This window comes from Malania oleifera, chromosome 3 (genome assembly GCF_029873635.1).
Source record: "Malania oleifera isolate guangnan ecotype guangnan chromosome 3, ASM2987363v1, whole genome shotgun sequence".
Taxonomy (NCBI): Eukaryota; Viridiplantae; Streptophyta; class Magnoliopsida; order Santalales; family Ximeniaceae; genus Malania; species Malania oleifera.
In genome coordinates this window covers 8,447,297-8,519,385 of record NC_080419.1, presented here as the reverse complement: position 1 = coordinate 8,519,385, position 72,089 = coordinate 8,447,297, and the positions used below count along the sequence as shown (strand labels likewise).

At 36.7% G+C, this 72,089-nt stretch overlaps 1 protein-coding gene across 2 annotated transcripts; it reads left to right on the top strand.

Annotated features, from left to right (window-relative positions):
- Positions 1-31,226: 31,226 nt before the first annotated feature.
- On the top strand, positions 31,227-60,204 carry LOC131150265 (histone deacetylase 19). 2 transcript variants are annotated; one of them, XM_058100875.1, is made up of 9 exons: positions 31,227-31,442; positions 33,221-33,756; positions 36,686-37,126; positions 37,935-38,165; positions 39,680-39,750; positions 39,831-39,888; positions 55,033-55,101; positions 55,189-56,861; positions 59,825-60,204. In XM_058100875.1, exons 2-8 carry the CDS (start codon positions 33,229-33,231, stop codon positions 55,288-55,290), a joined length of 1,500 nt encoding a protein of 499 aa, XP_057956858.1. In that variant the 5' UTR covers positions 31,227-31,442; positions 33,221-33,228; the 3' UTR covers positions 55,291-56,861; positions 59,825-60,204. The 2 variants fall into 2 exon arrangements, with proteins under 2 accessions (XP_057956858.1, XP_057956859.1); XM_058100876.1 differs by having other exon boundaries at positions 59,811-60,204.
- The last annotated feature ends 11,885 nt before the right edge of the window (positions 60,205-72,089 follow it).

Below are 72,089 nucleotides of genomic sequence, written 5' to 3'. Positions count from 1 at the left end.
AATTCATATAAACACAATCAAGAAAATATACAATACCAAAGTGCTAAAATGTTCCCCAAAATATACATATATGACTGTTTCCCAAAATACCCTCAGCTGGGCTATGGCTATACATAAATACTCTCAAAAATACTCACTCTACTGGCAGGGCACTACTAAAGCCCCTCTATCTGCGAGTCTGATCTGCTTGCCTACTTGGATCACCTGAAAAATGTTAAAGTAATGGGATAAGACGACGCTCAGTAAGACGAAATATGTTATTGCTAGTGTGTGGCAAATTTGTTTATATATAATTGTGTATAACTAAATCTGTAAATATAGTACAAATAATATAACCACCACCTCTCCCATGTTGCTTAATATATCTGTATTTTACGTTCCTATACATAACACTTTAATATAGATATACATATATTCCCCGTTTCTGTGAAACTGTACATACATAATAATAGCTGAAAACTTCCCTAGATGGATAGCTGTATGTCATGATTTAACCCCTCATGACAGGGTTGTGCAGCTCATAGGTGGGATCTATCCTGGCTAGCCGACCAGGATAAACCACTATACTTCATCAGTCTAATTAGCCCTCCTCAACCCATATCTAATAGGGAGCATGTCCACACGTGGGCATGTGATCGACCTACTACCACGTATTATCTAAGTAGGTGGTTGCACTCTATTCTGTATATAGCAACGGTACCGTGCTCTGTAAATTGTATCTGTAATGTCCAACAGGGTCTGATACTATATAATACATTTCTATATACAACTATCTATTTTACCATGATTCTGTAATAATTGTATTAACCATGACGTTCTGATAAACTGTATCTATATCAACTGTATTTCTGAAATGAACTATAAAACTGTATGTCATGGTACTGTAAATTGTATAATCATGATATTCTGTTATTACTATAAAACATATCCACTGTTTATATATTTTGTAAAACATAACTTTGAAAAATACTATAAAGCATGTTTCTATACTATATCTATATTCTCAAGCCACACAGTAATGTAAAACATATTATTCATAATTGTTAAACCGTATAAAGTTCTGCTGTGAATAATAACCTAGTAAAAATGTACATTTCATACTGAAAATCATTCTAAAACAGTCTAGCATAGCATATTTCCCTTACTTGATTCCTGTTAAAAATCCCCTACTATGTTGGGTCCTACACCCGTAGGGTTCTCCACTCATCACCCTAAAAACCATATATCCTAGAACAAAATATCACTATTTCTATGTCTACATCATTACCTACAACTGCTGGAAAGCCAAATTTTGCTTAAAAGACATTACCCTGAAACTGGGATGAAATTCAACTTCGTCCCACCAACGATCCGCTCCAGCAAACTTGGAGAGAACTTCCCCAGGAGCATCGTGGTGGCCTCAGATCGTCGATCCGGTGACTAACGAGGCCGGAATCGAAGGGAGAAGGAGCCATAGAAGAGAAGAGAGAGAGTGTGTCGGTGAATTTTATGCGTAAAAATCTTCATTTAACACTATTTATATTGTGAGATTCATCGATGAGCCACGTCATCTCATCGACGAGTCCTGTAGAAAGTTCGTCAACGAACCTACACCCTCGACGACGAATTTCAGACTTCCAAAAATCCACTCTTGATATCTTCTCGTCGACGAGACGGGTCTTAGAGAGAAGGGAGAAAAGACGAACTGAGGAGAGAGAGAGAGAGAGAGAGAGATAGTGATTTTTGTGTGAAATTCAGCTAAAAATGAAGGTTAGGCCTATTTATACATTGGCCTTCATCGACGAGCCACGTCACTTCGTCAACGAGGTCAAGAAGGAAGTTCGTTAATGAATGCTTACTCCTCGTCAATGAAATTCAGAACTGCGATATATCTTCTCGGTATCTTCTCGTCGACGAGACACGTCCCCGTTGACGAACCCCTCATGTATTCTCGTTGACGAGACCCTGTTTAAAATCCTTCTTTTCTCTCCTCCTCCTATTATTAAATTATGATAATTAATCGGATCTCTACATTCTCCCCTCCTTATAAAATTTCGTCCTCAAAATTTACTATTCATATGATTCATCCTTCCTTTAAAAATAAACAGTCTACTTATTTTATTACTTACCCTCACTTATGACGGAAGAATACCGTTGTTACATTCCAAGTTCTGGGAGATTACTTATATAAAATAAAATTTCCCCTAAAACTAAAATATTACTTACTAACTAAATTTCTACAAGTGCCTGCAAAAGAAACATTGCATAACTATTTACACTTTATCTGGTTCTAATTAAACTTTTTGGAATAATTGCGGGTATTTCTATTTTATCTGTTTCTCGAGCTCCCAAGAAGCCTCTTCTATTACATGATTTCTCCACAAAACCTTTACTAGAGGAATCTTCTTATTACGCAATTCCTGTTCTCTTCTATCTAGAATCTGTACTGGTACCTCCTCATAAACTAGTGAATCACTGAGCTCTAGTTCACCATAATTGATTACATGAGAAGGGTCTGGGACGTATTTCCTCAACATGGAAATGTGAAATACGTCGTGTATCCTGGATAATACAGGCGGTAAAGCTAACCTATAGGCAACCGGTCCCACTTCCTATAGAATCTCAAACAGACCAATGAACATAGGGTTAAGTTTACCTTTCCTTCCAAATCTCATAACCCCTTTTAACGGAGCTATTTTCAAAAATACATGGTCACCAATATCAAATTCCAATTTCCTACGGCGATTATCGGCATAACTATTCTATCGGCTCTAAGCTGCACCGATTCTATCTTTGATGAGCCGAACCATATTGTATGCTTGCTGCACTAACTTTGGTCCCACAACTCGCCGCTCACCCATCTCGTCCCAATATAAAGGAGAATGACATCTCCTATCGTACAGTGCCTCAAACGGTGTCATACCAATGCTGGCCTAATAACTGTTATTATACGCAAACTCTACTAGTGGCATGAACTTAGTCCAACTACTCCCAAAGTCTAGCACGCATGCTCGAAGCATATCTTCTAATATCTGTATCGTCATCTCAGTCTGCCCATCTAACTGGGGATGGAATGTCGTGCTAAAAGATAAGCGAGACCCTAAAGCTTCCTACAAGTTTCTCCAAAAACGTGACGTGAAACACGGGTCTCGATTTGACACTATAAATACTAGCACTTCATGAGAATGGACTATCTCCTGAATATAAATTTTCCCCAAACGGTTAAAGGAATAGCTGATCTTGATAGGTAGGAAATTGGCGGTCTTAGTCAATCGATCTACAATCACCCAAATTGCATTATGGCCATACAATGCCCATGGCAGCCCTAAAAAAAATCCATGGATATATGATCCCACTTCCACTCTAGGAGAAATAGCGGCTGCAACTAACCTATCGGCCTCTGGTGCTCAGCTTTTACCTGCTGGCACGTCAAACACTGTGAGCCTCCTCTAGGATGGTCTTCCTGATATTAGCATCAATAGGAACACACAATCTGGAACAAAACCGTAGGGCTCCATCATTAGTAATGAAGAATTCCTCTCCCTAAACAGTCTGTACTCTGACAATCACCTCTGCTAATTCTGGATCTTCCTTTTGTGCAGCTTTAATCCTTTCCTGCAGAGTAGGTTGCACCACTAAACTAGCAATACATGCTTGAGGTTCACTGTCGACCAATTCTATGTCGAGTCTCTTTAGATCCATTATAATCGGATACTAAATCTACATAGCTGCCAACACTGACCCCACAGACTTCCTACTCAGTGCATCAGCTACCATGTTTGCTTTCCCTGGGTGATAACTGATGGTACAATCGAAATCTTTAATCAGCTCCAACCACCTTTTCTGTCTCATATTCAATTCCTTCTGAGTGAAAAAAGTACTTTAAACTCTTATGGTCGGAGAAAATTTCACATCGCTCGCCATACAGGTAATGCCTCCAAATTTTCAATGCATGTACTACTACAGCCAATTCAAGATCATGGGTAGGGTAGTTCTTTTCATACTCTTTCAATTGCCTAGAAGCATACGCTACCACTCTACCATACTGCATCAATACACAGCCAAGTCCCTTCAAGGACGCATCACTGTAGATAACATAACCTTCACCCCTTGACGGGATGACCAGTACTGGTGTTGTGACTAGTCTTTGCTTCAATTCTTGAAAACTCTGCTCACGGCTATTGTCCCATTCAAATATGATGTTTTTCCTAATTAGTTATGTTAGAGGCCCTGATAGCGCTTAGAATCCCTCAACAAAACAATGGTATAACCAGCTAACCCCAAGAAACTCCTGATCTCCTGGACGTTTCTTGGTCTAGCCCAATTCACTACCGCATCAATTTTACTAGAATCCACAGAAATTCCGTCCTCTGAGATAACATGCCCCAAAAACACAACTTTCTCGAACCAGAACTCACATTTACTAAACTTGGCATACAATTTCTTTTCCCTAAGCGCCTGTAAAACTTGCCTCAAATGTATCTTATGCTCCTTATAGCTCCTCGTATATGTAACGACTCGGAAAAATAATAATATTTAAATATTAAGAGAGAGAGAAATGAAAGCAAAAATAGAAGGAACCTGCCAAGCTTCGTCGACGAACACAGGGTTTCATCGACGAAGGCTTTAAGGATTTCGTCGACGAGAAAATACCGAGAGGGGTTCTGAGGCAGCCTGAATTTCTTCGATAAATACAGGGTCTTGTCAACGAAATTTGTGAAGGACTCGTAGACGAAATCCCCTGGTTTATATATATGCGGAATCCAAGATTTTATCTCACTTCCAGTGCCTCCCTCTCTCTCCTCTCTCTCTCTACGACTCTCTCTCCCTTCTCTCTTCATTTCCGGCCCCACTAGTCGCCGGATCGACGATCCAAAGCTACCACGATGCTCCTGGTGGAATTCTCTACAAGTGCTGGAGCGGATCGTCAAGAAAACGAAGTTGGATTTCATCCCAAATTTAGGGTAAGGTCTTTTATTGGGTTTTTTGACTTCCTGTCAGTTATAGGAAATGATGTAGACTAGGAAATACTGATGTTTTGTTCTAGGACATTATGTTTTCAGGATGTTGAGTTAGGAATCCTGCGAGTATAGAGCTAGATTTTTATAGGGGCTTTTCAAAATTGAGGTAAGGGAAAAATGCTACGTTAGGAGTTTTAATAAAGTTAATAGAGATTTTATAGGCATATTTTTATGTTAGTCTATTATACAGTTTTTATAGAAAATGAGCATAAATGTTTGTGTGGCCTAAGTAGACTTTCATGTGAAGAATGAATTTATACAGTTGTTATGAAACATCATACTATACTAAATACAAAGATATAGATAGTATATACATTTGATATGGTTTTCCAGCATATGAGATTATACAGAGATAGATTTATATTCGCAGAGAAATGTACATGCATATACAGTTTTTATATGAATAGTTCAAGAAACAGATATATATATATATATATATATATATATATATACACACACATATATACAGATACATGCATACAGTATTATTCATATCAGTATTTATACCACAGCTTTATACAGAATTTGTTATGCCATGTTTCCTATTACCATAATATACAGACAGAAATACAGAGGTAGCATCAAGATGCTACAGATGTAGTATACAGTTTTACAGTATATATATAGTACATAAAGACAACGTTACGGTAATTTTGGAAACATGATGAAAACAGTAAAAGAGTATATATGTATATATGTATATAGTAACAGATCCCTGAGGAAAGGTACACAGACAGATACAGATTACAAAGAACGGTACCGTTGCTAGATACAGATAGAGTGCAACCACATATCTCAGATAGTATGTGGGTACCGTCAACCGTGCTCGGAGAGTATGCAGCTCCCCAGTACACTGGGTTGAGGGGGCCGGTTTGACGATTTAGTAGCCAGTCCCGAGCTTAGGAGAGGATGCAGTTTGGCCGGACTGAGGTAGTGTAGAGTATGATGACTTATCTGGAGGGCCGACCAGATAGAGTCCTGCCTACGGGCCGCACAACCCTGTCATGAGGGGTCAAATCATGACGTACAGAGTCCCAGGGATAAAAGCATAGATATATATATATATATATATATGTTTACAGTTTTACAGCATATGATGAGTATAGTATGATATTATCCGTATGAATAGTAGAAAAACAGACGATACAATATGTTTTAAATTGTGAAAGAAAGATATGTTTTACAGATGATTTATTATATTGCAGATCAGTTATTATTTTTAAAAGTATCCTTAACTTAGTTGCTACACACTAGTGATAGCATATTTCCACTTACTGAGCGTCGACTCACCCCATTATTTTACCATTTTTCAGGTGAGCCAGCTAGGCGAGCAGATCAGGCTCGCGGATAGAGTGTAGCCCATATCACCCTGGTTATAGGGTGAGTTTTTGTCAAAGTAGTGTATGTTTTGGGATAGATGATACTTGAGGGGCATTTTGTATGGTCTGTATATTTTGGAATCTGGTATTGTACAGTTTATATATAAATGGTTTTATGATTTATGTTTCCGCTGCGTAGGACTGGTTATTATATATATATATATATATATAATGGACAAAATTTTGAGGTCGTTACAGTATAGACCAGTACATCATCAATAAAAACAACAACAAACTGATCTAAATATGGATGGAAGATCTTATTCATCAAACCCATAAATATTGCAGGAGCATTCGTCAGACCAAACGGCATAACAAGAAACTCGTAATGCCCATACCTAGTCCTGAAGGTCGTCTTCGATACATCTTCTGCCCTTACCTTTACTTGATGGTATCCAGATCTTAGGTCAATCTTAGAATACACTCATGTACCTTGGAGCTGGTCAAATAGATCATCTATACGGGGTAGAGGATACTTGTTCTTGATTGTCACTTTGTTAACTTCCCTATTATCTATACACATCCTTGTGGACCCGTATTTCTTCTTTACAAATTATACTGGTGCTCCCCACGGAGATACACTAGGTCGTATAAAACCCTTATCAAGCAAATCTTATAGCTGATTCTTTAATTCTACCAACTCTGCTAGTGCCATTCGATAAGGTGCTTTAAAGATCGGCACTGTACTTGGAAGCAGATCAATAGAAAAATCTACCTCACGATTTGGTGGCAAACTTCGTAATTGATCTGGAAATACATCTGTAAATTCTTTCACTACTGGCATACTAGCGAGCTTCAATTCATTCCCTAATATTTCCTTCACAAAGTTCACAAATCCCTGACAACCACTCTAGAGCAATTTCCTCACCTGAATAGCTGAAACCATCTGAGGTAGAGATTGTACTTGTGATTCTATAAATATGAATTTCGGTCTTCCTAGGGGTCTGAATATCACTTCTCTCGAATGGCAATCTATACTGGTAAAATTAGCTGCTAGCCAATCCATGCCAAATATGACATCAAACCTATGCATGTCCAGCACTATCAAATCAGCAGATAAAATTCTCTCATGAATATCAACTGAACAACCACGAAACACCCTACTACATCTCACTACTGATCCGGTCGATGTAGTCACTATCAGTTCAACGTCTAATAACTGTGTTTTCGCCCCCACATAATTTAATACACCTCATAGACACAAACGAGTGTGTGGTCCCTAAGTCAAATAATGCAATAACTTTAAACGAAAACATACTAACCATACCTGTCACCATATCATTGACTGTCTCAGATTCGCCCCGCGCCAAAGCAAAAATCCTGGATGGAACCATATTCCTCTGCTAGCATCCACGTGATGCTTGATAGCCTCCTCGAGCAGGTTTAGGAGCGAGAGCAGGAGCAACACCAATCTAAGCCTAACAATCTCTCATCACATGTCCTGACTCGCCACACTGGTAGCAAATACCTCGCTCGGCACGACACTCTCCCGAGTACCTCTTCCCACAAGTCAGGCAAGCTAGAAGTGGCTGCATACCCTGAAAACCACGATTCCCTGTCTTCTGCCTCCGGTCTCTGTAGTAGCCACCCCTCTTCCACGAACCACAACTAAACCCCTTCTGGGAACCAGATGGCGTGGATCTCTTCCTCTCGCTCTTCAATTTCTACTATAGTGACCCTATCTACCAATTCAGTGAAATTTTGCAACTTCAGTATCAACATCTGCTTATATATTTCTCTCTTCAGACCTCTTTCAAATTGTCGTACCTTTTTCATCTCATCTGGGATAATGTACGAGGCAAAGTGAGATAATTCAATAAACCTCGCCACGTACTACTGGACTGTCTGCTATCCCTGCTTCAGATTCAGGAACTCCTCAATCTTAACTTCCCTGGACGAGGCTGGAAAATATTTGTTAAAAAATATCTCCTTAAATTGGTCCCATGTCATCTCCATAGGTACTGTCCTCTACTGCTCTAGGAGTTTCACTGCCGTTCACCATCTCTCGGCCTCTCCAGTCAGTTTATATGTAGCGAACAACACCCTCAACTCCTCAATACACTATAGCATTGCAAACACTTTCTCAATCTCCTGTACCCAGTTTTTAGCGACTACAGGATCAGTTCCTCCTGAGAAAGGCGAAGGATTCAACTTAATGAACTTCTCAATCAAGCTACCGTGGCCAGCCAATAGACCACCCTGCTCCCTAGAGCTCCTGGCAATTTTAGCCATGATTTGTTGTGCCACGCTGCGTAGTACTACACCTGAATCATCACCTGCAGCGCCTGAGGGCCCAACACCCTCATTACCACTGGCATGTGCACTATTGCCTCCAGGGTCCATCCTAAAAAATAATAAACTTAACTTAGGACCCTATCATCGTAACATGTACATCTTAAACTAATTCTTCACCCCTGATCTGGATTCAAGGTTCAATCCTGCAACCTAGATACCTAACCCAACAATAATTTACCATGGCTTTCCTAAAATCCTCACCCTAGGAAAATCGCACAAACCATCACAGAAATCCTGCATCTAGACTATAAAATAAGACCTCAAATTCCCTTATCCTATAGTCTGGTATCATTACTACTACATTCTAGAGTCTATAGAATCTAGCATCTTAGGCTCTGATACCAAACTGTAACGACCTGCTTAACTTACTACATAACAAATCACATACAATATAGTCGCCCCGAACCCGTAGGTCATGGGGACACACCTGTCACACATAGCGAAAACCTAAGAAGCAGTAAAATAAATTACATTCACCAAACCATATAGTGCATAATACCAGAGTTAATTATAATTCACAATAATACTGTGTTTATATACAATCCCCAAAACATCCAAAAATATATCTACGATCTCACAACAAAAATCTCCTAATCCTAATTCGAAACTTACCCTCCTAGCGAGGTAGTACAACTAACTCAATGGCAGTCTCGATCCTCCAGTCTTTTGGGGTTTCCTAAAAATTATTTAAGCTGGGGTGAGACTGTAATAACCCCAAAAAGGGCTATATAAGATTTGTAGAGTGATTCCCAAAATAATAATAATAATAATAATAATAATAATAATAATAATAATAATAATAATAATAATAATTAATCAGATTTAAAAAAATAATTAAAACTTATTTTTATTTTTATTAATAAAAGATATTATTATTAATATTAATTAAATATATTATTATTATTATTATTATTATTATTATTTTCCTGAAGCTAGAAGTTTCTGGAGATTCATTTTTTTACTTTTGGTTTTCTTTTTTGTTCTTTCTTCTTCTTCTTCTTCTTCTTCTTTTCTTCTTCTGTTTCCTGCGCGCACAGACTCTCTCTCTCTCTCCCTCTCTCCTCAATTTCATGGTGGATTTTCACTCGATCGAAAATCGAAAGATATCGCTGGACTCAATTCTCCACTACCGTCATTTCTACCGGAGCGGATCGGTGGTAGGAGCGACGTAAACGTATCTCCTGGGGTAAGCCAATTTTCCCTTTTTCTTTAATTTCTTGCAAATTATAAGTCCAATCGACGAACGGACACCACCACGAGAATCTAGGGATGATTCTCTACAAGTCTAGCGAGACGAAATTCTCGTGGGGTCGTCGTGGGCAAAATCCCAAATTTGGGGTATAAGGGTTATTAAGGGGCTTATTTTTAATTAATTAGGATTAATTTAGAAATGTTAAAACATTGAGCATTTGGAGTTGAAATAGTATTTCAGAATTTAGGATCCGAGTGAGCGTCACGGGTGTAATTTTGGGACCCGCAAGCAAATTTCAGAAAATTAAGTAGGGGAGTTAAATATTAGTTTAAATGTTAATTTGAGGTATATGGAGCCTAGGGAAGGTTAGATGGGTATTATTTTGGGGAAATAGGTTAATTAATCTAGGAAAAATGCAAATTACAGAATTTGAATTTCGGGCACCAAGGGCGTAGGATTTGGGTCCTAACGAGATTCTCAGTAAGTTAGGTAAGTGGAATAAATTATAGTAGTATTTTTAAAATTACCATTTGAATTAAAATATGAAAATGAACATATTGTATTTTGCTTGAAAATTATTATGATACAAATATCAGATAAATTGTGTGGCATTTGAGTAATATTAATTTGTGATGCTTTGGAGTCTGAAACTAATATATTATGAATATTAGATAAAAATTGTGTGGCACATAACATGTGTTGAAAAATGTGAAATATAATGATGGGTATTTTCTAAGAAAATATTGAAATGAGTTTGTATAAATTATTGATATGAGTATTTTGGGAAAATGTGAAAAATACGTGAGATATGATATATGTTATTACAAGATGATGAAATGTGCACGAAAAATGATGAGAATATTTATATTAAACTAAAATGTGATATATTGGAATATGATTGATGAAATGCCAATACCGCATAATGATTGTGGGTATGTGGTAGTGAACCTTGATGGATGATTATGATATTAAGCACAGTACCGTTGCTAGTGGTGTTAGTGCAACCACACGGACTCTTGGAGCGTATAGCGTGACAGTCGACTAAGCCATTTTGTAGGGTTGTTAGGCCCCCTGAGTTTGGATCAGGGTTATAGGTCGGTAAGTCGTACTACAGACGCGATATGTGATATGATACTTTGATCTAACCGGGTCGGCCAACTGCGGTTAGATTCAGCCTTTGGGCCGCACAACCTTGACCATGGGGGGAAGCATGGCGTGGATAGAAGATCCTCAGGGTGGCCATGAGTTACAGGCGCGATGTTGGTATTTGATACCAAGGATACTCATGAGCCAGAAAGTAAAATGAAAACGGAAAGTGAAAGAATGATAAAATTGGCTAAAATGAAAAATGAAAGAAGGAATGGAAATTGAGAAATGAAGAAGGTTAAATATGAGAAATGAACTGTGTAAGTTAATGACATAAATAATTTGAGGCGAAGTGAAACTCTCCGCCTGAGAGTTTACTGAGTAAGGTGAGTGCCCTGATAGGTATCAGATGTGGTCATACCCGGCTACATAACGTGTTAGGGCAAAGGGAAGCTACCTATATGGGCGGGTAATCTTCCCTATTCTCAGGAATTTCGCGGGTAAATATGTGTTGGAAATCATTGAATTTAAGAAATGGTTTTAAAGCTTATAAAAGCTTGTGTTGTATATCTATATGACTATGAGAATATTTTTGCCAGTGTATTTTCTCAGGTGAAATAATGATTTAAAAAGTAAAGTGTATTATAATTGTACTCATATGGCCACACGCTAAAAATAATTTATTCCTTTTTACTGAGATTGTCTTACCCAAATTATCTAAATTTTTCAAGGGATAGAGATAGACCAGGCGATAGAGCTCCGTGACCATTGGGAGCTGAGACCCTGACACACAGGGTGAGTTTCTGGACTAGGGGAGGTGTAATTCCCCTAGTGTTGAGTAGTTTTTGAGTTTGTGATAATGATGTACATGTGTGTATGTAGATACTCTAGGTATTGTATTCTGAATGATATAAATACACTGTTTTCCACTGTTAGGTTTTATAAATAAAATGACTTTTTACCCGATACCCAATGCAGGTCGGGTCGTACGAATGGTAGTAGCGTTGTTGATGTGGTCGATTTGTGAATGTTATGGATGACGTGTGAATATTTAATTAATTTATTTATTATAAAAAAAAAATTGTATGGAAATCAGAGAGTCACAGAGACACCTCTCAGTAAGGGAAAATAAACTAAATAGAGTTGTGTGGCAACATGAATATTTAATGCTATAATAGATATACAGTACATTTCATATACTAGAAAACATTGATTATAACATAGCTGAGTAAACATATAATTTCATAATTCCAATAAATCATATTGTTTATGAATTGTCTGATATAACCAATAATACTGAAATTTACCCAGTATTTATAGCTAACTGATGTCATGTATTACCCCCCATGACGAGTTGTGCAGCCTGAAGGCGGGACTCGACAATGGCTGGCCAACCACTGCCGAGTCAAAAATGTCTATGAGTACGATGGGTCCGCCACACCCTGGCCTGGACTGCCAGGTGGACATCTACAACTCTACACTGAAAGCCACATCGACTATCCATCTCCCACCCCCTCTACTTGCAGGTGCGGTTAGCACAAGTCTGAACTGTAATAATCTGAATTGTATAGCTACGGTACCGTGCTCCTGAAACTGAACTGAACTATCATCCGGATTCTGATAACATATAATACATGATAATATACTATTTAACGTAAATAGATTGATAGCATTTTCTGTAATAACATAAATAAATGCGGCCTTGCACCGATTATTTTCATATATGCGGCCTTGCGGTAAAATCATTCATAAATATGGCCTTGCGCTGAAGTCATACATAATACACGACCTTGCGCCAGCTATCAATCACGGCCTTGCGCCAAACATTTCATACATATTGATCTAAATAAATATACTATTTATCATGCATTCTAAAATCATAAGGTACTACATTATTCCATAATTCCTGAAAATCATTGAAATATACTTTATCTGTAAAATTACCTTAACATGACACCATTTGCCTAAAATAATATTCATGCCACACAATGCTAAATAAAACCATACATTCTATTCTGAAATCGTATTTTTTGGCATTTTATACTAAAAACATACATTCTAGTGTAACAACAGTTTTTTCCCAAATATGCATTTTCTAAAAAATACTCAGATATAATACATGCTTTTTGAACATAAATCTGCTAATAATTTAATAATAATTTTCATGAAAAGATTGATAAATCGACGGGGTGAGACACCTCTCGGTAAGGAAGAAATAAGTTACAACAGTGTGTGGTTGAAGTGTTTAATATATTATTAAAATATACACACAGTTGTATTTCACTACCAATAGCAGCCAAGAAAAAGCATTCATAATCACACCATTGTCAACTTCTCTGTCTCCCAATCACATACACACAAACATAATTATTTTTACTGATAATTCCTGAGAATGGAGAAGTCTACCCGCCCATACAAGTAGATTCCCTCTACTCTAGTGCTAACACCAGGGCACTCACCTTCCTGAGTAAGCCCTCGAATTATGTATCCAGGTAAAGTCTCCAAGAATAGGGAAGGTCACCCGCCCATACAAGTGACTTCCCTCTACTTTGGTATTAACAAATTATTACCAGAGTACTTGCCTTCCTCAGCAAGCCCTCGGGTGGAGAATTTTACTTAAGTGGAAAATTTTACTTTACCAAAAATACTTGAGTAATTAAAGTCACCCGCAACCAATAATAACCATTTCACAAAGTTCCACATGTACACACATATCACAATCATTCCATACAGGATATACACATTATCCATTCTCACCCACACAAGGTCCATTTCCACACAAAATGTAACGTCCACACAGGGCTTTAGTACACACAACATACACGTCCAAACAGGACTGGTCCACACAGGACTAATCAATCACCCAGGTTACACGGTCCACACAGGAATAATCATTACACAGATTACAACACATACCACTCTATTGATGGTAAATAGGTTAAAAAAACTCCTCATACCACGGCCAATATTTTACCCCCCAATATAAACGCCCATATAATGACCTCCTTATACCACTGCCAACGTTATATGACGGTTATATTAGGTACGATATAACGACCTCCTCATATCATTGCTAACGCTATATCGCAATTTACATGAACCACAACACAAATCAAAAGCAAATCCAATTACTCAAACACATCCACACATCTACCACAGTATACACAATCAAACAGTATCTACAACTAACTAGTATTTCCAACCAAGCAGAAATCGTAGCCCAAACAGTATTCACAATCACAATAATTCATCATCCCACAGTACTCAAACCATTTAATTTTCAAAGTTATTTTCAAGCCACACAATTTTCCCTAATATATTATATATTCAAAAACAGTATTTTCAATACTTGCACGGTTCATAAAATTATACCTAAAATGTAGAATTTATACCCAAAATTAGCCAGTTTAAAATTAATAAAAATGCTATTGTAAAATATTTCCCCTTGCTTGCTCCTCGAGATTCTTGCCTAAACCGAACAAAACGAGATCCTGTATTCAAAAATTCCCAACTTACTCAAATCTTATAAAAATACTCATTTAACACTTCCTAGGCTCCAAGTAATTATATTTATTAAGAAAATTCCAAAATAACTCACTTACCCTGATTTTGGGATATTTCCCAAACTTCTCAAATCGAAATTTTGCTCCACCTATGTTGTAGAGAATCTTCCCAGGAGTCTCGTGGTAGCTTCTGATCGTCGAACCGAGGAGAAACGGGGCTAGAAACATAGAGAGAAGGTGAAAGGGCCGTTTTTCTAGAAAGAGAGAGAGAGAGAGGCTACATGCAGATTTCTCTCGCTGAAAATGAAAGGAATCTCTATTTATAGGCAAAGATTCGTCGACGAGATGCATGGACTCGTCGACAAGACGCGTAGACTCATTGACGAGACGCGTGGACTCATCGACGAGTTCAAGAACACCATTCATAGACGAAACTGTAAACTCGTCAATGAATTTCAGTAATATGAAAACCCTTCTCGATAACTCCTCATCGATGAGACATGTGCCCTCGTCAACAAGCCAAGGTAGAACGCTCGTCGATGAGTTCTTGCTGACACTCTTTAAAATATTTCTTTTTCTTCCCCTTTTCTCTTCTTTAATTATTTTTATTAATTAAAATTTTCGGGTCATTACAGTTTATATAGTTAGAACTTTGGTTATTTGTATTCTAGATTGTTTGTAAATATTGACTTCCGCTGTTAGGCTTGTTTGTATGAGATAGACTAATTACCCGGCACCCTATTTCGGGTCGTGTTATGTTGATATGGTATCAAAGTTTGTGAAGTGATAGATGATTGATTTATTGATTATCGTTTAAATAAAAAAATTTGAAAAATCAGGGCATCACAAGTGTCATGTTTACCCGCATGACTGGGTTGTACGGTCTGAAAACTGAACTTAGCTGGTTGATAGACTAAATTAAATCAAACATAATCATTAATAAGTGTGATTTTCCCTATCAAGTCGTGGTCTAACCCAGGTGTGTACTCAAGAGAAATCCACTGTCATATCTCACTACTATATAAACAGTGTGGTTGCACTCATGATCATTAGTATCTATAAGTTGCGATACCGAATATTCATAACATTTGAGCTATCAGAGTTTTTAAAACATACAATTATAATTTACACAATAAAATAGTATCATAAAAATATTATCATTATAAAACAAGTAATAGTTATAACATCTTAAAAACTTCATCCTTACTCATTTATGCAATAAAATAAGCTCACGCCGCACAATTTGCGTGCTAATTATTATTATAATGCTATAAATTACCCAAATAAATTTATAATTTTTTTTAACAGAATATACTCAGGTATATTTAAATAAAAAGTGAGTATGATCAAATCCACAATCTTTAATTTAACTCACGTATATTTAAATAAAAAGCGGATATGATAAAATATATGTAGTTTAATTTAACACAGGTATATATTTAAATAAAACTGATATAATTAAATTCACGTACTTAATTTAACTCAGATATATTTATAAAATCTTGACATAATCAAACCTACTTATCTTAATCTACTCCTCTAATACGATTTAAGATGAATTTTTAAAGTGAATTGGGAAAGAGTGGAAGAGTGAGAATTTTAAGTGTTTAAAAATTCTCCATCCCACACTAAATTTTTTTTCCTCACTTTTCCTTCAATTACTTATTTGAATTTTTTTTATAAAAAATGAACTAAGAACTTTCCTAGAGAATTGGAGGAAGGGTATTTTCTTAATTTTAGGGATTTCTTAAGGGTTAAAGAGAGAGAGGGACACGTAAAAAGGGGGGAAATCAATTTGAATCTCAGATTCAGATTTGATAAGGATGATTATATATATATATATATATAATATTATTATATTATATTATATTTTTAATTTTTAATTTAATTTTTTTTATTATATATATATATATTTAGGACTATTACATTAATCATGTATATATATTTTTTGAGTCATTACAAAAGGAGTAGATTAGATAATATTTATCTTTATCTATTTAGCTAGTTAGTTAGGAGTATTCTCATCTTTTTCTTTAATTGTAATTTGCTCTTATCTTCATAGATCACCAACATGTTAGGACTCTAAGAAATTAGTATAGATATGGGATAGGGGGTCTCATTTGCAAAGTTATTCTTTAATGTCAAGCATATGATTATGTTATAGAATTGTAACTCCTTCAAATTTACAATGCCCCTGCACCATTTAACCCTTCTCTCTAAATTTTGGTACCCCCTCTCTTTCCTTTTCTTTATTTCTCTCCGTTTTTATCACTTCTAATTTGAGTTTGGTCACCTCCCTTGTTTCTCCCTCCTTCAATGATTCTCTGTACCCTTGCCTTCATCTTGTAAGGAATCCTTTGCATGTTGGAGCACTTTGTGCTTTTGAGGGGTTGGCATGAGTTCATGTATATCTTACCACCTACCATCTCCACAAATTATTTATATTTCTTAAAAGGTCTTGATTTTTTATAAATAATTTTCAACTCTTATAAGACTTGTATTTAGTAAGATATATGAAGAAGAAGATAGCTTACTCATAGAATTGATCTACCCAAGATAGATCAGTTTGACCACTGAACTAACCTACTATACTAAGAAAAAATCTAAGAAAAATAAAGAAAAATATAGGTTAGTCTCCTTACTATTCCATCTTAAAGTATAGTATCTTTGTTACAAAATTGACTTGTAAAATATGACGAAAAAGTTCCTAATAATAAAGAAGATGACAACTATTGTAACAATTTAAAGTAGTTTAGCCAGTGAACTAACTAAAGTATTCAACGTAAATCAAAAATGAAGATGGCTAGACTATTGAACCAACAACTCAAAATATTGAGGGCATCCTTGAAATATTGAGAGCTTTGTAAATTCATGGCTTTCTAGCATGCTCGTTTTCCCTCTTATGCAACAACTAGCCTGTTCTCCACGGAGTTGATTTGTGTGTTGTGTTCATTATCTATAGCTGCAATAGAACCAATTCGAATCGAACCAAGATTTATCATTCTCAAATTTGTTTATTAACACTTTAACTGGGCCCGAACTTGAGCCAAGTTCAAAATGAGTTTGAATATACTTACTCAAACTTGTTCAATCATTTATACAAATGAACAAGTGACCATCCTTCATTGAGCTGAGGTATCGAGATGCTTACAAATGACTTGGTTCTTTTTAAACCTATCATCATAATAGGCAAGAGGCTCTTAGGATTTTGTCAGGAAAAGGTGAAAAAGGCTCTTCTTAATACTACAATAGGGGTTTTTCAACCCACCAAGTCAACTTATTGGCCTTATACATTAAGTTATTGAGCTTGAGTTTTACAACCCCACGCTTAGACAATCCTTGCTAATTCGACTGAATTAAAGGAGCTTATAAATGAATCTAATCCAAATCTATTACATGAGTCCAACCAAGCTCGTAACCAAGTCACTAACGAGTTAAACCAAGCAAAGCTTGTTCATATTTAGGTTGGAGTTGTTCATTAAATGAGCCTCAAAATTGGGTAAAAGAATAGTTCATTTATATAATGAACGAGCCTGAACAAATTCTTACTAAGTCGAACTTGCGAGGTACATGTTAGAGTTTTGATTCTTTTGCCTCTCTATTAGTGTCCTAGTGTCCCAAGGGCTTGACCTTGCCTTCCTTCTCTAGCTAGAGTTAAGGCAAGTCTATTATTGGCCACATTGGAAAGCCAAATGGGAATAAATTGGGTGATTGTAAATTCTATTATTCATATATAGTAGAAATAAAACATGCTATTATTTAATAGTATCTTTAGTGGTGCTTCAAGAAGCTTTTCCATGGTGTAGAATTTGTGTTTGATCTAAAAGAAAATAGAAGGAGAGAGTGGTGGGGTTTGTTGGCCTTTGTGGAGCCTAGTTGCGTTTGATCTAGATGATGACCCAACCTTTTTTTAATGAGAGATTTCTATCCTAAGGCTTAGTCAATGGAGCGAAGGATTGGGTCATTAGGCCCAAGTCGTACTTGCCGGAAAAAATTTTTGGGCCCATTTTGTAGCCCATTACTGTGCGTAGTGTTAGCCTTGGTGCAATCCCAAAAGGGGAGAGGGTAAATTAGTATTTAAGAAATTTATCCCCTAGGTCAATCCACTAAAAAAAGTATTACACAGGCCTAAGGGCAATCTATTGCATTCAAAATAAATCAATGTAAATATATAGAGGAATTTAAACTGCCATAGATGTTTAACCAAGCATGCACAATAAAGTAGTAAAGGAGATGACACCAAAAATGTTATTGAGGTTTGGCAAACTGCCTACGTCCCCGCCTTGACTAATAAGTACAAGGATTACCATTATAAGCTCACTTAACGGGTGGAGTAGCACCTAAACAACCAAGTCAATTAGCATAGAGCTGACCTCAACCTTTACAATCAGGTCAAATTAACACAGGGCCGACCTCAACCTTTAACAACCAATCCTTACCGGACTGGATTACCGCCCCCTCAGGCCACACCTAGAATACAACAAATTTCTCAATATAACAAGGTACAATGATTATGCTTTTCAGTCAAGCAGATATGTACCAAATGTAATCAATCAAATGCATATCAACTATATAGGTAAATGTAAGCTTAATGATGTGTATTTTTGTGCAAGCCACACTCAACAAGATATGATTGCAAGAAAGTTTAAGAATGTTCTAATCAAGCTATTTCTTTGAAACAAGTTATATCAAATCTTAATAATGATTCAGAGTTTCAAAGATGCTGCAACAATATTCAAATCAACTCAAAAATATTTTCTTCAATGGAATATGCTCAAGAGTTGTTTGAAAGAATAATATAACTTGTAAAAATGTTTGCACAACAAGATATAGTTATAAGAATCTTACAACGACAATGCAAAGATCCTCAAACTACTAAGTTTTTCCCAACATGAGATTTATTAAATAAATCTATGGGATAAACCTTGCTTAACTCCCCAAAATCAATACCAATCAACTAAGCAAAGTAATGGGAGAGTGAACAATAATAATACACACTAGCACAACAAGAAGCTCTCACAAAGTTAAGATGAATTAAGAGAATGGATGTATGAGAGTTTTTGGAAGTGTTATAGGCAAAATAGGATTTTTGAGTTTGAGAGAATTTTGGCTAATGATTTTTCTTAATTCCATCTTAATCCTCACAAATAAACTCATATTTATAGACAAGGGCCAAAATATAACCGTTTAGGACATGGGGGTCATAATTAGAATTGTTTTAAACCCAACCACGAAAATTAACCCTGTTTAATTATTTTAACCCCGGTAAAAATTAAGCAACCCGAGAGTTTTCGGGTGGCTGAACCTTGGTTTGGTCGCCCGAACAAACTTAGTCAAAAAAGCCACTTTTGAGGGTTCAGGTGCTTAAGTCTAGGTTTGGTTGGCTGAACTCATGTGTTCGGTCACTCGAGGCTGAATTTGAACGTAAATGTTCGATTGGCTGAGTTGGTGGAAAAAGTCACTTCAGGGGTTCGGTCACCCGTAAATGGTGCATTCATTTTTGGTTTGGTTGCCCAAAACCAAGTCAACCCATTGAATTCTCAACCGTTTAGGCGCCCGAAGTGTTTTGAACAAAACGGGTTCGGTCATCCGACCTCTCACAAATTTGCATATTAAGTTCATTTTCACTTCAATTAATTCCCCTGATATGTTAAGTGATTTTGGGGATATCTAATATGCTTGTGCATGGACCTAAAGGCCTTTTAAGGTCTTTGAGGACGCCGAAAAAATCCAACATTAGTCGACTGAAGGATGCCCTAATGACATTTGATTCCCTATGGTCAGTCTACGATCATTTTGAATTTACAATTACCTACATGTATGACATGTAGAAATTATTACAGACCTTTTCCCCTAATTACTATTACAAACCAAAATTGAATAATAATGAATTATAATAAAATGATCTTTAGGGTCATCATACCTTACTTCATGTGTCATCAAAGTATCTGCGAATATAAACATGCACATGTACTAGATAGCCTTCAAATACTTGAGTATTTGTCATTATCAAAATTAGATGTGACCTATGAGGTCAACATGCAAGATATAAAATCGTCATTATGATGATTAGGGTTGATGAGCCGTCACAATTCGCAAGAGAGCGAGAGAGAGAGAGAGAGTATTGTACAGCCACACTCTTTGTATTTTCTTCTTGATAATAGTGAAATCCCTACAACTCCGTGGATGTAGGCAAAATTGCTGAACCAAGTAAATATTGTCCTGTGTGTATGATTGATTTTTCTTTGGCGTGTATTCTTTCTCTGTTTTGTTTCTCATAGGTTTCGGGAATTTGTTGTTAATTCCCAACAAGGTTTGATTTGAACACTATCAACCATGTTTCCTTGAAAGTTAGGGACAAACTTTATTCTATTTTGAATTTTATGTTTTGTATTTGTAAGATTAATAACTATTTGTTTGTTAATAAATCAAAGTATAAAATAAACTGTCACTAAATTAATATATGCTATTAATAAAAATTATAACAAATTTCAATTATTTTTATTATTCCGAAAAAGCTCATCTTCTTTTGCATGTTATGCTTTAAATAAACCTTTAACATGATAAATAAATTACAAAATTTATAAATAATTATAAAAATACACAATTTTCATATTTTGTCACATTATCATTGTTCTTAATTATCTAAAAGTTATTTATATTTATGAAATTCACAAAACATATGTAGTGATAAAAAAAAATTATTATTAAATTTTTTTAAATTAAATTAAAATTTTAAAAAATAAATAAATAAATAATAAATATTAATTAAATAATATAATATAATAATATAATATTATAATGATATAAATATAAATATAAATATATATATATATATATATATAATATCCTGAAGGATCTCAGGATCCTTCGGGCGGAAGAAAGCAGAGGTGCCTCCCCTTCGTCTCCTCGTCTCCTCTCTTCCACTCTCCTCAATCTCGTTTCCGACATTCAACCGATCGGAAATCCGAAAATACCGTTGGGCTCTATTCGCCGCCATCGACACTTCTACTGGAGCGGATTTGTCGTGGGAGCGGCGTAGGCATATCTCCTAGGGTAAGACCAATTTTTAAACTTATCTCAATTTCTCTTAAACTATAAGCCCAATTAATGAACAAAAATTGTCAGGAGATTTGTGGGGAGATTCTTTACAATCTAGCCGGATCGAGTTTTTGAATTGGAGCTCCGGGTTACCAATCTTAAATTGGGGGTAAGTTTAATAATTTAGGCTTTATTAAGCTATTTAGGGTATTCAGAGTCTAGGGGAATTTTAGGGGAAATTATTTTAGGGATTATGATGAGTAATGTAGTGAAATTTGAATTTTAGGGTTGTAGGGATTTTGAACGCTGTGGGGCATAGGCCAGGGTGTTAGCGGGCTTTTTAGGAATCAGGTAAGGGGATTAAGTTAAATCAGTAATTTTATGAAATTTGAATCAATTTAATTGTTATGTTTATATAAATATATTTATTTATTTATTTATTGGAGAATTTAAAGGTTATTTTGAAAATCAACCATTCGAAATGGATTTTAAAAATTTAGGATATATGGTATGATATTTTTGAATAAAATGAACGGTGGAAAATTTGTTTGTTTATATGAATATGTTAAAATATGAAAAATCGTGTGACAAATGATTTAATTGGTATGGATTATTGTATGTCTGGATTTGGGATGTTGAAATACTGAATTGTTTAAGAAATACTGGAAACGCTTGTGAAAATACTGGAACTGTTTATGAAATGCAGGAGTTTGAAATAATGGCCAGTGGCGGGGTATTGTTTGATTGGCCAAGGGCCAAGATTATTATTTGACGGCCGAGGGCCGAGTTTTAATTAGCAGTATGTGCCAGATTGTATTTATGGCCGAGGACCGAGTTTTAATTGATGACTATACGCTGGGTTGTATTTTGTAGTTGGGGGCCAGGTTTTTGGAATAACAAGAAAGACATGTGAAATGATGTTTTAAATGGTGTTTTCTATTATCTAAATTGCATGATATGCTTTAGGAACCCTGGGGACTAGTGTATTGTGAGCACGGTACCATTGCTAGAGATTTGTTATATGGTCGTGTGCGTCCACACTTGTGCTGAGAGGTGTAGGGTGGCCTTATCCAATTTGCTTACGTGAGGTGAATGTACCCCTTGGGTGAGGGCAATCAGACAAGCAATTGGAGCTGCGTATACCCGCGGAGTATGTTAGCAGAGAATATAGATGACTATTGTTTGAGTGGATCTCCCTGAACATTAGTCCAGCCTTCGGGTCGCACAACCCGTGCCATGGGGGAAGTAAATGGCCTGTTTCTCACAATGAGTATCTTATATGCATATATGTTAATTTATGTGAATACAAATAATTAATGAGATAATTTTGAAGGCTTGCTGAGAAAGGCGAGTGCCCTAGTAGCAGTAATGGTATTAGAGTAGAGGGAAACTACTTGTATGGGCGGGTAATCTTCCCTATCCTCGGCTAATTGTGTGTGTGAGTGTAAAATATTAATGTTTTCATAAATGTGTTTATCTACTTAGTGAACTGATTATTTTTTGTACACTAAATGTATGCTGGCCACACACTGACATTAACTTAATCTTTCCCTTACTGAGTTGTGCCTCACCCCTATTTTACAAACTATGTTTTTAAGAAATCCTAGAGATCGGGTCTAGCGGGCCAGAGGTGTAAATTGATGTAGGTAGTAAATAGATAGGAATCTTATTTTTGTTTAGTTTTATGGTATGTAATCATTTGGAAATGGATATAGTTGTGTATAACAATAGATAGAACTCTGAGAATGTAATTTGAGGATTTTATATTTTATCTTTGCTGCGTATATGTGCTTTATATATGATGAATAAGGTATTAGGTACACGGCTGTCACTAAAGTAGCACTCCAGGCCCATGTGGCAGGTCGGGGTTGTTACAGCATACGCATACCATGTACAAGATAACTATAATATTAATATACAACTTACTAAAATTATATATATATATATATATATATATATATATTATTTTAAAGTTAAGGAAGATTAGGGCATCCTAGCCATGGCTCCCATAGGAAACTATATACACCTAAAACCTAGGGGATCTTGACAAGGGAATTTGATCTCTAGACGTTCCCAAAGAAACTCAAGAAATGAATCATTGGTGATAGCCCGAGTTCAACTAAAATTAGTTATATCTAAACAAAAATATTGATCTAAAATATTAAATTTAAAGTTTAATCTATTTGAGACATCTATTGTAGCCCAAGTGACAACCCAAGAGGTGGAGAGAGTGAATTGAGTTTAGTAAAATTAAGATTGCTCGATACAAAATTTAAAGCAAATTAAGAAAACAAGTAACACACAAATATGAAAAGCAATTTAAAGAGAAAAGGAAAGGGAAATTATGCAAATTCTTTTATAGTGGTTGGCAATTGGCTCATCCACTCTTTCAAGACCAATTGTTTTAAGGTTTCACTAACTCACTTGTTTTAATAGAGGTTAAGGAATTGATACACCCATTATTTTTCAAAGACAAGACAACCAAATATAGTCCTTGTTTTCTACGGAGACAAGGAAACCAAAATACTAAAGCTTACAAAAGAAAAGCTCCTCACAATAAACGATTTATGCTTTGATGCTCACATAAGAAAATCTCAAACAATAAACAAATGAAAGTTCAAGAGTTTTTCTCTCAAATGTAAGCAAATAAAACATATAGAGAGATTGAGAGAGAATTGAGGTTAAAGTACTTAGATATTTAGTGTGTATGTTCTCTTACGTTTTGAAGACTTAGACGGACATCTATATAGAGTTTGGATGAAAACTAGTCCTTTTATGCCAATTGGAGTCTTTTTGACTTTTAGACAGGTCAACCACTTATTAGTTGCTAGAGACAATAGAAGACTGTATAAATTGACGGAAAATGATTCATATAGCTGACCTCACCTAGTAAGACTTAAGACTTGGTCTTATTGTTGTTGTAAAGACAATGGAAGACTGTTGTAGACAAAACTTGCCAAACCAGTTGACCGCCTTTAGGGGCCAGTCAACTACCTCCTGGCACAAGGCCGAGTTCAATCTACTTTTTGTTCTCCTTTCTCTAGTTTAGGTTCATTAGCATAGTGGCTTATATTTTCTCATAGTTTTACAAATTGAAGTACATTACAAATGAGAGAAAAATAATATAAATAAATCAATTAAAGTCTTCAAATGAATTTTCTCAGTTCTTTTCATTTTCTCCAATTTCAATGACTTTAATCATATAGAAAACAATTTAAGCACAAAACTATTAATTCATAATAATTTGTTATCATTAAAACAAAGTGAGTGAATGAAACCTTGAGACTAACAATTTATTTTTGTTGCATCAGGATTTTGGGTTAAACCACCAATGTGGACTTTAATAATACATAAAGTAGACACGAACGTAGCCTGTCATTTTGGACTTCTGCACAATGGTGAGAGATTCAGGTTGACGTAGTCTTCATCCGTTATCTGTCCATGAATCGGATGGTAGAACGTCATTTTCTTGTATGGGTTGTCTTCATCATCTGTGTCCATTGGATCATCAGGAGGGTCTGGTGGTTTTGGAGCAGGAATCTCATCTGGGACGAGTACGACGAGCTCGGAGCAGGACATCAGGTCATTCACTTCACAGAGGTGGTTCAGCAGTGGGAACTTATATCTTGGCCAGGTAGAAAGGTGGTACAGAGTATCCCATTCATAAGCTTGATTCTGGGACCATAACAGCTTTCTGGTAGGATTGTAGAAATACGGTCGATGGAGTATGAAAATACTATGTACGGCTTCTGCTTCCGCTGGGTCCATCTTCCAGAGGTTGTGGTTTCCCATGAGAGTGGTCAGCTTCCTTCTCCATGTGGATAGTGGATCGAACAATTGGAGGAAGGTCCAGAACAGTGATTTCTGGTTGGCTGGATCATGAAGATGGGCATACGTCTCTTGTAGCGGGAAGAATACAGCATGTACCTGCAAAACAGAAATATACCAGAGATACCATAATACATATGTATTGAAGGCTGATGGGTTGATGATGTAGGGATTAAGGAATGGGTAGGCTGGAAAGGTAGGGTAATGGCCTATGGTCTTGGCATAGTGGTAATAGAAGATTCTGGCACAAGATTTGATTTTATCTGGATTAGTGAGGTCAGGTTCCATATCTGGAGGGAAGTGTATATAAGTAGAGGCACTGAGGTAGAGGATATCAGGAGGAGAGGATGAGGACGAAGCCATGAGTATCAGTGGTATGGCTTAGTAACTGGTTATAAGGAAGGCTGTTTCCTGGGGCGAGATAACATGTCTGCGAGAACATTATGATCGCCTTTTATATGCTTCACGGAGAAGTCATATCGGGAAAACCAGTCTTTCAGTCTGAGTATCTGCGGATCAGGGAGAATCTTGTTGTGGAATTCAAGCATCTTCGGAAAAGATGAGTTGTCCATTTCAATAGTGAAGTGCTTCGATCTGACATAAAAGTCAAACTTTTGGATTCCATTTTTCATCGCAATTATCTCCTCGAATACGGTGTGATAATGTTTCTGCAAATCTTTGAATTCTCCGCTTGCGTGTCCACAGTAGGCTCTTCTGTTGTCCTTATCTTCAAGTAACAGTGCACCCCAATAATGATCACTTGCGTCTGACTGGAGGATAAGATTGCCGGTAGATGGAATAGTCAGAGGCGGTGGATCCTTGGCAGCTTTTTTCAAATGTTTGACAGCATTTGTCTGATCAGGGCCCCATGGCGGAGGCTTCTTTTTCAACAGCTGTGATAGGGAGCTGGTGTGATGGCTTGCGTGCGGAATGAAGTCTCTGATATAATTAATTATGCCAAGAAATTGTTGAATTTCTTTGACAGAAAGATTAACATCTGGAAACTTCAATAATTGCTCTGCGAGATGTGGACCTGGACAGATGGTTCCGTGGGAAATTTTCATCCCCAGAAAATCAATTTCTTTTTGTCCAATCACGCTTTTCTTTTCTGATAACATGATCCCGTACTGTGATGCTAGCTGGTGGAAATGTTCAAGAAGCTGATCGTGATCTGCATGACTTTTTGAAAACAATAATATGTCATCGATGTAGATCAGGGTACTATGCAGAATAGGATTGAAGATCCTAGTCATCGCTTTTTGAAATAGTGACAGCGCGATCTTTAAACCGAAGGGCAAAACTGTCCATTGGAACTGTTCATTCGGTATACAGAACGCTGTCTTGTACCTGTCATCTGGGTGAATACCAAGTTGCCAAAATGCACCTTTGAGATCAAACTTTGAAAATATCTGTGCTTCAGCGAGATGGATGAACTGTGTTCTTGCTTTTGGAATAGGGAACTTGTCATCCCTGATGAACACATTCAACGGCTTGTAATCAATAACCAATCTCTTTTTTCCTCTGATCTTCTCTGATCTTTTTTCAACATAGAATGCTTGACATGCCCAAGAGGAATTGGTTGGTTCAATGAGACCTTGTCTTAATAAAGAATAACATTCTTCTCTGGCAAGCTTAAGGTCTGAAGGAGACATTCCCGGATGTGTAGCTTTAGTTGGACTAACATCTTCATTGAGCTTGAAAGGAATGTGGATGAAGAAATCTGGGTTTTTCCAAAGTGGATGATCATGAATAAACTGATCATGACTTTCAGCACATAACTTCAGAAGTTTGTTTTGAACAAACTGAAAATCTGGACAGGAATACGAAAGAGAATAAATCTTGTTTGTCTGGATAAAAGGCTTGAATTCTCTTTTGTACTTAATTCCAGTGGGAAGAATCCTTAAGGATTTTGAAAGACAATAAACATCCCATCCTAAAAGAACATCTTTTTGGGGAAGTGGACTACCGATAACCTGAGTCCAAATGATGCAATTAGGAAGGAGTTTAATCCCAATTTTCCTTTTGGAAATCAAAGTGGTTGTAAAGATTTGATCATTAGCAGCTCTAAAAAACTGAGTGTGGGAAGACCAACAATCTGGTGGTAAGACTTTAGGATTGATCATGGTCTTATAAGATCCTGTATCAATGAATGCAACAGCAGGAATGGGTTTACCATGTTTTTCAGGAAGGAGCTGGATCTGGACATGTGGACTGATATAAGAATCTTTAGAGAAAAGGATAGGTTGAACTGGTTGGATCTGAAGAGATTCGTCCGAGTGATCATCAATGTCTAAATCAGAATCTTCTGAATCAGTGAGGACGAGAACTGTTTCTTCAGTCATCTCTTCTTGTTATGAGAGAACGGATTCTGCATTTGCATCAATTTCTTCATTTTGTAACTGTTGGGCAAGCTTTGCAGATTTTGTCCTGTTCATCGGGCATTGTTTTGCATAGTGTCCTTTCTTCTTGCAAATAAAACATCTTGGAGATTTGTCATGTCCTCTTCTGTTCTTCTTCTTGAAGAATCTGAATCTTTTCTTCTTTTGGTGATCTTTTTGGGAAAGTTTGTCAGAACCATAGTCTTTGAAATGCTTTTTCTTTTTGGGACTACAGATGCAATTCTTTTCTTTGCATTTGATCTGTAGATAGGGCTTTTTGCATTGCTTCGTGAATTTTTGATTCTACTTGATCATCTTTGAGAACAGTTGATGGGTGTCACATAACTTCTCAAGAGCAGTGAGTGCCAGTTGATGAATTTCTCCTAAGGAGATATCTTTGAGAGGTCGAGAGAGTGAAGCGATCTTTCTCTGTAAGTCTGGCTGGATATCTTCTGGTAATGAATTAATATAAACTTGTCTGAGATTTTCATTATGAAATCCACCAAGAAGATAATACCGTTTAGACATTCTTTGATAATGAAAATCAAGATCCTTATTCTTTAAAGAACAACATCTCATTTCAAAATATTCTTGACGAACAACATTGGCATGAATGTCTGGATCACCAACAAATTCTTTGTAGAGTGTTCCCAAGGCAAAGGAAGGAATCTGGGAATTAATAAATGTAACTTGTCTGAATTCACCAAGGCTTTGAAACCAATCTCTTAACGTTCCAGTGAATCTGGATGTAAATTCAACAAGGACTGATTGTAATGTGTTCCCGGGCTTTGAGAGTTGGAGATCAATCCATGCACCAAATTCACCAATTCTGTCTCTCCACTTGGTTGGAGGTAATCCATCAAAAGAAAACCATGAGTTGTTGTTTGAATGATGAGGAGCCGATTGAGGAGGAGCCGAGGTGGCTTCCGAGGGTTCTTCCACAATAGGAACTGTGGTATCGGACTCGTCATGGAATTCTTGAGTTCTGGACGATCCTGGTTCCGTGGGAGATGCCATCATCATGTTGGTGAGATCAGTAATCTCTTGATCTGAGGAGGAGGATGATGTTTCAGTTTCAGTGGAAACATCACTGTTTTCTTCAATAGGTATTTCAGGAATAGGATCAGCAAGGAAGGATGGAGACTGATCAGGTGAAACAAATGGGCTTTTAAGTTTATGATCAACAGGTTCAGGTGGTTGATGAATAGGTTTAGGTGGTAAAGGTTTTGCTGGAATTGGAGATCTGCGAGCAACAGGAGCTGCTGGAATAAGAGAATGTTTCTTCAGGATTTCTGCAGTCGATTTGAAGTGTTTGGAATAATTAGGCTATCTGTAGGATGGTGTTGGTGGTGATTGAGGAATGAAGGAATATGATGGAGAATACGAAAAGGCTTTAGGTGTGTAGGTTGGTGTGGAAGCTGGACGATATTCTCGTTCAATCTGTGATACTTCTTCTCTGAGTCTTCTGATTTCTTCTTCTTTAGCACTGAATAATGAACCAAAGTATCCTTCAGAGATGAAATGTCCGAGTTCAGAACTAAGAACATCAATTCTCCTTTTTAGATCATCATATAATGCTTCAATTCTAGAGTCAAGGGTATCAAATCGTTGATTCATCTGAGCGCCATGGTTGATGAGTCTGTCAACTTTGTTGTCAATGGCAGTCAGCGTCGTGTTCTGTGTTCTAGTATTCTGGGTTTGCCAGTTCAGAACTTGTTCAGCTTGTGATGGAAGTTTCCTTGATCCGTCTGGCTGAACTTCAGAGGGTTGGATGAATGGTCTAGAATGAAGGTTGGAATCGTATGATCGGGGCTCCAAGGGTGGAAACTGTTTGTCATATGGAGAAGCCATGAAACAGGGAATTGGCTGAGTTTCTGGTAGTTTGGAAACTGGAGTTTGGTAGGGTTCAGTTTGATAAGGTTCAGGTTCGGGTTCTTCAGGAGGAAGGAGACCTTCTTCTCGAAGAATTTCAAGGGCTCTATCATAGATCCATAAAGGTTTTGGTTTTGGATCTGGGCGTCGGATGCCTATCCATGGGCTGGATGGGTCATCAGGTTTTCTGTAGGGAGAAAACGGTTTGCAGGATGGTTTAGTTTCTCTTTGTTGTGTTTGGCGGCAAGAGCAGTCTGGATCGCACATGGAGGGATCAACATCCCATATGAAGTGACCTTCAATCTTGTCTGTATAGACGGGAGATCCGTCTGTTTCAACATGACTGACTGGAATGTCGTCTTCGAAAGTAACAGGCTTGATCATTAGTGACTGGAACACCGGAGGTGTGCTGGATGAAACTGTATCTTTCGGGTTGAACACTGTCTTTACCGTACCATCTGGAAGTCTTTGGAATTTTGGATCTGAGAGATGGATCGGTGAGGACTGTTGATGAAGCTGCTCATAGCTGGAGATCCATTCAAGAGGAATGAGATCTTTCAATTCTTCTCTAGGGATTTGTCGTGGGATCTGTAGAATGGTTGGAACATCATCTTCTCGTTCAGCAGTGATCAAGATGGTATCTTCAGACTGTCCTGGTAGAGGAAGATCAACGGCATGATCTTGGAGTCTGTAGATCAGTTGATGATGCAGAGTAGCCATGTAGGCTGATGAGATTTGTGGAGCGCCAGTGATTTGCAGTTGAACCTTCATGCAGTTTCTGAGGTTCTTGTCTCTGAGAGGAATGTTGAAGTTTGGAAAGAACGTGAGACACACGCTACCAGCTTGGAGAGTGGTTAGCGAGGTACCGATTGCTGCATGCTTATACTGCGTATACGTCGTATTTAGCAAAGTGATCCTGGCGGTGACTGGAAGACCTTTACGGCCATGGAGTGTCAGAAGGAGTCTGACAGCACCAAAGTGAAGATGCGTGTAGCCTTCTCGAATCCACTGGTTGATGAGATCTTGATCGAGCTCAAGATCGACATACTGTTCTTTGGATGAGGCTGGAATGAGACACTTGTCAAATGCGGTTGTCTGAACGAACTCCTTGACTTGTGGTCGGTTGTGAGAAATAAGCAAAGTACGAACTTGATTGACTAAAGACTTTTTTCTTCTGAAAATATTATAAGGATTTACAAGAGAAATAGAGGTTTCCTGTATCTGTGCAGAATCAGGAATGTACGAATATTCTACTAGGTTTGTAATCTTGGAGGAAGTAGTTTTCTTAATAGTGGGAGGTAGAGAGATGGAAGAAGAGAGTCGAGCAGGTGTAATTTCTGAGCTTTGTGAATGAGAATCCATGGTTTATGAGTTTCCCCTTTCAGCTATTTGCACCTTGTTCTTCTATAATTTAAATTTATTATTTTTAGAAACAGTGGAGAAGTAAGAGGAAAAGAGAAATTATAAAGATTTCTCAAGATTTTAAAACAAAAAAAAAACAGTTTATTAAATTTTTAATAATTATTGTAATTATAACATAATTTATGAATTAAGGGTATTTTTCAAAAGATAATTAAAGAAGAAAAAAGATAATTAAAGGTGTTTTTGAAAAAAATAAATAAAGAAATTAAAGTTGAAAGTTGAAACTGCCGAGACTGTAATAGAGATGAATAAATTGGGTTGCGGACCCTGAGTTGGTTACTCGCTGCACCGTAGGACTCACCGGTCTCGAGGAAAGCCCTACTTTCACGAGACTACGAGAGAGAGAGAGAGAGAGAGAGTACGAAGTGCTCCATAGCTCGACCTGACCGAGCTGTACATTTAGCTAGACCTCTGCGGCTTAAGCTTCTCGTCGGAAAACGGATCTGGTATTAACATATCCTCCGATTTTTTACGTGCTCTGAAGTTTATGGTTTTGCTTTAATTGTGTAGTTGCCCTATTGCTTTTGTTTCAGATTTGTTGGTTCCGATAATGCTATGAACTCTTGTACGCTGGAAGTAGCTTAGGTTGTTTTTGTTATTTTGTTTCACTGTTTGTTGGTTTGAGGCATCATTTTTTTTTTTTTTTGATTTCTTGAAGAGTAATGATGAAATTGTGGATGTTGGTTGAAGGATCTGCTGGAATTATCTTGGTTTTGTTAACATGGGTTTATGCATTTCCAATAGCTGGGTTGATAGGAATGCTTGTTTTGTGGTGTTGAGGAAACAGTATGCAGTATATCTTTTTTGAATCCGCATACTTCATAGAAATTTAATGAAATTATGGATATTTTTCCGCAAAACCATTGGCAGCATATTTGCCTAAACATTTTGTATAGAGGGTTCTTGAAAGGGAGGAGAGCTTGCATTGTACACAAGTTGTGGATGTTCAAAGGAGGTTCTAGAAATGAGAACTCTGTGGCAGGTGAAGGGCTTCTCATGGCTGAAGGGAGTCATTGAGCTTGCGGGAATCCATAAAGGTCAGCTCGATTGCTTTACTGTTAAAATACCGCCACTCAAGAATGGTTGGGGTTATTTGCAGGGAAAAGACAAATGGGTGTAAATTTCATCCCAATAAGAGAATGCAATGGTTTTATGAGGAACGGAGTTGTGTTCAAATGTGTTTTAGAAAATGCTTTGATGCGTTAGTTGGAATTTTCTTTAATAAATTTTTTATGAGGAAAGGGTTTGGTGAAAGATAGAGGTGTTAGATGAGAGGATGCTTGTCTAATGCCTATTTTTTCAGTTATTATTAATGGAGATCCTAAATTATGGTTTACGACTTTGAGGGGGGTTAGGCAAGGGATCCACTCTTGCCTTTTTAATTGACGTCTTGTGTACATTGATTCATAGGGCCGTCGATAGAGGATTTGTGAGAGGGATTGGGGTGGGGAGTGAGGAGGTGGTGGTATCCCATCTCCGTGTGCAGATGTTACTGTTTTTTCTTGGAAGATTATAGGGCGTCTTTTTTGTTTGAGAAGGTATCTTGTTTGAAAATGAATTTGGGGAAAAGTGGGTTAGCTTGTAATAATTTGAGTGAATCTAGATCTTTGGAATTGTCCTTTTTAACTGGTTGTGAGACCCTTGATTGGCCTTTGACTCATCTAGGAGTGCCTTTGGGTGTTATCCTAGGTTAGTTGGATTTTGGAATCCTGTGGTGGAAAAGTTGTCCGTGTGTTTTATTCTCTTTAGGTGGGTGTATCACCCTCATTCAGGCATATCTTCCTAGTATCCCTCTTTATTTTTTGTTTATTTTTAGAATTCTTCGAGGGGTTGCTAGAAGTATTGAGAGAGCAACAAGGGATTTCTTATGGTCTGTGGTGGGGTAGAAAAGGGATCATTTGTCTTGATGGGAGATTGTTTGTAGGTCTAAAAAGGGGAGGGGAGCAGGGGGGTTGGGTCTTGGTAGATTGGTGTCTAAGAACATTGCCTTAATGGGTAAATGGCTTTGGCATTTTCCTTTAGAGAGATCTTCCCTTTGGCTCAAAGTTATTAAAGTAAATTTGGCTTATTGTTGGTAATTAGGATTCTATAGTTATATGCACTTTCTTTGGCTAATGGGCCCAATAAAATTCTTCCTGATTTTCACTTGCGCTAAATTGCTTTATGATATAACCTACTTCATATTTATTTCTTTCTTCCTAACTTGGTTACAACCCCCAACTAGGTTCAGTAATGGAATCAGGAGGCAATTCTCTTCCATCTGGTCCTGATGGGATGAAAAGGAAGGTAACATACTTCTATGATCCAGAGGTTGGAAACTATTATTATGGGCAGGGTCACCCAATGAAGCCGCACAGGATGCGAATGACACATGCTCTTTTAGCCCACTATGGATTGCTCCAACACATGCAGGTTCTGAAGCCCTTTCCTGCTAGAGATAGGGATCTTTGCAGGTTCCATGCTGATGATTATGTGGCCTTTCTGAGGAGCATCACTCCAGAAACTCAGCAGGATCAACTGAGGCAGCTGAAGAGGTTCAATGTTGGTGAAGATTGCCCAGTATTTGATGGGCTTTACTCCTTCTGTCAGACCTATGCTGGTGGTTCAGTTGGTGGTGCTGTGAAGTTGAACCATAGGTTGTGTGATATTGCAATAAACTGGGCTGGTGGGCTACATCATGCAAAGAAGTGTGAGGCATCTGGATTCTGTTATGTTAATGATATTGTGCTGGCAATTTTGGAACTTCTCAAGGAGCATGAGGTCAGTCAAATATGTTTATATGTTATTGTTTATTTTTATGTTTAAGAATTGTGCTAAATAATACATGATGTCAAATTATTTTACTCATTTCATTTCAGGCTTTTAGCAAGCTTGTAATCATCATCTTCTTCTTCTTCTTCTTTTCTGTTATCAGCATTTAAGTTTAACATTTCCTTTCTTTTTGGAATGTAGATCCTTAAACCTTTATTATCTTATTTCAAACCGGCCTTTTCAATACGACAATAACCAAGGGAAGGTGGGGCTTTCAAAGTTGTCCTAGATGCACGAAGCCAGAACGGTAGCAGTGAAAGTAGGGGAGAAAGAGGGTGAACATGAACATTTCTCTGAAATGAATTAAAATGCTTTAATGTATTGTCGAGTTTGGTTATCACTTAGCAGAATGAACTTCTGTACCACTAGACATTGTTGTGGGCATTGAAGGTTGAACTTCAACTTTCCACAATAAAGCTATGATTGTGAGGGAGTGTGTGAATACCTAATATATTTTTGAGAACATTCCATAAAACTATGATTCTGTTATAAGAAATATAGGTAATACACTTATCAAAAAGAAAAAAAAAAAATCTAAACAATATATTTGTTACATCTTTGAAAACAACACTATCAATTTTTGCAGGCACTATATCTATCCAAACTTATTTTCCTTAAACATGACATAATTTCTCTTTTTTGATAGCAAAAGAGTTTCATTGATAAAATAGGAATGTACAAGAAGGAGAGAATACAGTATCTCCTTTAAAAACTCTGGGTTACCCCAGAAAAATAAAAAAGAAATGACAAACCAAAAAGAACATTGGAAACAACTGAAAAAATCAGCGGGCCCTATCATTTGAACAAGGAAAGCCAGTCATGCTGAACATCCGAAAAGCGCATCCACCTGAAGTTTCCATTACCCACACCCGAAAGAGAAGTCAAATGTTGAATTTTCTCCGAAACCAGTAAAAGAGGCAACTTCTTCCCAATAAAAATGCGCATGTTTTGCTCCAACAACAAACCCCAATAAACAGAAAATAAGGCCCAATTCCATAACTTCTTACCCTCCTTTTTCCTGCCAAAACCAACAAAATGAATTGCCAAAAACTTCTCTACTGTCTTTGGAACAACCCAGAATTCCCCAAAATAATTAAATAGCTTGTTCCAAACCCTCTGGGTGTAATCACAATGTAAGAAAAGATGCTCAGCAGTTCCAGAGCAATTAGCAAAGCACACATATGTCTAGAGATAGAGCCTTTAATGGTTTTCTAATCTGTAACAAGTTATTGGTGTTGATCATATTAAGCACAACCGGCTAGATAAAAGCTTTGATTTTAGAGGGTACTTTAGCCTTCCAGATAGTTTTATAGAGAGGAAAAGAAAAACTAGAGCTAGTAAAAAACTCCCAAAAAGACTTGCAGGAATAGAACCCCAAGGGATTCAAGGACCAAGAACAACTATCAGCTTCTAATGAGACTCGACAATTATTCAGAAAGACTAGCAAGGAGGATAGCTCTTCCATCTCCTTCTATTCTAGGGCCTCCTAAAGTGAAATCCCAAGAAGGTAAAGGACCACTTGGCTCCACAATGAAAGAAGAAATAAATTGATCCTACCCTGAGCTTAAGCGAAATAGGCAAGGAAAAGAGGTGGACAAAACAACATTCCCCAACCATAGGTCTTTCCAAAACCAAATGTTGTAGCCCCTACCCTATAGAAGTTTAGTATGGGGAATAAAGAAGGAATAAATCTGAGAGATGACCTTCTATAGACTTTCCGAAGAACATCTAAGACCTGAATTGGTAGCCACCCATTCTCATCAAGTCCAAATTTACTTTTTATAACTTTATGCTGCAAGGAAGAGGCCTCTAAAGGAAACTGCCAAAGCCACTTGGTTTCTGTAATCTTTATGTGGATGTATATTCTTTGTGTCTTATGTGTGCGGATTTTCATGTTATTTTGTATGTAATGCAACTCAAAATTGCTAATTGATCCATTGAGACTTGATATTCACTGAGTTTGTCTGCTCGAAGCACCACTCCTAAATGTCATTGGACTTATTGTCCAGCTGATGCACGTGTTGTCTCACAATATTGTAAAACCATATTAGAACTCTAAAAGTTGATATCTTCGATACTGCAGAGTTCAGTTTTAAGTGCTTGAAAAAGCTTTGTTCTTTTTCTTAGAATTTATAATTTTTTTTTTGCATGTGCGCTTAATTAAATTGCATGATAAAATCACTGTTGGCACTTTTTTGGCCTTTTTGGAGACCTGTGGGTTTGTTTTGGATCTTTCTTGTTGGATACATTTTCGCTTTTATCTTAAAAGGTTTGGGAGAGGTGAGGAAGCTAAGGGGATTTGAATTGTGTGTATATTGCTATGGTTTGGCGCATCTGGTTGGAGAGGATTGTTTGGTTTTTGTAAGGGACAAGGGCCAAATGGTCAATTTCTTTCCTTGCACTTTCCTTGAATTACAGTTGATTTTCTTGGTTCCTTGTGGGTTTATGTTTATAGAGCATTTGAAATAGTGCATTCCTTTGGATTTTCAGCATGACTGGAAAGTTTTCCTATGCCAATGTTTTGCATTTTTTGATTTTATTCTTCTATTTTGTTTCCTCTGCCGGGCCCGCCCTCCTCTCCTATGAGGACGACTTATTCTGCTTGTTAATCTCCTAGTATCTTTTTCCTTCACCTCGATAACCTTCCTCTTTTCATCAAAAAAGCTCTTGGAATCAACATTATCATAAACAGTGCCTTATATCACATTTGTTGTTGGGGGACATGAGTTCTGTCCTGCAGCTCTAGCCCAAAGTTCATCTTTACTTCCTTTGTCTAGCTTGTTACAAACTTCATATTTTTTATTTGTGCATTAAGTATTGTATTGCTTCACTCTTTGATTCTATCATTTTATTTTGTGTATTCATTTTGACATGGCAGCGCGTTTTATATGTGGACATTGACATCCACCACGGTGATGGTGTGGAGGAGGCATTTTACACAACTGATAGAGTCATGACTGTTTCCTTTCATAAGTTTGGGGATTATTTCCCTGGTACAGGTGATGTACGTGATATTGGATATGGTAAAGGGAAATATTACTCCCTCAATGTTCCTCTAGATGATGGAATTGATGACGAGAGTTACCAGTCCTTATTTAAGCCAATAATTGGGAAAGTCATGGAAGTTTTCAGGCCTGGTGCTGTGGTCTTACAGTGCGGTGCAGACTCATTGTCCGGGGACAGGTTGGGCTGCTTCAATCTTTCTATTAAAGGCCATGCAGAGTGTGTGAGATATATGAGATCTTTTAATGTGCCGCTGCTATTGGTGGGTGGAGGTGGCTATACAATACGAAATGTTGCTCGTTGCTGGTGTTATGAGGTAATATTTTTTCCTGCATAATTACTGCCATGAAATCTTTAATGCCATGTTCCATTTCAAGGGTAGCTTTGGATTTTTTGGTTGGTAAAGTTGAAATATTATTATTAATCATAGTCCAATGCCTTATGATTGCATCATGGTCCAATGATCCACCATTGTTGCTGTCATTTCAACAATGTTATGGAAATGGTGTAAAATTTTGTTGACTCTTAGAAAGATAATAAATCATTGCTTACCCCTTCTCCCTTTCCCTCCCAGCTCAAAAGTAAGGGAAGAATAATGGGTGTTATGGCACATAAGTCAAATGTGCTCAGATGCATACACGAAATGTGAAACAGTAATAAAAACTTAGGACATTCACTGCTATTATTCTTGTTTTTTTAACGTGTCAAGATACACCCAAAGTATGAAGGCAATAAAAGAACATCATGTAGCCATTATTATTATTATTGGAAGTGTTGTTGCACTTGCATGCAAATGTAAGTGGATGCACAGGATGAGGTAGTTGGATGGAGACTAGAGCTCATGGTTTGGTGGATATGAAATTTCAAGCCAATTTGATCTTCTAGTCTTGCATCACTCTTTTAACCTTGAATGTAATTACACATGGGAAGGAAATTTTTATTTTTGGAATCCAAAAAAGACCACAGTGAAAGGACTCAGGGTTCAAATAATAGCATCATGTTGATCTTAACATGCCTTCCCAGTATACATTTTACTGATTGATACATTTTTTTTTTTCATTTCAGTGAATAGATTCACCAATTTTCTTCTTGAATTAACTCTATTTTTGTAATATATTGAGTAGACAGGTGTTGCGCTTGGGCTTGAAGTTGATGATAAGGTTCCACAGCATGAGTATTATGAGTATTTTGGTCCAGACTATACCCTTCATGTTGCTCCTAGTAACATGGAAAACAAAAACTCCCGACAGTTACTAGATGACATAAGATCAAAACTGCTTGATAATCTTTCAAAGCTTCGGCATGCACCAAGTGTCCAGTTTCAAGAGAGACAACCTGATACAGAGCTCCCAGAGGTATGCTTCTGTGTTAGAAATATTGTTATATATATATATATATATATTTATATTTGTTGTTTTTTAGTTCTTGTTTCCATCATTTGAGTGTACAAATACAATCTATGGGCGTGGAGTGATTGGCATGTAAATACTCCAAATTCTGGGTATGGCCACATGGTACCATTTGCCCACATTTTTTAAAAGTTATTCTGTTAAATTTATCTGTGCACTTTTTAGTTTTTATGTGTGCAGAAAAAACCAGAGAGTAAATTAGTTGGGAAGAAAGACAACTATTAGACCTAGACAAAGAAAGAGCACTCCCCAAATTCCTCAGCACACATTTAAATAAATTAAGATAACACTCGTGGCATGTAAATTGTCAATGGAGGGATAAAAGAATATCCTTGTTTGACCTCAATTCATTTGGCCAGATTTTTGTCCAGGCCCTCCTGGTGAAAAAAGGAAATTTGTCAAGGCAAGGGTACAAAAATTTTTGTACAATCCCATGGAAGCTTCTTCTTGCATATGTCATGGTTACCCTGCAGTTTGATCATTGACAATTGTGAGCATTCAGTCATTCATAAATATATGGCTTGTCCTGATACGAAAATAAAAGCATATTCATGTGTCAAAAGTCACGAAGTACAGCTGTCTGTGTACATGCATAATTTTTTTAGTGATAGAAAAGAAGTATATTATTCAGAAAAGAGGGAAAAATACAGTAAAGGAAGACAAAGAGTCCACCAAAAGAATTAAGAAAAATAAAGACTAAAACAGCAAACATAATCAATAAATCAAAGCTTTTCAAGTTTGTGTTGTGTACCAGCTAAATGAATTCCTGCAAGAGCACTTGCCACTGAATAACAAAATGAAGCAAGGAACACACTTTTCCTTATAAGAGATGGAAAGGGAGAAGATCATCCTTCATGCAGTCATGTTTCTTTCTAACCAAATGCATCAAACAATAGATAACAAAGCACAACCCCTAAAAATGTGTGTACATATATAATTGTACTGTATTTCAGTTTTCAACGGCTTCCATTTACATTCCAACGTACTGAACTGTAGTTGAGGCAGATTGTTATTTATTCTGTTTCTGTGTAATTGATTTTGTGGAATGTCAGTCTTTTAAGCATTACAAATTAGCATACATTATTATTTGTGATTGCTTTTTCGGAATTCCTTCAACTGGTAGCATGTGTTGGCAGCCTTGCACTGGAAACACCTGACGTTTATATTAATACACAGATCAGACCAAGATATGTTTTGCAGTACTTACAACTGCACTTGCTCCCTTATCAATTCTAGTTGCTTGTTCGCTATTAAGTCAACAGTACACTAGTCCAAGATATTTTTCAGCGTGCTGGGTTCATTACCATATCAAAACTTACCATAAATTCTTGTTTTGAAATTCCAGGCCATAAAATTCAGAAGCCAACTTGAAAAGCATAGTAGATATATCTTCCTTAAATCCTTAATTCAATTAGTCAAACACAAAAAATGACTTCACATCTTATTTTTTCAACATTCAGGCAGATGAAGATCAAGAGGATGGAGATGAAAGATGGGATCCAGATTCTGATATGGAGGTCAACGATGATCGGTACTCCCCCCTCCCCCTTGTGCAGTTTTTCTTGTTTCCCCATCTCTCAAGTATGCTGATGTAATTTTTCTTCCCCTCAGAAAGCCTTTTCCAAGCAGGGTGAAGAGAGAATTGCTTGAGCCTGAGTCTAAGGATCTGGTACAATTCTTTCATATCTGGTTTGATAAATATTTTTTGAAATTAGAACAGGATATGGGTTATTTGTTGGCTGGATGTTGTAGCTGCGTATGTGTGTGTGGATATAATTTGTTGAGGTGGTTTAGTGATTACCAATTGAATGAACTCATACAATTTTGGGAACTTATAATAACCAGTCATCTAATAGATCTATATGATATTGGAGCTTCTCTTGTTCGAAACTCGCATTGATGCTCTGTAAATGACGCTTGAAGACCATGGAAGCCTCACAGCCATCTTTGCTTGATGCCCCCTCTTCTCATTGTCCTTCAAAATCTTTCTCTCAAAATGACGCCTGAAGCTCTCTTGAAACAATGCTTGAAGCTCCTTGCCCTATTGGAGCCCTACTTCTCAGCCTCGAGGATAAGTTTTGTCAGAGCCCTAAAGCCACTCGTGACTCCTCCATCCTCCTTGAAGCTCTCTTCCTTGATCCTTGGAAGCTTCACAGCCTTTCATCAGTGCCTTAAAGAGTGACCCGCAATCCTTTCCTCTACCACAAACCTCTCTCCCAGCCTTGAGCTTTTCTCCTTGTCTTGCAGCCTCCTTCAGCTCCTTTTTCTCTGCCATGCATCGAGATGGTAGGTTGTCCATCTTCAATGAAAGGAACTCCTTCGACCGTGCTCTATATAGTGAGAAGGTTGACCTACTCAGGGTTGCTGAAAATCGCAAAGGTAGGTGGTTCTACATCTTTCTTGATGTGGGTGAAAACAAATGGCTCTTGGCTACCCTAGATGATTTCTGGAGCTCACTTAGTGTTAGGCCTTCCTCTTAGTTTTGACGCTGGAGGTCGAAGGAGAAGTATTTGCTGCTTCAACTTAAAGAGAATTGTTTTGGTAAGTTCTTAGCCCTTACTGAAATTAATGAAGGAGGCTGGAGGGTCATAGCCATTCTGGAGGGTTCCAACTCAAAAGGCTGGTTTAAGTTATGCTCCGTTTTGAGACCATACCATGTGGTTTAAACATGAAGGGTTTGATGAACAAGTCAAGAAATGGTGGCTTGAGCTGGAAATTGAAGGGAAGGCCAGAAATATTTTTGGCAACATCACTACAAGAAAAAAAAGAATTTTCTTGACAGCATTAAGGTGCTGGATGACAAGGAATCAATGAGGCTCTCCATGCTGAAGACATGTTCATAAGGATTGGCCTAAAAAAAAAAATCTTGCCCATGTCATCACTTTAGAAGAAATGGCTTGCAGGCAAAAATCTAGAGCTCTTTAGTTGAAGGAGGGGATTAGAAATACCAGTTTTTTCCATCGTGCAGCTAATGTGCATTGTAGATTTAATATAATTATCGAACTAGAAGTGGAGGGAGAGATGTTGGTGGATGAGGGGGAAGTCAAGAATGGCATTTGCAACTTTTTCAAAGCCTTGTACACCAAACCAGTGTCATGGAGATTAACAATTGATATTATTATGTTTAGAAACCTAAGCCTCTTTACAACACGGTGGCTTGAAGGGCCTTTTGAGGAAGAGGAAATTGTTTGAGCCGTTAAGAGTTGCAATGGGGATAAACCCCCGGTCTTGATGGCTTTAATATGACTTTCTTCCAAAAGAATTGGGACTTCTTCAAGGAGGATATCTTTGGGTCTTTTTTAAGATTTCCATAGACTGGCAATTTTGTGTCTGGCATCAACTCAACTTTTATCTCCCTGATTTCTAAGAACCCAGGGGCTTGCAACATCAAAGACCTTCACCCAACCAACTTAATTGGTAGTCTTTATAAAATCCTATCCAAAGTCCTGGTAGTCAAGCTCAAACATGCAATTTTGGAAGTTGTCGGAAAGCACCGGCACGACTTCATTGCAAGTAGACAAATCATCAATGCTACTCTCATTGCCGATGAAGTTGTTGATGTCCGCATGAAGGGTGGGTAAAGAAGAGTGGTGTGCAAGCTGGATATGGAGAAAGCTTTTGACCATGTTAACTGGAGCTTTCGCTGTACATTCTTAGAAGAATGGGTTTGGGGAATCTTGGTGCAGATGGATTCTTCAGTGTATCCCAACCTCATCTTTTTCAGTTTTGGTAAACGGCTGTCCTTCTGGTTTCTAAAGATCGTCTCGTGGTCTGAGACAAGGTGACCCCCTTTCCTCCCTTTTATTTATCATGGTCATGGAAGTGCTGAGCCTTATGATAACTAACGCAAATTAAGGCAGTCTTCTTAAGGGACTTAGCATTGGAAGGCCCAATGACTATGAAAGTCACCCGTCTCTTTTTTGTAAATGATACTATCATTTTTATGAGAATGTGCTGGAGCAAATTCTTAATTTAGGATTCATCCTCCTTGGTTTTGAAGTGGTTTTATGCTTTAAAGTGAATCTAGGCAAAAGTGAAATCATTTCAATGGGGACTTGCTATTGTGGTCCTTCGCTTGCAATTATCCTTGGCTGTAAGCTCGGAGCCTTCCCTATTTCCTTTATTGGCCTCCATTTAGGAGCCAAGTTTAAGGATAAGGGTATTTGGGATCCTATTGTTGGTAGGTTTGAAAAGAAACTCGTACTCGTTAGTTGGAAAAGGAACTTTTTGTCAAAAGGTGGCAGACTCACTCTAATTAAAGAGTACTCTGTCCAACCTCCTGATTTATTTCATCTCTTTTCCTTGTCCCTTGCCCAATTGCAAAGAGATTGGAGAGCATCCAAATAAGATTCCTTAGGGATCATCTTGTTAAATGGGGAGTGGTTAAACAACCTTTACAAAAGGGCGGCCTTGGCCTCAAATCTCTTATTATCTTTAATAAGGTATTTTTGGGGAAATGACTTTGGAGATTCATGATAGAGAAAAATTACTTTTGGAGGGATGTTATTGCTGTCAAGTATGGCCTCTATCACAATGGTTGGACCTCAAAAGTTTCAAAGGAAGCTCACAGTATGGGTGTTTGGAGATATATTAGAAAAGGATGGGAGATTTTCTTTGTTCTCTTCTACTTCCAAGTGGGCAATGGAGAGGATGTGTTCTTTTGACATGTCATTTGGTGTGGCAAGTCCCAACTTAGATCCTCTTTCCATTCCATCTTCAGATTTGCATATGACAAAGATGCCCTTATTTGCAAACACATGGGACTCACTAGTCAAGGCATTGTTTGGGATATTCCTATGAATAGGAATGCTTTCAATTGGGAACTTGATACTTTTATAGACTTTTTCAGCAGCCTTTATAAAACTCATTGTCAGGCTAATTGAGATAAGCCCAAATAGGTTTTGAGCAAAGATGAGAACTTCATTGTCAGCTCTTTCTACAAATTCCTTTGTTCCTCGATTGAGAGTAGCACCAACTTCCCTTGGAAGATGATTTGGAAAACGGAAGCCCATTCAAAGGTTGCCTTTTTCACTTGGGAAGCTACTCTTGGAAGAACTCGTACCATGGACAATCTTAAAAAAAAAAAGGTGTCTCATGACTCACTTCTAAAAATGAGTAGCACTAAGGCTATCTCAAGTATAGGAGCTACGTCGTGTAATAATTAAGCCCAAATAGGCAAGATAGTCTCCACGGGGAATGCAGATTAGTTTTAAACTAGCGTGAAATAGGAGAAGAAAATAAGAAAACAATTTACTGAACATGATTCAGATTCGAAATTTTGGGTTTTTGGAGAATTTGTGATGGAATCAAAATGACGCAAAACTTAAACTATGAACCTAACACGCATAAAACCAACCAAACAACTCACCAATTAAACATTCAAATAACAAAACAAAGATAACTAAAATCAAACTTCAACAATGACCTAAGGATAATGAACCGACTCTACACAACAGTGACTTAGACAAAAGAGATAGATCCTACGATATCTAGACATAAACCGATCCTAACAATGACTCAACTAAATGAACATAGACTAAGCTAGACAATAAATAAAGTTCAACTAAATAAATTAAAATAAACCTAACAATAGATCTCAAAGGGAAATCAATAAATCATGGAAAAGAACTGACATTAACCCACAACCCAAGTTATGAAACTTAGCCCCACAAGCTTGCAATCCAAAATTTATGGGTCAAATTACTTCCACAATAAATCTTTGCAATAATAAAATAAAAGACAACAACTCAAAAGAACAATAAACTAGATGTATACTAAAACTAAAAGAAAACTAATTAATCTAACCTAAAATCATTCCAATCACTAGACTAAATGTATACTAAATTAAAACAACAAATTAATTCAACCTTAAAAGCATTCAAAATAACAAAAATAAAAGACAAGACATTGATTAATCTAATAAACCACTCAAATAATATAGTAAAGAAAAATATTCAATCCAACATTAAAACTAGTCAAACAATGTATTAAAACCACCATTAAAAATAATAAACAAGATGAGAGAGAGAGAGTGATAAACCCAACAATAACTTAAAATATGAATACTCAATTAATAAATAATCCAAACAATACTTTAAAATATCCATGGAAAATGACAATAAAACATAAATAATAACTCAACAAAACAACATTAAATAATCAAGAGGAGAGAGAGAGATGGAAGATGGCCGTAGGAGCTCCTCCAACACAGCAGCAGCAGCTGCTGTCTTTGCTTCTTGCCGCCGCACCACCCAAGAGAGCCCCCCTCAAAAGAAATTAATCTCTCAACCCTACCCTACCTCCTTTTCTTTTCTTTTCTTTTCATTTCCTTTCTTGCCCTCCAGCCCTTCAGCCCTTCACGTGCCAGCCCAAAGAGTTCTCCCCAGCGCCTCTTAAGTTGCATGGCCGGGTCACCCGTCCCACATTTTTTTTTTCCCTTCAATTTCTTGTTTTGTTTGCTCCATTTTAAGTTTCTGTCGCCCAGCGAACAAGTCCGATTCCGACCATACTAATGCCCTCATCTCTCAAAGCTCAAAATTCGAAAGTTGTAGATCTCTTTCTCAGCATTCCCCTAGAATTTTGAATCGTCTCGATCGGAGCTTATACAAGAAAGTTATGCCCAGATTACGGAGTAATGCTAAAACAGTCCATAAAACAGCGTATGGTAACTTCACGTCTAATTTCGACCTTGATGCAGCTAGTATTTCTCAAAACGCAAAACATGAAAATTGTAGAGCGTTTTCTTATCTTTTTACAGCATCTTGAATCATCAAAATCGGAGGTTGGATTAGAGAGTTACGCATAGATTACGAAGTGTCGTCAGTTTTTAGCTTCCAATAATCGTCCTGTGATAAAAAATACCAAAAATTCATAATTTACTCAATAAAACCCAAATGTTATAAATATGACACAATGTTAATTTATTGAGATTAATTAGGCATTTAATTAAAAATATAATTCGTATTGCATGAATTAAAACACCTAATTATGCAATTTAAGCGTGTAATCATCTCACTTGTCAATAGATTCCTTTTATACTTGGAGATGGAGGAATTGGTTGGTCTCGTCCTTTTGAATAGTTCATGGACCAAGAAATTCTGGAACCTAGCCATCTCCATTGTTAATAAGAAGAAATTCTCTCTCCCTCATCCCATTTGCTGTATTTTGGGTGGTGTGAAGAGAAAGGAACACAAGAGCCTTCAAAGGAACTACTTCTCCTATTCAGTCTGTCATGGACCAATGGATTGCTATAATCTCTAGCTAGCATTACTGGCTGGTTGGAAGGGACTGCTTTATAATCCTTGATTTTGGTGACACTTTTCAGTAAGGGATGTTTCTCTCTTGTTGTTTTCCTCTGTACTTGGGTGACATCCCCTTGATGCCTCTTTTTAATATAATTCCTCTTTGTTGATTACAAAAAAAATAAAATAATTCCTAGTCATCTACAATTGGATCGTTTATGGGTGATTCAGTAGGGGAACTATCTCTTTATAGGTATTTTAGCTAAATTGATCATAGGTGTTACTTGTTAGGGACAATCCAACTATAGGTACAAGGCTTGCACATAAGCTAGCCTTTGGTGATGTAACTTACTATAGGTGTGTGCTTTTGTGGCAAGTGCCAGGTGTGCGAAAAGCGTGCCGAGTAAATGACTTATTACTCTTTGCTTTTCATTTGGATTTTACATGTGCACTCTATTTGAATTCAATAGATATAACTAAAATAATAACACTTCTAAAGAATGAAATGGCTGTCTCCCTTCCAAGAACAAAATTAAGCAATTTAGGAATACTTAGTTCTCCTAATTTTAAGTTTGGTTAAATCCTCAATAAATTAGCGATTCACGAAATTAAATTAGCTTAAAAATGATTAGTTGTTAAAATATTAAGAAAATTATTTTGTTAAATGTCTTCTTTAAATTTTGGTCAAATGTGTGGAGATTTGAGATACTAGCAAATTGTGGACCTAGTCCATCCTACAAGAGCTTGCTCCTCTTAGTCCCAAAATTTTCCAAACACTTTGGAAGAATGACATTAGGCCAATTGAGCAAAGATATTTTATATTAATGGTTGGCATTAGCTTCAAGTAGATTGTGTCTACATTCCATGACTCCCACCACTAGTGGCACTTGTCCTCCTCAACCTTTTGGGTAGTTAATATTGAAACTAAGGAGGAATACCTTGATAATAATTTTTTATGCATCAAATGCATAATGATATGTGCTCCCAACAATTGATGTCCTGGTTGCCACCACCATCACTACCTCCTCCACCACCAACATCATTATCATTGATGAGTGGGCTTATATCTTTGATTATCATCACTCCATGAATGTTTTGGAGTTGAATTTGAATCATCACATGCTTGTGTAGTATCACCGGCCTTTTTTGCATCTAGTTGTTGTAAATTGGCTTGACCATCAAGAAGTGACACTTTCTTCTCCTTTACTCATGGAATCAATTGATCGCCCTCCTCAAAAATGTTGTTCAAGTTGATGGAATTAAAAATTGTCTTGCCTCATCATTATTCATCTCAACTCATGAATCATGAGGGTGTTTGGTTTGCAACATCTTTCAACATTCTTGGGAATGTGATACCCATGACATCTTATTTTTACATTTGTTTGGACATCAGAATCCTATGTGGTGTGCATTTTAACATTTGTGAAATCCCAAAAAACATAAGCATCTCGTTCCCACCCTCCCCTTTTGGGCAGCAATTGGATTCTCATGGGAGGCCTAATTTTGGAACTTTTGGCTGGTTGGATAGCAATGCCCCTATAATATATTATTACATGCTGGTAGTATATTTAAAAGAAATAAATGAAAGAAGTATTATTATTACTATGTTATAATTATATAATGGTTGATATTGAGGTAATGTAAACTGTATAAAAGGCGAGAATGATAATATCTTAATTAGAGAAGAAGACATAAAAGAAAGGTGGCGAAGATACTTTGATTAGTTATTTAATGAAAGACCAAATGAAAGATTGAACTTGGAATTGAAAAGTGAGGAGAAGACTAATAATAGGATATTTATTGGCAAAGTTAAAGTCTTTAAAGTTAAGATGGCGTTAAAAAAGATGAAAAAGGTTAGGGGATAAAGGAAATATTTGGTAAACTAATCTATTCAATATTATTATAAAAAACCAAGAAAATACTTGAGGATTGGATGAAAAGCATGTTAATACCTTTATACAAAAATAAATGCGATAAACTATAATAACTATTGTGGAATTAAGATTTATGAGCTTACAATGAAATTATGGGAAAGGGTAATTGAATAAAGAATAAGACTAGAAACGAGGATTTTAGAAAATCAATTTGGTAATTGAATAAAGAATAAGATTAGAAACGAGGATTTTAAAAAATCAATTTGGTTTTATGCCTAGGAGTTCAACAACGGAAGCTGTTTATCTTTTAAGAAGTTTATAGAATAGTTCAGGGAAAAAAAGAGGGACTTGCATGTAGTTTTTATTGACCTAAAGAAAGTATATGATAGAGTACTTAGAGAAATTTTTTGGTGGGTGGAAAGAGGTATGCAGTAGTTATACTTTAGTCATTAAGGATATGCATGATAGAGTAGTGACTAGCGTTAGGATAGTAGGAGAGGAATGTAGAGATTTTCCAATCACAATAGGTGCACATCAAGGTTCTACTTTGTGTTCCTATCTTTTTTACTTTAGTGATTGATGAACTTATTAGGATATCCAAAATGAGTTCCCTTGGTGTACGTTCTTTGCAGATGATATTGTGTTGATTGATGATAGCTGGAATGAAGTGGAATCTAAGAACTTTGGAGAACAGCATTAGAGTCTAAAGATTTTAGGATAAGTAGGAATAAGATGGAATATATGAAATGTAATTTCAGTAACATAAGGAATAGTAGTGGAGAGAAGATTAAACTTGATAATCAAGAAATTAATAGTACTAATAGATTCCGATATCTTGGATTTATTATGCAAATTGAAGGGGAAATTGAAGAAAATGAAATACATTGAATTAAAGTAAGTTGATAAAATGGAGTGTGTCAAGTGTATTGTGTGATCATAGAATACCCTTAAAATTAAAAGGAAAGTTTTATAAGACGACCATAAGGCCGGCTATGCTTTATGGTTCAGAATTTTGGACAACTAAGAAACAACATGTACAAAAGTAAAAGTTGCTGAAATGCGAATGTTAAGGTGTATGAGTAGTATAATATTAGAATATAAAATAAGAAATGAGCATATATGCAATAATTTAGGCATAGCACCTGTTGGAGACAAGATAAGGGAGGGGCGGGTTAGATGGTTTGAGCATTTGAAACGTAGACATAGTAGGGCACCTATGAGGAGTTAGTTATCGTTTTTGGCAGTGTTGGTGAAGGTGTGAGGCGAGACGTTGAGGTGTAAGCCTTTTGGGAATTTAATTTTTTATTTTAAATATATAAAATAAATTTTCTATATGAAAATAAATATGAAGTTATTAGAATGAATTACAGATTTTGTTGTTTGAATTTTAAAACTGAAAAATAGTATGGAAAAAAAGAATTCTATAGTCTAAATTCATGAATTTGTCACATGCCTATGGCATGGACTAAGTGAGATAGCCATGTGCATACTTAATAGAATTGGCATAAGGGTACAAAAAGGGCTGGGGGATTGCTCATCTATAAACTCGAGACATGAGAGAGAGAGATTGTTGAGATGTGAGGCGAGAGAAATTCTCGAAGACACCAATCAGCACATTGAAGAAAGAAGATTGGGAATCATGATCTGCAAGAGAGACGGTGGTGTTAAAGGAGGATTCTCAAATGGGGAAGAGCGATATGGCTTTGTCAAAGAGAGGCTTCTTCGAGGAAGTTGCTTCATCGAGGGGCTGCCATCATCAAGGAGAGACTGGAGCTTACATGAACGAAGGGTATTCGTGCCCCAATATGCTATTTTCTATTTTTAAGATATCTTTTATATTTAGAAAACAAGTTGATATAGGCGCACGCCTTAAATTCTAAGGCGTGAAGGGCGTGTTTTTTTGCTGCGTCGTATGCGTATGAGAAGTTTCGCATTTTAAAATACACCTTGGGGTGTTTTTGCCTGAAAACGCATTGAGGCACGCCTCAAGGTGCGCCTTAAGAATGCCTTTTAAAACACTGGTTTTTGGCATGAAAAGGGGTAGGGATAGACCTAAAATAACTTGGAATGAGGTATGTGAAAGGATTTAATAGCCCTTAATCTAATAGAAGCAAGTGCTCTTGATCGGGTGAGGGAAAAGGATTCATGTAACCAACTCAGACTTCTTGTTTGTTTGTTTGTTTTAGAGACCCTATTACCCGATTTGCCCTCAATTATTTCTGTAAATTTGATTACCTAAGTTTCAATTTTTTTTTTTTAATTTATGATTTTTAAACATTTTAGATTGATTTAGTTTAGGTAAATCCTCTTAGTAGGTTTCTGTGTTGAAAATATAATTATTCTTTAATTATTGTATGCACATGTCAAGGGTATTATAATGGTCATCTTCTTGAAATGCTTGCCACTATTAGGATTTCAATCCTAAACCAAACATTGATGTGGCAATCTTTTGTGCATTCCTATGAATCGTACAATGTAAGCCAAATAAAAATATTCCCACGAGACTGGGCTTCCATTTCCAAGAATGAGATTTCCATGAATGTTGTTCGATGTGAATATTTTTGATGCCGTGGACCAAACACCCCCAAGTCGTGTTGTATTGTATGCAAATAAGTTTTTGTAAAGTTACATGTTTTGTCCTATTCCTTATTTTTGTGTGGATGCGGTTAATTGTTCCCCAATTACAGTCATAGTTTGAAGCAGATGTGGTATGGCTTTGAGTGCTATTTGTTAACTGCTCTTTGTACGAAGGTGTTCCAAATGTCTCTTGTTTGTCTCGATATAGCAACAACTACATATAGATGAAGCCATGAATGATAATAAGATATACCACATTACTATATAGTTTGAAATGCACTATTATAAATTGTTTCTTAGTGCTATATCAGGCATCAATTAAGTTATTACATTTTTCACCCTTCCATAATTCCTTAGCAACTTTAGGGTAGAGTGGGGTACCACTCCACAAATTAAAGATTGAGGAAATAGCTTGTAATTAAAATTTTTGATAGAAAAGGAAACTTACTAAGAGAGAAGAATGTGCAAGGAGGATGAGAAATGTTCAAAATAATAAAGGAAAAGAATAAAAAAAAAAAAAAAAAAAACAATACAATTGGAAATGAAATCAAGCTAATGAAGATGATCAGTCCTTCTATATACTCAAAAGCTGCCAACACACCTGGTAGAGAAAACCCACACAGAAGCTGAAAAATAATTACATTATGTCCCATGTCAAATCAGGAGATGATAAGATGATTCGTGATCTCTAAAAAGCAGCCAAATTCGTATAATAACAAAAAATGCAGTCCCCCTAAAAATCGTTGCATTTTTTTGCCCCCCAAAGCCTCCAAAACCAAAAGCCTCTGAAGAATGATGATGACTAGCATAACACACAACACATACATGCGAGAGACGGCCATATAGGGTCCTCAATTCTGCAGCAGATTTTTGGTGTGAACTTAATTTAGAATGGGCATCCACACAAATGCAAAGACCTTTTTAGAGAAGTTTTAGCTTTCCATTCTCAAGTAGCCTGAGGACATGGATGAGAAGTCCAGTTAAAATAAGAAAAGAAAGATTAAAAGGAAAATCCCTAAAGGAATCCCAACACCAATACTAAACATCCCCACCAAGAGAACAATAAGAATCCAACAGCCTTAGGAGTGAGGAAAGCTCCTCTGTCTCCCTATTGTTCAGATTTCTACGAAATTGAAAATCTGAAGAAACAAAAGTACCATTAGTAATGAAAAAAAGAAGAAATGAGGCTCTTGGGAAGTTGGGATGTAAATTGAGATTAAAAATATATGGAAAGGTGACTGGAAATACTTCCCCAAGCCATAGGGTCTTCCAAAACAAACCCTACAATCATCTCCCATTTTGTATTTGATACAAGGAAATAAATAATTTTCTCTTCTATGGGCTTTCATGAGAAACTCTAGCTGCAACAGCATGCCATCCTTCTCTTGAAGAGGTCAATTTATTTTTAATAACCCTATGCTAAAAAGGAATAGTTTCCGGAGGAAAAACATAACCTTTTACCTACAAAAGCAATGTTTATAGACACAGAAGTACTGAGACCAAATCCCCCACAGGCAACCTCCTAACTCACAAGATGATCTCTCCTATTTTCTATCCTTGACCAAAGAAAATATCTTATAATCCTCTCAATCTATTAGCAGCCTCAACTTTAATCTTAAACAAGGATAAAAAAATACAAGGGAATTAAATAAAGACACATGTGGATTAATGTGACCTCGCAAAGAGAGGAGCGAACCTTTCCACCCATTAAGACATTTAGAAACCTTTGCCATCTCTAGATCCTAGAATCTCTCAAAATGAGAATTCCTAGCTACACAACTCCCTAGTGAGTCAAAGGCCATTGCAAGATCCCATGGTCCACTAGAGCAGCATGCCTGGCTATCACTTCCGTACTTAAGTTAATAGTAGCTAAATGACACACAGAAATTAATCTTAAGCCTTGAGACCAGCTCAAAAATCCTATGGTATATTGATAATATTACAAAAAGTTGACCTATCATCAGACAAGAAGAGATAGTTTCATTGGCAAACTATAGATAAGAAACAACCACTACATCCCTATCCACAGTGATACCTTGTATAAAACCCATAACAACTACCCCCTGAATTGTCCTGCTCTACACAACCACCAAAATAGAGAGAAGGAGATACAAGATCTCCTTGTTTCACACCCGTAGATGTTGAAAACTGAGTCTTGGGTTCTTCACTGTTGATTATAGAAAAGGAGGCAGAAGAAAGACAACTTGTAATCTGGCCTTTCCACTTAGATCCAAAACCTTTTCTATCTAAAACTCTACCCAAAAAATGCCAACTATTCCTGTCATACACCTTTTCATATCCAACTTAGAGATGAAATTTTGCTTCCTCCTCCCAACATCTTCCTCATACATTTATATTTTAAAATATTTACTAAATTACTGGTCTTGTAGGCTTGGTTTTTGTCATGTGCAAATTGTACATGAAATGAACAACTTAGATCGTGATTTTAGTTTATATTATACTAACAAAATTCTCAAATTTTCTGTTTTTTGGTTTCATTGATGATTACATATTTTTTTGATGGAAAAAGAAGATTGATTTCATTAGAATAGGAAGAATGTACAAGGAGAAGAAGAAATCTTTCTCAACAAAAGAAAAAAAATTTTAAAAATTAAAAAAATGCAAAAACAGATAATCAAAATGCATTTTGACAGAACTGCGAAAACTGCCCAAGTTCCATTGGATATCAGAGGATCTCACTCCTTTAAAACAACTAGCAGAGGCACAGAAAAGTGAGGAAAAATAAAGAATCTTCTTCCATAACAAAGATAAGTTTGCCTTTTCCCTACAAATATACGAGCATTTTGTTTGAGCCATAAACCCCACAGAACTGCGAAAACTGCACAAGTCCACAAGTCACGTGCATCCTTCCTTTTATCAATACGAGAAAATGAAATCCTCGACCAACTCCGGAGAAACCCAATTTTCTCCTAGATACCAAAAAGCTCATTCCATATATTCCAGCAAATGAGAAGTGCAGGAGCAAATGAGATGCTGTTCCAAAACTACCCGGACAAAGAGGACAGATAATGGGAGAAAGTGTCTCCTACTTTGCAGTGATTTTTTGTGTCAACCAACCAAATACAAGCCTTTCGTTTTTTGCTGATGATAAATGATTGCAAAACCAACAAACAGAGAAAAAAAACTGATACAGCTCAGCTCTCAGAGCAATCTCCTCTGGTGGTGGAAGTGCTTGGGTGCATGCATTCCTGAGATTGTTCTTCCTGCTGCTCACACAGCTAGAGCATGAGTCACCCCATTGGAGGCTTTGTGGGTGAAGGAGAAAACAGCAGGCATATAGTTTAAAGTGACTTTGATTTCTTTTGTATGTGCTGATGGGATTTCCCGCTGAGGCTTCCAGAGGAGTTGATTTCCTCAACAATGATTTTTGCAAAGCCTTGATCATCATATGTTTTATATTATACATCAATGAGGATACTCTTATACCAGACCAAAAAAGAAGGAAAAAAATAATGGAGAACGATAATACATTAATGCTTTTAACAATAATAATGTTGGTGATGATTTTAACGATGAGCTTGATGAAGCTATCGATGATGGTTTGGAGGAAAGTGGAGGAAGCATAGTTGCTAGAAAATGCTAAACACCCTAGCAAACCATATAGTGGAACAAATGTTCTAAAACGTGGTACTCCTTCATTCTAGAATGCTAAATATAATGATCCTAAGTGGTTAATTTGGTGGCCTTTTGGGGGAGGAAGATAGAAAGAAAAGAGTTTGCAGTTTTGCCTTAGTGATGATCTTGAGGTGCTTTTGTTGTGGGAAGAGAGAAATTGGCGGCAAAAGTTAATGGTTATTTGGGGTAGAGAGAGGGATTGTAATTCTAGCTTTTTCATAGGGTGGCCAGTGGGTGGAGGAGGAAAAGACTTATGAATGAGTTGGAGGTAGAGTCGGGGAGGGTGGTGAGAGATAATAAGCAAATTATTGGGGAAGGGATCACTGATATATATATATATATATATATATGTGTGTATTTTTGTTTTAAAGGTTTGTATAATAATGAGCGCAGAAATATGTTAATAGTGGATGGGTTAAATGGAGCCCAATTGGGGTTGAGGAAGCTAGGTGGTTAGAGAGCCGTTTTGATTTGGAGGAAGTTAGAAGGGCAGTGTTTGATATGGATAAAGATAAAGCACTTGGTTCTGTTGGATTTACAATGGCTTTCTTTCAGGATAGATGGGAAGTGCTGAAACATGACATTATGAAGTTTTTTGAGGAGTTTCATTGGGGAGGAGTGTGTGTAAGAGCATCAACTCTACTTTCATTACTCATCTCGAAAAAGGATAGGTCTAGGAGGGTGAAGAACATTAGGTCTGTTAGTTTGGTTACTAGTGTTTATAAGGTGCTTTCTAAGGTTCTTTCAAGGAGGTTGATAGAGGCGTTGGGGGATACGGTGTCTTTAGCCCAATCTACTTTCGTGAAAGACAAATCGTAGATGCAGTTCTAATAGCAAATGAGGTGGCAGAGGATGTAAGGATGAGATGCAAAAAGGGAGTGGCTTTTAAATAGATTTTGAAAAAGCATTTGACATGGTCACTTGGGGTTTTTTGAAGAAAGTTATTCAGAAAAAAGGTTTTGGGAATCTTTGGCGCAAGTGGATAAGAGGGTGTCTTAGCTCTGTTAATATGTTGGTGATTGTTAATGGACAGCCTAGGGATTGGTTTGGTGCTTCAAGAGCGTTAAGGCAAGGAGACTCTTTATACCCTTTCTTGTTCACTCTGGTTGTATTTGTTCTTAGCGAGTTAGAAGAATGATTTATTGTGCCCAATACTTCGGGGTTATTAGTGGTCGGTCTCTAGGAGGAGAGGGTTGGGGGGAGGTCTCTCATCTTCAGTTTATTGATGATAGCATCTTCTTTCCTTCTTTCTATTCTGAAAATGGAGGCTTGAAAAAAATTCTTGTCTTGAGTATGATTGATGCCTATATATTGGTCACATAGAGCATTCTGAACATCTTCTAATAAATGCAAAAATAGGTTAGGAAGTTTAGCTGCCCTGTTATCAGTTGGATTGTTTTACTTTTTATGCCAATAGTATTCTCTTTTTGGATCCAGCTGTGGTGTTTTCATGTAATAATAGAGCTGCTGATTTACGTTTTTCAGGGGGATATGGAAGGTGTAGAGCATGCAATTGACCGAGATGCAACGTTTGGTGAAGCGGCATGCTTAAAGGTGAAGCTCTAAAAATACACAATTGCATGGATGGGGGGTCGGGTCCTTCAGCCCTAACGTTTTCCTTTTTTCTCATGTCGCTATCAGGCTTCAAACATGGGCTCAATGTCTACAGATGAGCCCTGCATCAAACGGGAACAAGAAAACTCTAACAAGCTGCCTGATGAGCCTGTTGATATGAACTCTTGAGCAGGGAGATATCCTGTTGATAGCTTTTTGTGCAGTTTGTAATTCTGCGACTCCATACTCCCTGCATGCCATTTGTGCAATTGTAATTTTAGCCATACTATATTCCTTGCGTCTCTTATCTATTTTTTTTTTCTTTCTTTCTTTCTTTTCTATGTGCATGCCATTCTAATTTCGTTACAAGCGCGACCACGAATATTCACCAGAATATTGAAGACATTGCTCCAAAAAAGCTGTGCATTGAAAAAAAGTTATCACTGTCTAGGATTTTTTAAAGCTACCCAAGACATTCGTATTTTATTATTCACCATATATAAATTTATTGACAAGCATTCATGGCAAAAATAGAAAAAAAAATATGAAGATTATAAAATTACTTTCACATAAAATGTGCCTTACAGGATAAATCAAGGCTTAAGTGAGAAAAGTATTTATTAAAATATTATAAAATATATTACTCTTTGGTGTGATCACTGCATGCCGTCGAATCATAGTAGTGTTTTATTTTAATTAGAAGTAAAATTCTCTTTATCTATGCTTTCTATTAAAATTCAATTTGATGGATTTTTGGATGATGTGTATCTTTATTTATTTTTAATTATTTTGCCTTTATTTTTTTTCCCTCTTACCTTGTATTCCTTTTTCTTTTTTACAATTCTTTTTTAATAAAAAAAGTCTAATATAATTAAAAAGTGAAGTCGGTGCATTCTAAATTTCAATTACTTGTCACATATCCCTTTTCTCCTTTCAATGATCCATTTTTCCTCTATTTTTATGAAAAAAAAAGCCCTCGGAGCATTTTGGCTGGTGACTCGACTGTTCTTATAAAATTGATATTTTTAATGAAAAAAAAATTCTGGGTTGGCTGATTGATGCTTAAAGAAGACCTCTCAACCTTGAGAGCTGTTCCTGTTCCTACTGTCTTCCATGGTCTAATATGTACATGAGTTACTAGGTTATAAATTCATTTATGCAACTCCCTTCTTGCCATTGCTTCATCGACGAAAATTTATTTAATTTAAAGATTCGATATGGTTATGAGTATGATCGGGTGAACAAGACCCTTGATCCTTTGCATTTTCGAGGATCCATGAGGGTGCATCAAACATCACATGATGCGTAGTGTTGTTCTAGTTTAGACCCTATCTCATGTGACTTTAGATTTATTTTAGGTGACTTAGTGTTAGCATTGAGGGAGTTTTTATGAGGACTTAATATACATGAGCGAGTACTAACTTGATTTGAAAGTTTAAACTTATTTAACTCTTGAGCCCAACTGCCCCATTAGAACAAAATTCACTTGATTGATACATGTACCTACCAATTTGACATAGATTCAAGATAATTCTTCAAATCATGTGATGAAGAAATTCAACCTGTCGTCGAAACCAAATTCTTATCTTATAGAAAAATAGAAAAACTATTTTCGATAACTTGTTGGTCCTCTTTACTAGATTTATTGTTTGTTAATTTCCTGATTTGATGTGAGATAGATATAAGCACCCATCTTTCACTCTATTTTTTAATGCAGGACAAACTCACAAATGGAATTCTCAACAATCTCCCCTTCACTTGTAAGTTCCAATTACTCTCTTGTGAACGACAATCATTACTTATCATACAACAAACTAGAAGTCATTACTCAACCATGGGGTACACTCATCATTGCTCCTTTTGCATTTTACGTGTCTACATCCATAGAAATACCTTTATCCCCACGCTTTATGTTCCTCAGATTTCATTTCACGTGTTTTCAAACTAATCATGTTTCCCACATCTTGACCCTCTTCAGATCCATCTGCTAAGCCTAGATGATACTTATTGGCTTCAGTTAGTGGTCACACACTTGGTCTTTCAATTGATAGCATGTTAGGAGAATTGGTTTCACACTTTGATTGTTTACGAGGTCGCTTGTCCAGAGTTATGTTACAAACTATTGACTTTGATACCACTAATTAGAATTCGAGGGAGCTTATGGGTGGACTAATACATGGGTGAGTATCAATTTGACCCAAAAACTTAAGTCTAGTAGGTCATAAGTCTAACATGTATATAAACGCCCATCCTTCACTCTATTTTTTCAATGCAAGACAAGCTTATAAGTAAAATTTTCAACACTTAGAATAGTCCAAATTGAGAAATGAGATTACCATACCACAACATGAGGTAGGTTCTTTTGCCAAACTGTAGGTTGTTAAATAGAAAAATATAAGGATATGTTTAGTGTTGAAAATAATTTTTATTTTTTATTTTTGACTGTAGGAAAGTTGTGTTTGTCAATAATATTATTATAATGTAGGCAGGTTTTTAAATATTTTTTTATATAAAAAATAAACGAAAATATGAATGGAAAAGAATTACATGAGAATTAAAAACTTAAAAAAGATGATAGATTTGGTCAATTATAATTTTTTAAAGAAGTGTAAAGTAGCCTCATTATGTTATTGGATGCAACATTGCTATATGTCTGATGATACGGATTTGGCAAAGGAAGGTGCAAGCGTGCAGACCTCGTATACTTGCACCCACTTATATGCAGCATTTTTCATTTTTCTACAGGATGAGTTATGGGCACAAGTAGCCCTATCATAAGGGGAGTACTAGGAGATTGTTCCTAGCAGTCCAAAAATAGTGCTGTAATATTATTTTTGCACTAAACGTGAGCTGATACTTGAACAGTAGCAACATCACAATAGCCCATGAAAATAAAACTTTGCTACAATTCTTCTAATTTGCAATAGAAAGAGTTTCAATTTACCCACAAGTTGAGAATGCAATGAGTAGGTTCCCTTGTTCTTCGAGTTCAAACCCATGTTGTTTCAATCAATCAAATTTGAATCTTCATGACCAACTAAACTGAAGAAGTCCTAATATATAGATGACTAAACTTGCTAATATAGAATTTGGAGGCAAAGACCATCCATCTCTAGCAGTTCGAAAACTAGGAATTTTGGTGGCATCCAGTGCATGTAGTTAAATCCTTGAGAAAGCATTCATTGAAACAGGCACACACTTGACCACCCAACCTAGGGGCAAAGATGCAGAAGTGTCACGTCCCGATTTTCCACCATTCCTTTTTTCCATTTGTATATATATATCTATAAAATAAACCTGCTCTGATACAAGAATAATATTGTCATCATGACAACTCTGATACAAGACTGTAACAACTCGTGTAAAATTCTATACATAATTCCTATAACAAAGCACTATAGTAACCTGTGTTGCCTAAAGTGGCACCAGGTACAACAGTCCTCCAATAGTCATATAACTCAGCGGAAGCATCTATATACATACACATCTAATAGCAATACTAGAGTTCTATTCATCACCATAACTATACATAATTTCCCAAACTTTGTCCATCCATAACCATTTCAAAAATACACAATACTTTCCTATACAACACGATGTCTCACCGTTACTTACTTTGAACAATATTTTTAATCTCTGCTCTGAAGAACTCTAGGCCTGTCTACCTGGGTTTCCTGAAATGATGAAATTATAAGAGTGAGACACCTCTCAATAAGACATAATAGATCAGTATGTGGCAACGTGAGTTTTAATGTTTCAAATACACTATCATAGTCTATCTTTTATTACTCTGTGAGCTCATATAGAACTGTATACATGCTCATAAAAATACTTTTCATATTACATACCTTTCTTTCAAATCATGCAATGAGTAAAATTGTATCTCAAATCATACTCTGTATAAACTAGTATCTCAAATCATACTCTGTATAAAAATCTATATCTTAATTCATATTCTGTATATAACAAGTGTCTAAAATCATACTTTGTATAAAATAAGCATCTTTATACAAGTAAATGCGCATATATGTATAGAAGAACTGCCCTAGATGGATAATACTGTAACATCATTAATTAACCTCGCATGATCTGGGTTGTGCGGCCCAAAGGTTGGACTTAGCCATGGTTGACCTACTAGACTAGATCAACTATGTATGTAACTGTAACTGTATCTATAACTATAAGTATGATTCACCTACCCAACTGGTCCGAACTTCAGGGGATAACTTTATACTTCAATGGAAGAATTGACTATGCCACCAACACCCTATCAAAGAAGTGTGGCTGCATTGACAACTATGGGGCTACTGTACTGTGCCTAACTATGGTCCATTAGGGTTCTTAAACCATATATTGCGATTTCCAAAACAATATATACATGATATCATTAACACATTATGTTAAAAACTATCATATTATATACATCTATAACTCTGTATAAAAATACTATACTGTAGTTCTATAAGGAACGCTATTTCTCTGTATAAAATATCTATAGTGTAGTTCCACTTAGGGAATGCTATAGTTCCATAAGGAACGCTGTAGTTCCACTTAGGGAATGATGTATCTTTGTATAATTATCTGTACTATAGTTCCTTAAGGAACACCATAGTTCTATATAGAACACTATATTTGTTGGCCTAACATGGCTTACTATTCTTGTTTTGATGATAACAAACAAAAGGTAACTTAACATGTTTTGTTGCAAGTGATAAAATTTCAGGAATCATGTCAATAAGCTCAAGTTCAAAAGTTGACTGCAAGACTCCATGGAAAAGGAATATGAAAGCTTGAAGATCATGAGAACATGAAAATCAAAGAGGACATGCTAAAAGCTAATTTCAGGAATCATGTCAATAAGCTCAAGTTCAAAAGTTGATTGCAAGACTCCATGGAAAAGGAATATGAAAGCTTGAAGATCATGAGAACATGAATATCAAAGAGGACATGCTAAAAGCTTAGAGATTTTGAAGCTCAAAGTTCAAATGACTTAACAAAGGACTAGCTTGAAGACTCCTAGCTTAGAAAGTGTTTTAAAGTCTTAAGAATAGTCTCTATGTAAGTATTTCATTCAAATGATAATTTGATTGGATTTGAAGCTCATTAGGAATCTCATTGACCTAGAGACCATGTTTTGAAAAACCTCGGAAAATACTTTTCAAAAGTCTTAAATTATTTTGGGGAAGGCAAAAGAGCAAAAAGAATTTGGGAAAAAAAAAAAAAAAACAGTTTTTGGTGTTTCCGGGTGACTGACAATATGTTCCCAGTCGACTGACAAATGTTTAAATTGATTTTGAAACAACCTGAGAGGACCCAGTCGACTGACAAAAATTTGAAATGATTTTTAAACAACCTAAGAGGACCTAGTCGACTAACTCGTGTCTTCCCAGTTGATTGACTCGCTCTGACTTTGAAAATCTCATTGTTTTAAATGATTCTAGGCTACTGACTCATATTTTCCAATTGATTGATTCTTCGAGATTTTAATTTTAAACTTAATGGGTACTTTCCAAATTTGATTTTTTAAATTCTAGTCACTATGAAAACTTGGGAAACACTTCAAATCACTTGGGGAACACAAAATACTCATGATTAATCATCTATAAATACCTCCCAAAGCTAAGGATTCAAACACACCAAGCAATTACAACAATCAAGCTTTCTTGCTCTCAAAACTCTCAATACTCTCAAAAGCTCTCTTGTGCAATTACTTTCTAAAGTTTCTACTAAGAATTTGTGATTTAAAGCTATGGTTCTTTGAGTTTCTACTGAGATTTTCCAAATCTAAAGAACCCTAGTGAAATTATCTTGAGTTTCATTCTTTCTATATTGATTTCTATTGAAGTATATTGTGCTAATCAATTGTACTAATCAACTCTTGTAGAGAGTGTCATTGTACACCATTTGTTTTTTGTTTTTGTGACGATTTAGAATTATTAGATTGTTGGATTTGCAAGAAGAGGTATTCTCGTATAATTGAGCATGGGGTGTCGCTTGAAGAGGAGGGTTCTATCCTATTTGAAGGTGTGGTTGTAAAAGGTTGCTCCTACTTGTAAAGGAGTAGTATAGTGGAATCTTTAATTGTGTGGTTGGATTTTAATTTTTTTTATCATATACACTAGGTGGATTGAAAATTAAATAAATCAAGGCTTAATATGATTTTGAGATTGCGGAAACCGAAAGGGAGTATGTTGGTTGATCAATATAAATAGCAAAAACCTTAAAAGGAGTACGTTGATTAGTTAACACCAAAGACTAATTAACTGAAAGTATATTTAAAGTCTGTGTTCTTGGAAGATTGTTGGAAGTTTGAATTGTGGTTCATATTGAGAAAATAGGTACACAAATATAGGGCTTTTTATCCGCAAAAAAATATTCTCAAACTCTACTTTGAGTTACAAAAGTGCTGAAACTCGACAACATTGCTGAAATCTTTCTTTAGTGTGGATTGTGTTGTGATTGTGTTGATTGGATTGTGTTGAGGTGCTGAACATGATATACAACTTGGTATACACATTCATAAAAGTTCTACAAAGTTAATTTTCCGTTGTACTTATAATTGTAAAACAACTTTTCTTGTGAGGTTGCTGAACTTAAAATAAATTGAAAAAGAATTAATTAAAGAAATTTAAAAGAAAATTTAAAATCCAAATTCACCCCCCTCTTGGGAATACACCTTTCTTTTCAATCGGTATCAAAGCGGGGTTATAGTAAATCTTTAAATAGAAGCTATATAAAGATTTAAATGGCACACTTAGGTGTATCCCCTTTTGCCGAGGGACAATCCTCAACTAGACCTTCTATTTTTTGTGGTGCAAACTACACCTTTTGGAAACAAAGAATGAGATTCTATATTCAAAGTATGGATTGGAAAGCATGAAAAGTTGTCACATATGGTGACTACATTCCTACTAAATTAGTAGATGGAAAATAAGTGCCTAAAGAAGAACGAGATTTGACTGATAATGTGTAACGACCTGCTATTTAACTGGGTGTTTTTTTTATATATATACTATGACATTTAACATGCTCTGATATCATACTAGATTAAACCCAATCATCAACCTAAGTAGCGAGAAGCAAAAATCAAATAAACATAACCATATATAATTATATACAATACGAGAGTGCTAAATTGTTTCCCAAAAATATACATGTACAACTGTTCCCCAAAATACCCTCAACCGACCTGGGGCTATACAAAAATACTCCAAAACATACTCACTATCTATTGACAGGGCAGTACTGCAGCCCTCTATCTGCGAGCCTGGTCTGCTCGCCTTCCTAGGTCACCTGAAAAATGTTAAAGTAATTGGGATGAGCCAACGCTCAACAAGACGAAATATGCTATTACTAGTGTGCGGCAGATAAGTTACAATATTATGAAAATTGTTTCAATAAAACCATGTATAACTAGATCTGTAAATATAGTACAAGTAATAGAAACCACCACCATTTCCATGTTGCTCAACATATCAGTATTTTAGGTAGTATTTAAAATACTTCTAATGTACATAAGTATATTCTCTGTCTCTATAAATCTGTATATACATAATAATAATTGAAAATTTCCCTGTGGATAACTGTGTCTCATGATTTAACCCCTCATGACAGGGTTGTGCGGCCCGTAGGGGAGATCTACCCTAGCTGGCCGACCAGGGTAAATCACTATACTCCCTCAGTCAGATTGGCCACTCCTCAATCCATATCTGATGGGGAGCCTATCCACGTCAGGGCACGATCGACCTACTACCACGTATTATCAAAATACGTGGTTGCACTCATAACTGAAATATTTGTAACTACGGTAATGTGCTCTGTAATTGTATGGTCCAACAGGGTCTGATACTATATAATACATCTCTATATACAACTATCTGATTTACCATAATTTTGAAATAACTGTATTTACCATGATAATGAAATAAACTGTAACTGTGTCAACAATATTTCTGAACTGAACTGTAATATGTAAGTCATGCTACTAAAACTGTATAATCATGGTGTTCTATAATTACTATAAAACATATCCACTGGCTGTATATTTTGTAAAACATACCCTAAAAATACTGTGAAACACGTTTCTTTACTATACCCATATTCTCAAGCCACACAAAAATTTTAAACATATTATACATAAATGATAACCTGTATAAATTTCTATCATGAATAATCATATGATAAAACGTATAATTACATAGTGAAATTGCCTAGTATAGCATATTTGCCTTACCTGATTTCCGCTAAAATCCCCCTACTGTAATGGGTCCTATACCCGCAGGGTTCTCCACTCCACACCCTGAAAACCACATTTTCCAGAATAGAATATCAATATTTCTTGGCCTACATCATTTTCTACAACTGCCAGAAGGCCAAAAATTGATTAAAAGGCCTTACCCTGGATTTGGGATGAATTCCAACTTCATTTCCCTAACGATTCGCTCTGGCAGACCTGAAGAGAACTCCGCTAGGAATGTCATGGTGGCCTCAGATCGTCGATCTGGTGACTGACGGGGCCAGAATCGAAGAGAGAAGAGGGAGGGGCTGTAGGAGAGAGAGAGAGAGAGAGAGAGAGAGAGAGAGAGAGAGAGAGAGAGAGAGAGAGAGAGAGAGAAGAAAGCGGCTGAATTTCTGTGATTAAAATCAGTTTAGGGCTATTTATACTGTGGGATTCATCGACGAGCCACGTCATCTCGTCAACGAGTCCTTAAGTAATTTCATCGACGAACCTTACCCTTCGTCGACGAAATTTAGAGTAGCCCAAATTCTTCTCTCGGTATTTTCTCGTCGACGAGGTCTTGAAGAACCCTCGTCGACGAACCCCTGTATTCGTCGACAAGGCCTAGAAATTCTTGAAATTATTATTATCTCCAAAGTGCGATGTCGTCTGCGTTCGTCGACGAAGTCTACTGCCTCATTCTGTTCCTATTTCCATTTTCTTTCCCCTTTATTATTTAAATACTATTATTCTTCGGGTCACTACATAATGACTATAAAAATGATGCAAGTAAACTCAAGTGATATGAACGCACTTTATTGTGCTTTAGACGTTAATGAATTCAATAGGGTCATGACATGTAAGTCAACTAAATAAATATGGGATAAGCTAAAGGTAACTTATGAAGGAACTGTAGATGTTAGAGATAGTAGAATCGACATGCTCACTAGCGAGTATGAAGCCTTTAAGATGAATCTTGATGAAACTATCACTAGAATGTATACTAGGTTTACTCACATAATAAATTCCTTAAATTCTTTAGGGAAAAATTAATTCAACATATGAAATGATTTTGAAAAATCCTTAGAGGACTTCCTCTGATATGGGAATCTAAGGCCACGACAATCATGGAAGGAAGAAACCTAAAAAATACCTCCCTTGATAAGTTAATTAGATCCTTTCTCACATATGAGATGACGAGAAACGAAAGAAATTTAGAAAACAATAATAAAAATAAGAAATCAATAGCCCTTAAGTCTGGAAAAGAAAGTTCCAGTGATGAAGACGAAGATAATGAATTAGATGATGAAAAACTAGCCTTTATTACTAAAAGACTTGGAAAATTTTTCAAAAAGAATAGAAAATTCCCTCGTAAGTTTAAAGGATCAAAAACTAACAAAGGAGAAACAAACACAAAGAAAACTAAGAATGAACCACCTATATGTTATAACTGCAAGAAGGTCGGACACATTAAACTTGATTGTTTGTAACGACCTGCTTAATTTTCACATTTTTTTTTTCATTTTCCTTAAAAATAATACAAAATATGTAAAATAAATCCAGCAGATCATAGTCAACCTAAACCCATGGGTACCAGGGATATAACAGAAACACATAACGGAAGCCTAATGTAACGACCCGAAGAATAATGATATTTAGATAATAAAGAGGGAGGGAAATGGTAACAGAAACAAAAGGAGGCAGCAGATTTGCGTTCGTCGACAACAATGCATTTTGGATATAATAACTCAAGAAATTTTCCAAGCACTCATCGACAAACACAGGGGTTTTGTCAACGAGGGTTCTTTAGGATCTCGTCGACAAGGTCCCATCTCGTCGATGAGAAAATACCGAGAGAGGATTTTTGGGAAGCTTGAAATTCATTGACGAGGGTGCAGATTCGTCGACAAACTTTCTACAAGACTTGTCGACGAGGTGACGTGACTCGTCGATGAATCCCGTAGTATAAATAGCCCTAAACATGGTTTAATCGCAGAAAAAACAACGCACATCTTCCCCCCCCTCTCTCCTACGGCCTCTCCTCCATCTCTCTTCAATTTCGGCCCCATCAATCACCAGATTGACGATCTGAGCCCACCACAACGCTCCTGGCGAAGTTCTCTCCAAGTTTACAGGGGCGGATCGTTGGTGGGATTGAGTTGAATTTCTTCCTAGAATCAGGGTAAGACCTTTTATTCAGTTTTTGGCTTTCTGACAATTGTAGGAAATGATGGAGACAAAGAAATAATGACATTCTATTATGGCGAATGTTGTTTTCAGGGTGTTGAATAGGAAGCCATGCGGGTGTTGGACCAGTATACCATAGGGGCTTTTTTAGTAGTCGGGTAAGGGGAACATGCTATGCTAGGAAACCTTATTATGATTTCAGTACAAAATATAGGTTGTTATCAAATTATTATTCAGATTATATATATATATATATATATAATTTCCAAAACCTGATAATATTAATATTTATTTGTGTGGCTTGAGTTGATAACATAACATTACTATATTTATAGAATTCGTAAATACCATGTTTATGGTTATTAACATAAATACCATGATATTTGCATGATATAGAATGATGAATTTTTCAGTGAACAGTATACTCAGAAATATGCATTTTCAGTAATTCTAGAATAACATGTTTATTAGTACCATAGCACTCCAATATACAGATATTCAGACAGCAGTTTAGTTAGACAGAAAATAGATTTTTAGTCAGTTTATTTAGAATTTCAGATAAACTCTACGGGGTTATGGTTATTTTAGAAATCACAGTAAAAACAGTATGTTATAGATATTAGTTACCTATATAGTATCAGACCTTGATGGATCAGACAGTAGAGTATGGTACCGTAGCTACAGATATTCAGTTTAGAGTGCAACCACTTTACTCAGATAGTAAGTGGTATGAGGTCGATCATGCCCACGTCGGGACAAACTCTCCATCATATATGGATTGAGGGGGCCGATCAGACTGTCGGAGTTTAGTTGACTTACCCTGGTCAGCCATCTAGGATAGGTCTCGCCTTCGGGCCGCACAACCCTATCATGAGGGGCTAAATCATGACATACAGCCATCCAGGGAAATTTTCACAGATATTATAAGTATAAGTAGATTTCCACAATTAGTAGTAATATTATGAAAAGTAAATTTGTATAATTTTAATATATGTTACTTATACCAATTTTTACAGTTCCAGTTATTCATGATATTATTTTTAAAATAGATTATTTATATAGAAATATAACTCAGTAGCCACACACTAGTAATTATCACGCCCCGAACCCGGAAATGGGACCTGAGGTTGAAAATATAATCTAACCTGTTCCTGTATCATACAAATCATCACAGGTACAGTACAAAGGATGAGGGTCCGACCCTGTGGGGTTCCCAAGCACCCTAAACACATCCAATCATAATCATATATGCAGCGGAAAAAGTCATTCTATATCAACATATACAGTACCATACCAGAGTCTATACAAGAGTAGAACATGGCTCTAACAAAACATACAAACTGGGTGCCCAAATACAACTCAAAATGGCAACCCAACAAAACTACAATCCTAGCACTTACCCAAGTGCTAACGCAGCACACCGGCCACTACGCTCCCTACACTAGGACGCTAGTTCCAGTTACGTGAAGGACCTGTAAAAATGTACGTACAGTAGGGGTGAGACACCTCTCAGTAAGGAAGAACACAGGTTATATCGGTGTGTGGCATTTGAGTGTTATCATGATACAACATACACGTAGTTAAATGTATTCCAGTACTAATTTATACAGTGCATACACGCACACATACGGCGGCCATTTATACGCAACCCCGTCACAATACATACACATGATCAGTAATTCTCAATGTTGTCACACTCTTCGGCTCGAAGTCGGCCCGTGACGTACGGCGTTGGCCCATAGCCAACTCGCGAACACGGCGCCACCGGCACAAGGCTAGTCCCCGACTCCTATGGCATCGTACCGGCGCTAAACTAGTGGATCCACACCCTTCGGCTTAATTTGCTGGAATAGGCTCACACCCTCGGATATAGAGCCGGACACTCTCAGTACCTAGGACAATTTCGGAACCACGTTCCTACTAGCATTTCAACATATCACACACACATACATGCTCATATAACCAAACAAACCACACTCATTTGGTAATCTAAATCATGGTTTTCCAAACAAATATAGTTTAAACAAAGTCAAGGCACGACCATCCCAATATCACAGTATAAATCACACATATACTCGATTTTCAACAAAACCCGGGATTCAGCCTATCGCCCCCTTTTTCCCAAAATTGTAATAATGAAAAACCCATAGTTTTCCTCGTTAGATCCCCCCAAATGAGTAGCCAAAACACACACAGGACCGTGGACCATAGTTCCACCGAGTTCAATTTCAAAAATAACCAATATAAACATAGTTCCCCTTACCTTAACCCCGTAAGCAAATCCCGAACTCCAAGGTCCCTAAACAGCGAACTGAGTTCCAAAACCTACAAATCATAGTACAAAATATGTTCACAAGATAGTCACCTGCAAATCTACCGGATCAAAATTGAAAACCGAGCCTTACCTTGATTTTAAGCCGAAATCCAAAAATCTCCGAAATGAGATTCCGATCTGTAGAAGTTGTAGAGAATCCTTCCACGATTCTCGTGGTAGTTTCTGTTTTCCAATTCCGTCAACGATCGACGAAGAATTCTAGAGAGAAGGAGTAGGGAGAGGTTTAGAGAGAGAGAGATAAAAATCTAAGTTTGCTTAGCTTGGAAGAAATGAGAATTTCCTTTATAGCCCTTTGGCCCGGGAAATTTTCAATTTTGCCCCTTTCTTAATATTTAAACTCATTTTTCATATTTCGGGTTCTTACAGTAATAGCATGTTTTGTCTTACTGAGCGTTGACTCATCTTAGTGTTGAATTGTTTTTCAGGTGAACTAGCTAGGTGAGTGGAGTAGGCTCGCAGGTAAAGGGGCTGTTGTACTGCCCCTTTTGAGAGTGAGTATTATTTTGGGCAGCATGTTTTGTAAACCTTTGGAATTAGTAAGGGTAGTTTCGAGAGAATAGTGATGTTTGTATATTATGGGATGATTTGACACTCTGGTATTGTGTTATATGTGGATTTATTTTATATGATTGACCTTCTGCTGTTTAGGCTAATGATTTGATTTAAAACTAGGGAAAAATATTTTATTTTATTAGCAGGTCGTTTCACCTAAGCAGTAGGAAACATGAAATCATCATATCATAAACACAAAACCATCCATCACAATACCAAAGTTACTATATTCACTGTATTTAAGTATATACATCCCAATAAGAAAAACCTAGGGACATTTCCCACAAAAATCTAACCGTCCCCACCAAAACTTACCCTTCAGAGAGGGCAGATCAACAGTACTATATCAGCGGAGCTTTACCTGCTCTCCTATCAGGGGCTCTTGAAATGTTTATGAAATTCAGGGTGAGACACCTCTCAGTAAGGGAAATAAACTAATACTAGTGTGTGGCAACATGAACATTTCTGTATTATACATATAATCATATACAAAAACATAACAGTAAAACTGTATGTATTATATCTGGGAAAACATATATACTCATTCAAAAACAGAACATATAGGATTTCTGATGGCATAGATCATCTCATATAATAATAATAATAATAATACAAAAACCACCCTGGTAGGTTAGCTGGCTGCTGTCATGTATTACCCCAACATGACTAGGTTGTGTGGCCTGAAGGCGGGACTTGACAATGGTTGGCCGACCACTGCCAAGTCAATAGTATAGTCTATAAGTCCGATGGGTCTGTCAGACTTGGTCCGTACACCAGGGGCACTCACACTTCTTAAAACCACATTGACCATCCAACCTCACGCCACTCTGTACAGCAGTGTTAACACAAATATCATGATAAATCATGAACAGATAGCATCGGTACTGTGCAAGTGCTAGCCTAGACCAAGCCAACCAGGTTCTGATAACATATAACATATAATGAAACTGTGATACATGAATATTTCATACTATTAATTACTAGATCAATATCATCATATCGTTTTGCATATATATACGTATATCATGAAAATCATCGGCCTGTACGTCGACAAACATATTTATAGCATAACCCGTATGCCAAAAAATCATATAAAATTCTCGGCCCGTACGCCAATTTTCATTATAAAAATCCATATCTTTATCATATTCCCAGAAAACAATATTTCATTATAATTTTTACTCATGTCACACGAAATAGGTTCCATACATATTTAAACATATCATCTTTTACAGCAGTATTTCCCAAACATAAAGCATATATAAATATATTTATTTTCCTGAAGTCAGATACTGTAATAACATACATTCATTTTCATAAAATAACTAGTTTAGTTTATCCCCTTACCTGATTCCTAAAAAAAAGCCCCTAAAATAATCAACTTAACACCTGCTGGGTTTCCTATTCAACACCCTAAAAATGACATTCCCTAGAACTAAACCTCAGTATTTGTACGCTTACTACACTTTCTACATTTTTTAAAAAGTCAAATATTGAGTAGAAAGCCTTACCCTGAATTTGGGATGGATTGTAGCCCCACCAATAATCTGCTATAGCAACCTTGTAAAGAACTTTACTAGGAGCGTCGTGATGACTTCAGATCATCGAACCGGCAGAAAATCGGCCCAAGATCTTGGAGAGAATGGTAGAGAACTGAAGGAAGTGAGGAAGAGAGTTTCTACGACCAGATTAAGCTGAAATATTGCGTTTAACATTATTATACACTGGCCTTCATCGACGAGCCACATCACCTCGTCGACGAGGTTATGAAGACAACTCGTTGATGAACTCTCTCCTCGTCGACGAAATTTAGAATCTCCCAAAACCTCTCTCAGTATTTTCTCGTCGACGAAACGTACCCTTGTCGACGAGGCCTGCTGCCTCTTTCTTTTCCTCTCCCATTTCTATTTCCTCCCTCCCTATTATCATTTAAATATTATAAATATTCGGGTCACTACATTCTCCCCTTCTTATAAAATTTCGTCCTCGAAATTTACTATCCGTATAATTCATCCTCCCTTAAAGAAAAGTGGTGTACCTATTTTATTACTTACCCTCACTTATGGAGGAGGAATACCGTGGTTACATTTCAAGTCCTGGGAGATTATATACACAAAAGAGAATTCCCCCAAAACTAAAATGCTACACACTAATTGAATTATTTCATGTACCTGCAAAAGAAATACTACCTAATTATTTACATTTACCTGGTTAAACCTTTTGGAATAATTGCAAGTACTTCTGCTTTATCTATTCCTCGAATTCCTAAGAGGCCTCTTCCATTGTATGATTTTTCTACAAAACTTTTACCAGAGGAATGTTCTTGTTGTGTAACTCTTGCACTTTCCTATCCAGAATCTGTATTGGCACCTCCTCATATACTAGTGAATCACTGAACTCTAATTCACCATAACTGATAATATGAGAAGGATCTGGGACGTATTTCCTCAACATAGAAACATGAAATACGTCGTGGATCCTGAACAATACAGGTGGCAAAGCTAGCCTATAGGCAATCAGCCCCACTTTATCTAGAATCTCATATGGACCCATAAACCTAGGGCTAAGTTTACCCTTCTTCCAAAATCGTATAACTCCTTTTAACGGAGCTACTTTCATAAATACATGATTACCAACATCAAACTCCAATTCCCTGCCGCAGTTATCTGCGTAACTTTTCTGTTGGCTCTGAGCTGCACTAATTCTGTCTCTAATAAGCCAAACTGTGTCACACGCTTGCTGAACAAGCTATGGTTCCACTACTCGCCGCTCACCCACTTCATCCTAAAATAAAGGAGAATGACATCTCTTACCGTATAAAGCCTCAAATGGTACCATGCCATTATTGGTCTGATAACTGTTATTATACGCAAATTCCACCAGCGGCATGAATTGAGTCCAACTACCCCCAAAATCCATTACACACGCTCGGAGCATATCCTCTAATATTTGTATCATCCTCTCGGTTTGCCCATCTAACTGAGGATGGAATGTCTTGCTAAACGATAACTGAGACCCTAGAGCTTCCTGCAAGCTCCTCTAGAAACGTGACGTAAAATGCGGTTCTTAATCTGACACAATCGATACTGGCACCCCATGAGAACGAACTATCTTTTGAATGTAGATCTCCACTAAATGATTGAGGAAGCAGCTAATCTTGATAGTAAAAAGTGGCCGGTCTTAGTCAATCGATCTACTATCACCTAAATCGCATTCTGGCATTCTAGCCATGTAGCGCCGTCGGTAGTCCTGACACAAAGTCCATGGATATATGATCCCACTTCCACTCTAGGATAAATAACGGCTGCAACTGACCTGCCAGACTTTGGTGCTTAGCTTTTACCTGCTGGCACGTTAAACACTGCTCTACATATCGGCAATCTCTTTCTTTATACCACTCCATCAATACGACTCTCGCAGATCCCTATACATATTTGTACTGCCGGGATCAACTGTATACAAAGATCTGTGAGTTTCCTCTAAAATAGTATTTCTGATGTTAGCATCGGCAGAAACGTATAACCTGGATTGGAATCGCAAAGTTTCGTCATTTGCAATACTGAATTCTTCCCCTTGACCACTCCGCACTCTATCCATTACCTCTGCTAATTCTGGGTCGTCTTTGTGAGCAACTTTAATTCGTTCTTACAAAGTAGGTTACACTTCTAAACTGGAAATGTGAGCTTGAGAACCACT

Bases quoted from the DNA above. Each gene is read 5' to 3' on its own strand.
- LOC131150265 (XM_058100875.1), top strand. From the start codon at position 33,229: ATGGAATCAGGAGGCAATTCTCTTCCATCTGGTCCTGATGGGATGAAA. The intron at 33,757-36,685 runs GTCAGTCAAATA...TTGACATGGCAG, and splicing joins AACTTCTCAAGGAGCATGAG to CGCGTTTTATATGTGGACAT. The intron at 37,127-37,934 runs GTAATATTTTTT...TATATTGAGTAG, and splicing joins CTCGTTGCTGGTGTTATGAG to ACAGGTGTTGCGCTTGGGCT.